Source organism: Neolamprologus multifasciatus, chromosome 7 (assembly GCF_963576455.1).
Source record: "Neolamprologus multifasciatus chromosome 7, fNeoMul1.2, whole genome shotgun sequence".
Lineage (NCBI taxonomy): Eukaryota > Metazoa > Chordata > Actinopteri > Cichliformes > Cichlidae > Neolamprologus > Neolamprologus multifasciatus.
In genome coordinates this window covers 49573723-49644742 of record NC_140445.1, presented here as the reverse complement: position 1 = coordinate 49644742, position 71020 = coordinate 49573723, and the positions used below count along the sequence as shown (strand labels likewise).

General features: G+C 41.0%; 5 protein-coding genes across 6 annotated transcripts in view; 2 read left to right on the top strand and 3 right to left on the bottom strand.

The window, feature by feature from the left end:
- The window catches only part of nell2a (neural EGFL like 2a), an 86296-nt gene extending 78335 nt beyond the window's left edge, over window positions 1–7961 (bottom strand). Inside the window, 2 exon segments of the mRNA XM_085164958.1 lie at window positions 7100–7227; window positions 7494–7961. Of these exon segments, the coding sequence (XP_085021084.1) occupies window positions 7100–7227; window positions 7494–7545 (180 nt within the window). The 5' untranslated portion in view covers window positions 7546–7961.
- A 6568-nt stretch (window positions 7962–14529) lies between these two features.
- On the top strand, window positions 14530–19299 carry dbx2 (developing brain homeobox 2). The gene is made up of 4 exons (XM_085167216.1): window positions 14530–15460; window positions 16326–16409; window positions 18303–18487; window positions 18716–19299. Exons 1-4 carry the CDS (start codon window positions 15184–15186, stop codon window positions 18962–18964), a joined length of 795 nt encoding a protein of 264 aa, XP_085023342.1. The 5' UTR covers window positions 14530–15183; the 3' UTR covers window positions 18965–19299.
- On the bottom strand, window positions 19265–27815 carry szl (sizzled). The gene is made up of 4 exons (XM_085167215.1): window positions 22714–27815; window positions 22435–22601; window positions 22196–22288; window positions 19265–22086 (listed from the first exon to the last, which is right to left on the bottom strand). The coding sequence occupies exons 1-4, from the start codon at window positions 22992–22994 to the stop codon at window positions 21776–21778; spliced, it is 852 nt and encodes a 283-aa protein (XP_085023341.1). The 5' UTR covers window positions 22995–27815; the 3' UTR covers window positions 19265–21775.
- A 128-nt stretch (window positions 27816–27943) lies between these two features.
- mov10l1 (Mov10 like RNA helicase 1) lies at window positions 27944–37870 on the bottom strand. Of its 2 annotated transcripts, none has more exons than XM_085167213.1 (27): window positions 37662–37870; window positions 37185–37337; window positions 36869–37056; window positions 36569–36728; window positions 36224–36336; window positions 35875–36062; window positions 35386–35526; window positions 34548–34838; window positions 34130–34327; window positions 33864–33978; window positions 33414–33591; window positions 33254–33324; window positions 33080–33171; window positions 32880–32935; window positions 32397–32476; window positions 32236–32308; window positions 31961–32142; window positions 31205–31351; window positions 30981–31102; window positions 30796–30895; window positions 30289–30435; window positions 29917–30090; window positions 29653–29802; window positions 29377–29484; window positions 28517–28657; window positions 28322–28413; window positions 27944–28169 (listed from the first exon to the last, which is right to left on the bottom strand). In XM_085167213.1, exons 2-27 carry the CDS (start codon window positions 37276–37278, stop codon window positions 28142–28144), a joined length of 3429 nt encoding a protein of 1142 aa, XP_085023339.1. In that variant the 5' UTR covers window positions 37279–37337; window positions 37662–37870; the 3' UTR covers window positions 27944–28141. The 2 variants fall into 2 exon arrangements, with proteins under 2 accessions (XP_085023339.1, XP_085023338.1); XM_085167212.1 differs by having other exon boundaries at window positions 37185–37316; window positions 37662–37869.
- A 3390-nt stretch (window positions 37871–41260) lies between these two features.
- nuak1b (NUAK family, SNF1-like kinase, 1b) lies at window positions 41261–59442 on the top strand. Its single transcript, XM_085167214.1, has 7 exons — window positions 41261–42609; window positions 47496–47616; window positions 51252–51403; window positions 52705–52770; window positions 52894–53013; window positions 54212–54344; window positions 54926–59442. The coding sequence occupies exons 1-7, from the start codon at window positions 42325–42327 to the stop codon at window positions 56017–56019; spliced, it is 1971 nt and encodes a 656-aa protein (XP_085023340.1). The 5' UTR covers window positions 41261–42324; the 3' UTR covers window positions 56020–59442.
- Window positions 59443–71020: the final 11578 nt, after the last annotated feature.

The window sequence follows — 71020 nt, the reverse complement described above, 5'->3', positions numbered from 1 at the left end:
GGGCCCAGGGTTGATGAGGCAGGGGGGATGGTAAGGATCAAGGAACCTCTACTACTTGTCTGCTCTACAACTTGGCAGCTATGAGCCATTGGCTATATCTGGACAACTCTCGTCATCACCCATCTTATTACTTTAAGAGAAGGGGCATCTTTATATGGGTCTTTAAGGGCTTGTCGAGTAGAGGCTACATTGCCATGAAGCGGAAAAATCTGTCTACACTGAATGAATTCAATCCGGCAAAGATTAAGTTAGCATATGTATTAGGAGCATCTCTGCATTCCTTTAAACATATACGTGAAAAATGAGTAGATGAGTTTGTGCTGCGATGAGTAGGACAACTTTCCCGTGTGCCAAATCAATAAGGCCCTGCTGAGGGGGGCCTTTGGTCAATTATATATTGGCAAGCGCCTGGATGGGACAGCCACCTGCTCTTAATGACCACTCTGATGTGAGTTACCGACACAAAATAGCTTGAAAATGATGACACGGTGCATAAAATTCTAATCAGCGTATTTTTGGTGCAATAACACATCTCACGTCATCTGTTGTCGATGTTTACAGGCTATAAGGAGCAGCTGATAGTGAAGAAGCTGCTTTTGAGACACACAGAGTTTTATCAGCTGACTAAAGATCTCCAAAAGCCTCAGGCTCAATAGCATCCCTCGGAAGTGCAGCTTAGGGCTACAGCCTAATCTTATCTCCTGGGTACATTCTGCTTTATTAGTTATACTCAGGCCACGATTTCCATCCCTCAGCTTCACGTCTAATCTTTAACTGTCTAACGGTCTTATTTTGTCTGACCCATGGTACACAAGCCGAGCACTCCCATTCACCCTCCACCCCCCACCCACACCCACGCACTCTATTCTCATAGAAAAATATTGGCAGAACCGCACCAATCATCAGCTAACGCATTTAGCATTTCGAACAGGTGCCCCCACAGCACAGCGGTGAGAGGCAGATACGCCCAGCTTTGCCACAATCCTTTTCTCACACACTGCTTTCATGTCGACCTGCGCTCACAGAATGGGAGTTTTTTCTAGTGAACAGATGCCGAGTTTCTGTCTTCCCACCACGCAAAAGGCATTGGTTAGCGATTTATAAATTTCTCGGAGTGAAATTGCTACTAAAAGCAGCATCGCTGATATTAAGTATGAAGATTACAGCCTCGTTTTTATGTGAATAATGAAGAGTTTCGTTCTCCGGTCTCTAGTGGATTGCCAGAACAAAATAACACCTCCTACATCTTTTGCAACAACTCTTCAACAACAGTTTCCAAATAAGCGATGTTCCTATCAGTTAAGAGGGACTGAGCCATGAGCTGCAGAGAATGCATAAAGCCAAGAGGGGTCCAAATAACACCACCGATGCAATCAGAGGAGGGAAGACCCCAACGCTGCCATAAACCATGTAAACTTGTCATATTACACAATGTTTTGTGTTTGAAAAAAAATGACAGCACACTTTACACAAGACATTTTATCTGCTGGCCTGAGTGTAGAGGGATGTGCGTGGGAGGGACAGGCAAGAGAATATCTCTCCGCCAGAAGCAAACTCAAAACCCTTCATTACTATCAATGCACACGCACAATCGCCTGTGAACGCATGCACGTAGACGAACAGGTGTGGACAGCAACACATACGCAGACACTGTAATGCCAACATTTTGCCTAGCCTGCGCAACTCTAAACAAACACTGCGTCAGTACAGAGAGAGAAACGGATGCAGAGGTGTGCGGTAAGGTACCTCTTACATACACTAGACACATATACAAAGACCAGCCCCCTAAAGGTCGTTACAGCTCCTAGATATTCCGCCACACTCAGGCAATCTGCATTCGGCGGACCATCTCCCCCCCTGCTGTGTCTCCACTCTCCTGGAACAAATACTAAACTGAGCCAAGGGCACCTCCAGGAGTGCCTTGGCCAGCAATTTTTTCCCAATTCTCAGATCGCCTCCTCGGTGACCGCCTGTCTGACATTCACACATACACAGAGCTAATGACAGCCTTCCAGCCACCCAACTGTATAACAACCCTGGGGGGATAGAAATATCTCCCCCTCCATGGTCACTGGAGCTCCTGTGTGGAACAGAGGATCAGGTTTGCCTCAGAAGGCAGCAAGCAAAAATGACTGACCACAGGGAGTTGTGGATAATGTCAGTCATCAGGAAAGATTGGACAACTTTTCTTTGAAATACAGCACAAGACACAACGACTGCTGTATATCGAAGGAAATGGGATTATTTTATATGAATATAAAATGCAGGTGGAATGGATAAAGCAAGCTCTGACCTCAGGTAAATTTTGCTTTTAGCTTCAGCTTCACCGACAATTCTGTTTGGTTCATTTTAAGCAGAACAAAATGTTATGGTGTTAAAGATTGAAAAGAATAAAGTTCACATCTAACATTTATGTTAACATCTAATGTCTAACATTAGCCCCTGAGTCTTAAAAATGTTTTTATTCTGAAACCTGCTAAAGAAATTGTCCACACTGCACAATTTTTCAAAATGTTTAGGGGAAAATTGGCTTCAGGCAGAATAAAGCAGACCTTTGTTACCTTACACTTTCAAGAAAAATTACTCTTGGTCCTGGAAAATTCTTGAAAGAATGAGTTTCTTGAGTTTCTGTACATATTATAGTCTTCTTGTTAGGTTTGTATTCATCCTAACTGAATACAATCATGCCTGTATTCATATTTTAAGGCTGGGATTACACTATATTACCTTAGAGTCCATTTGGCAGTTGCATGCACAGTTTGCACCCTTAAAGTGTAGTATCTGCACTGACAATCGTACCAGATCACAACAAATTAGAGGCTACATCTCCTCAGAGCTTCACGCACGCCCGCTGAAGATAAAATACACACCACTTGGACACTTACAGCACGTATGCAATATGCAATAAACCTGTATTACTAGTTGCTGTAATCCAGCCCATATTGCCACAAAGCAATGCCTTCTGCATGCTGTTAGAATATGTGTGATGAGGATAAAATCGCTAATCTTTGTTCCACACAGAAACTCAGAACTTCAGCTTAATGTGAAGCTACGGTGGTGTGAGACAGTCAGCTAGGGATTTTCCACACTCAATCTCTTTAGTACCAAATTATCACTTTCTTTTCCCTCTACGTTGGCTCATCAAGGAAACACTCTGTGAATCCACAAAGAAGGAATTTCATAATAAGGACTCTTTGACTTCAGGAAAACCCAACTGACTTGTCTGAGGCTGTAAGAGCTTCATGTTAGCTTCAGATTCACTTCGGAGAGCATTTTCACACGGAGCACGGAGGAATGTGGATTCTGTTCCTCTATTATTTTGGATATAGATTTTTTTTGTAGTCCATACGATCAACAAATTAACATGTAACTGATTTTAATTTACACACGTGTCAGTGATGCGTTTAGCAAAAAAGAAAGTGAACCTTTTTAACTATTCAGCATCAGAGTGTGAAAAAGGCTGAGGAACTTTACCCAAGGTTTCTCAGAGCTCGGTTTTATTGAAGGTAAAATGGTTTTAAGCATCTAATACTCTGCGTATTTGTATTGATATGAGAGTAAAAAGCTTCAATCTCAGTGAAAGTGAATGCAGCTGTCATGGACAGTGTAACAAAGGAAATCTGAGTGATGTCAGTCATTTTATTATCTTAGAAAAGATTTGTACAATATTAATTTTAACTGAAAGCTTCTGCAAGCACTGAGAGTTTAACAATATACCAATAATAGTGTTTTTTTTAATGGATCTTTCTCCATATTAAGGTCTAAAAACCTCAAATTTCATTCTGTTTTGTAGATTTTGTATGCCAAATTAGTTGTGTTGATTCTTAGTTATTTTAAGGACTCCTGCAGAGCTAGATTGGTATGCTAGTTTTACCCCATTAGCACATTTTTCTATTTAATTATTTATGGGTTCTTTTGGCACATTTTCCTACATTAAATAACATTTTTCTTGTCTATTTCTGGAGGTTTTTTCCTTTTAATTGAATCTATTTGCATCGTGAAACTTCAATAAAAGAAGAGAAGCAGCAGACGTAGCACTTGCAGTGAGAAAAAAGAAGCGCGCAGAAGTTCAGCATGATGTGTTACGCTAACCACTTTTTGCCAGTGTTAATTGCATTATTATTTCCTGAAGCCACTTTCCCATTTCGCTTTATTGTCCTTCCTTTAAGTGTGAGGTTTGCAGAACAGCACCCGGTGAACCTGCTCAAAACGATTCAGCAGAGTGCAGCTTTCCTGTACGCAAGCTTTCTCCAGAGCTCTGCCGCTGAAGGACTGAATTGCCCTCTGAACCTCTACATCTTTCTATAGCACAGTACTCCACTGCATCATAGTTACTAATAGCTGGTAAGTGTAGCCTCTGCACTGGAAGCACATCTGTGACGTACACAGAAATGCCGGACAACAAACCGACATTTCCTCCCTGCTTCATACAGATGTACAAAAAAAAGCTGCGCGCACTAACAAGGCATTACAAACGAGCCTCTTCCATCCTGTTACACTTTAGTGTCACAGGAGCCAGGGGCGTCGTCACCACAACATACAAAGAAACACCTCTCTGGCAGTGTTTAAACAGCCTGAGCAGAAACATGCTTCTGAGACAGGCAGGATTCATATAAACACAGACCAACACAATTACAAGGGAGCCTTGTGCTGCAGCTGAAACAATGCTTCTAGCAACTGTGTTGTTTGCACTTTGAATGAGTTCGGTCCATACACTTGTAGCCATAGAGGGAGAAAGCGTGGGTGTATGTGTGTTGGGGGAAGGGAGTGCTTCTGGGTGTGGTCCCCCCTCCCTGCTCGTGTATACCAATAGATATACGGATGTCTAGATATTAAAAACTGTGGGGGAAGTGCTAATGATGTGATGGTTTTGTGGCGAGCCTGAGTATCACCTTGGCACAAGGGGAGCGTAGCCTGGGGCAGGGAGGGGGCCTTTTTTTCTGCCTTTATTATGCCCGTCCCTGAGGTCCACCTCTCCTAATGTCATGCAATGTAGCTCTGACAGCTACCTTCAAAAGCATCAGCAGGGGTTCGCTGAACAGAAATCCCCCCACTGCTCATTCCTTTCCTATTTCCTTTTTTTCAAAACAAACACATTTAGCAGACAGAGATGCATAGAAACAGCATACAGCAAACTAACAGCACACAACACAACAGCCGCTTATCTGCACGTGGACATACACATATTTCTATACTGTGAATTACACTCTTCCACTTCTCTCTTAGCTCTCAGCAGCTACACCCCCTCCCTCCCGCTTCCATCCAGCACCCAGAGATAACAGCCTTCCCTTTGGGCAGGCAGGCAAGCAGCGGAGGGGACAGCCATGGATATGTTCTGCCTGCTATCTAATGAGCGTCGGAATGTCACTGTGGGCCTGTCTGCTGGTCCCAGCTAGCCAAGCCTCCATACATGTGGAATCAGCACAGTCTATCAAACAGCTGGCAGACAGCTCTGCTCTGCATTTCTATCTCTCCCTCTCTCTCTTTCTCCTTCCCATCCCAGCTTCTCTCTCTCGAGCTCCCGCACTCATTTTCTCTTTTACAGAACGTGCCTCCTCCTTTCTGTTCCTGATTGCAAACAAGCAGATGCCCAGGTCCGTTCTGCCGTTGCAGCTCTGCCCGCCTCCCCCTCACCCAGCATCATCGACTTAACATAGACATCCCAAATGAAGGATGGAGGCAAGCTACCATAAATAACACACTGCTGTCTCCGCCTGGATAACTGTATGTACTTAGCAAAAGGTATCGTAGGAATATAAGAAAGGGGTACCAGTCACAGAATAGTTGTTCTTTTTCTCCTTTTATTTTGTGGAAAGAAAGAAACCTGCAGGCAGCTTCTTTCACTAACTGTCTTTGTTTCTCTCTCTCTAACTCTCCCTTTGCTACCCGCCTGTGTAGAGCACTTCTGAGTGTTGTCTACACAGAGGACATCAAATGGCCTGCCTTCACAAAGATACTGGAGTTGCTGCTCATTGCAGAAGTGCCGCTGTCTCAGCGGTTGTGCAGGGAGATTAGAAGATATCAGCGAGGAGGGGGGGTCGACAAATGATTGTGGTGTTTCTCTGTCCCAAAACAATGCCGTCACTTTGGTACATTACGTGATCCGTGATGAGAACCTTCTTCTGGAGATGTGTTACATCGCCATATCTTTTGTTTTGCCACTGATCTGGGAGCAAAAAGCAATTTCCTCTTTTGCTACTTTTGCCTGGGTTATGATAGACATCTCCATCCCTGTGATGGAGCTGTTAACAGTTTCATTTGGATTGTAATGAGCGTCTGACATCAAGTAACAAAGACGTAACACTGACAGAAATTAAAAAAAAAAAAAAAAAGTGAAAAAGCATTTAAAAAAGTCAAGCACGACTTCATCTTTGACAACTCTGACAACTACTGTTTACTAAATGGCACGAAAGTCTACACGCACTGCCTTGCAGCTGACAACATGATCACTCTGCGGCCCATTCACATTTTTAGCGACGCAAACTGTTCAAACTCACACACTCCAGAAGATCACCAAATGGGTGAATTCTTGCAGGGGGCCCATTCACTCTCCAGACTCACTTCATATATCAACTGTGACTGTGGGATTTTTGTCTCGGCCTAATCTGATTAAGCTCAGTCATTCTATGATTCTTTGTATGATCCTCCCATCTCTCCCCCTCCGCCTGCCCTCAACACAATACTTTTTCATGAAAACTGAACATGCCTATTGTTCAGGCAGGTGGTAGTCTGAGGCCCCCCCAGCTAAATCCAAATAGAGAGGAAAAACTGATAATGCACTGTATGTTGCAGTTTACAGTCTGTTACACAGGAACAGACAAACACAAGAATCATATAAAGGAATCTGGTGCACAGCAGATCATCATCATTATTCGATGATCTAACATCAGACATCTACAGGCATCTCAGCTAAGGATCTGTGGATTACTGGGCTGCATCATGTTGGCCTTTCTAGTTGTGTAAACAAAACATACAAAGGAAATAAACAAAATGAAATGAGTAGTTATCATAGGAAAACATGTTCTTTGCATGGACATCATCTCATCTGCTTTACATTTTAACTTCAGACAGAGACAGAGTGAATGTGTGTAATGGTACCTTGGAAGTGGAAAGCTCTAGACTCGCTGTGGAAGCCCTGGACCTGAGTAACTCCATCAAAGCCTTCTCCAAGCGTTAGTTCATCAAATACGCTGATGCGCAGGGCAGGGTCAACCCCAAAACCTATAACTAATTTACAAACAGAAAACATTTTATTTAATTTAAACCACTGTTATTAAAAAAAGAGTCTTGTGATGCTAGAAAAAAATATCATGTTTGTTTCAGGGGGAGACGTGTCAGGTCAGGTTAAGATTAAGAGCTGATTATTTCTGAGAAGGTTTGGTCACAAGTTAAGCAAAACAGCACATCATTTAATGAAGCTGATCTCATGTTAAAAAGCAAAATGTTGCGACATAACGGTTCATTTAAAAATCAGTGACAGCCTTTTGTCCTACCTGAGGAGCCGAAAAATACACCGGAAATCAGAAACAGCTGTAATAATCTCATGGTGAATGTATAAAAAAAAAAACAAAAGCAAAATTAGTCCATGTTTTGTCCACTTCCGAGAGACAGCGTTCTTCAATCACATGCGAATGATGTATCACCCTCGCACGGGAGGCTGTTACCAATCCCAAATGCTGAGCGGAGGCATCATCACAACTTTAGATGCCCGGCGATGCGAAATTTTAAAAAAAGGGGGGGAGAGAGAAGCAAATCCGAAAGAGGGGGAGGAAAAAACACAGCAATGATGCTGAAATTATTCCATGTAACACAGGGTCTGCTCCATCCGCATCATCCGCGGCACAGGTGGCTGACAGAGGACGGACAAAGCGAGGTGCTCTGCCTCGGCAGCTCAACAGACGCTCCTACAGCAGTGCGAACGAGCTGTGTGCGCTGAAGGAGTGCAGACAGAGAGAGGAAGGGAGAGGAGAAACCTGTCAAGGAGCGAGAGACAGGGGGAAAAGAGGGGCAATAAAGCCCCCTGGTGGCCTGAGATGGGAAAAGCTTTTATATCCATTACATGCATCTCGATTGCAACCACGCCTCATCCTGGCCCATGTCTACTGTAATCTCTCTAAAAAAAAAAAAAAAAGAAAAAAAAAAGGAATTTTTGTCAGTGCCTTAGCTTACATGAAATTCAGGGTTAGGGTTAGGGTCAATGTTTAAATGTTTGAGAAAGCAAGAAGTAACGACGATCAAGACAAAAATCTAATTATTCAGTTTTATTCTATATAAAGCAAAATAAAGAAATAAATAAATAAAAACAGGCTTTGTGTGCGCGTGTGTTATTATATTATTATTGTTACGGGATAATCCTGGGTTTTTGGCTCATCTTATTAAAACACTGGGTAGCAACCTTGATCTTTGACTCAAATTTCATATTTGACAGTCAGATGAATTCTGTGGTCTGGAAGCAGTTTCTTCCATCTCCAGACTAAAAACTCCTTGACTTTGTTATGTTAAAGCTGGACTACTTAGAGCACTGCATGCTGTAGTTAGTCCATCATCTCTCGCCCACTTACAATTAGTCCAAAAAGCTGCAGCCAGATTATAGAGTGGGACAACGAGAAAGAGAGAGAGTGATCACATTACTCCAGTGTTGGCAGCCTTACATGGCTCATTGTGTATTACAGAATCCACCATGCAGTGGCACTGTTTGTGTTTAAAGCCTTAAGGTGTCTTGCACCTGCATATGTGGCAGATAAGCTCCATATGATACTGACGTACAATTTACTTACTTACTTAATTATTATTTGGATTTGTCCATTTGGAAGCCTGGTGTGACGTGCTTGGATACTCATGTTAAATGTAATCAAAGTTTCAAATGAAGACATCAGCATATCAACAAATAATTCAGGTGAGTCAAAAGCTTAGACTTTAGGCTGCTCTAAACACTTTATTTACTTTACTTCTTCATTTGTGTTTCCGTAGAGAGGCTGACACAGCTTGTTTCAAACAGCTGATGAAGTGAGGGGTTGCATCAAGTCTCAACATGAGATAAATAAAGATTATTTTGAACTATGAGTCAAACAAAACAGCTTTAGAGTCCAAGAATGAAAATATAGAGTTGAAAAGACCGTAATAGGTCTAGTATAAATAGATACGCATGTTTGAAACTAAATTTTAATGAGTTACTGCTGCAAAGTCGGCCCAATCAAATGAGAAAATGCACTTGCTCTCTATCATTCATAATTGGATAATTACTAGCTAACCGAGCAATATATTTCAGTTTTTATATATAAACTAAGTCATGGGATGTCTAAAAAGTCTAAAAGGGAAAAAGGAAACAATAAATGAGATAAGCATTGCTAGTATAAGTGTATTGCTTTTCAATTTGCTGAGACAAAGGTACGTAATTGGTTTTATTTTCCATCTTAAGTACATTGCACCACTTATCCAAAATGCCTAACTACTTCTATTGAAAGGTGGAAGGCCAGCAAGCACTAAAAGCTATTTCACGAGTTATGCCTGTTCATTGAAGTTGTCAAGGTTGTGTACCAACTTTGGAGGTTAAAAGTCTCAGCGATTATAGTGGTAAATGGTAGGAACCTACCATGATAAACAATCCTTCAGGCATTGTCAAGGCTCGCCCTCTTTTCCTTTCCTTTTTAGCAATGTTTGGGATTTCTTTTCAGTTGATGTTGATAACCTCCTTTACGTCTCTTCCAAACCATCTGCCTTCCCTGTCCTTGTGAAGAAGTCAATGGAGAAAAAGCCACCTGTCACAAAAGCACAACATTTTACTGGATTATCATATATGCTAAAACTGCTTTTTGATTAGAGTTGTGACCTGCTGCAAGCACATGTTCTCAATCCTTCTGTAAAGGTGACGTCTGGCTTTTCAGCAGGTGCCAAGAAAGCAAATTAAAATTGAGTCCTTGGCTGACTGTGTGCCAATTGAAGCAAAGACGCTCTGTGGGTTGAAAATTTATTTATTTATCTCGCATCTTCTTTATCACGGCACATACTACCATTCTGAAACCTAACTGTTTAATCAGCATCCATGTTATGCCAGTGATGTTGATTTTGAAATTATTACATTTTCATTAAATCCTGATCAATTTTCTGCCAGAGGGACATAAATTGAAGACTTTTCCAATAGGCCTTCTCAGAGGCAATCGATCATAAGTCCTTAACAAACCCAGGCCAATCCCTGGATGACAAGAAAAATCTTTTGCTGGCTATGCTGATTTCTGAAGTCGAGCTGACAAGTGGGCATCAGCAGATATGATTCTTGGGCCGCTGTGGTGCTCAGATCCATCCCAAGGACCTCAGATTAACACCAGCACATTTGCCATTTAAATGTGCCTCTCCTTCAATATAGCCTTTGTCAATGCCAATAACATGTTTTGTTTTAATTATAATTCATGCAAAACAGATGTTTTTTGACAAACAGGCTATTATTTGTACCAATTGAGATGGCTTGTTCAGGCATCTACAGCATGCAGCTAATGGGTGGCTATTGTGACCAAAACAAAGACAAGCAATGGCTCTTCATGCAGCGTCACATCTGTTGTCTGAGAGGGCGACCAACCCACTATTCATTATTAATAATTCCATTTCTTCTGGGTCCAGACACAGGAAATGTAATTACTTTGTATTGCCCACAACTTGTCATTTCCTAAAGTGCCATCAGGAAAATAAGAGTCATTAAAGCATGCGCCCAGCAAAGAATGAAAAGTAATAAGCACGCGCACTGCCAACACACACCTGCGCTGCACGTCAAATCTCTCAAGGCAAAGGCAGAAGAACAGCGGTACTTTCATTTATCTAAAAAATAAATAAATAAATAATGAAAACTAGATGGATGATGCATTGCAAAGCTCTCAGGGGCTTGTTCACTTAGGAAATAAATATACCATATAGACATACTAATGCAAGATCTACAAAATTAAAATCACTTAAAGTAGCAGTGACAGAATGCGAATGAACTGCTGGGAAAAAAGAAAGAAAAAAAACTTTGCATATTGTTCCCACAGGGGTCTCCCGGGATTCATTTGGTTCATATTTCTATGTTATAATGTCCTTTTCTGAGTTTCTAATTTGAATTATATTCTATTAAACCTGTAACGTTTTATTGCATCATCCTGCCCAGTAATGTATTCTAATACCTTTGCTTTGACATGTTTTTTTTATTATTATGAATATTATTTTTAATATAAATGGAAAAATATTTAAATTAAGCTGCGGTGGACTGATGGAAGTCATCTGCTATTTGTTGCAAAGCTGCATTTTTAAATATTTGATGCTGATGCAAAAACCAGACAGAGTTTTGGGAATCACGCTGCTAAAATATTGATGGTCCCCGTTCTCTCAGCGCCATCGTGGGTACATGACAGAGCATTGCAGGCACTCGATCACAGTGGAGCAGTACTGAGGCCAAACAGACAGTGTCACTCTTGGACCATGCCAAAGGGTAAATGCTCAACTACCCGAAAAATGGGCAACATACACTCGCGGGCCACTTACTTGGTATAACTGTTGCTCGTTAATACCTAATTAACCAGTCACATGGCGACTTGTATCCCAACTTGTGATGTCGTGGTGTGGAGGATATTTTCTTAGCACACAACTACTTAGACTAATTACAACAGAGCATTATTTAAACCAACAGCCTACTTCAGTATGGTTGATGATCTAGCTATCACAATCTAACCACTGTGTTTCTGTCCTCAGAGGGAAGTCACAAAGCTCAAATGAGCTCAGACTGATTTCTTGAACATGACAGTGAGTTCACTTTGCTCACGTCCACAGTCACCAGATCTCAATCTAATAGAGCACCTTTGGGATGTGGTAAAAACAGGATCTGCATCATTTATGTGCAGCTGATGGAACAATTGTGTGATGCTAGCATGTGAATATAGACCAAAAGCTCTAAGGAATGTTTGCAGCACCTGTTTGAATCCATGCCACAAATAATTAAGGTAGTTAGCCAAACCTGGCACTAGCAGGATTTAAGTGGCTTATGAGTGCAGTGAGTTCAGGGATGAGACATAAATCAAGATAAATGACATAAATGAGCAAGACAAACTATGTACTACCAGATCTCTGTGAGCAGAGTCACCCTGCATTAAGGGCCCTATTATTTTCTGTAGAAACTGACTGCTTAATAAAACATTTTTGCACACTATATTTGAATATTACAGATTCTATGAGTCAAAATCACTTACATTAAATTATATCTAGATATTTCATATCTAACCTCAGATGGTAAAGGGAAAAAAAATATTTTAAATGTATATTAATGGGGCTGCATTGTTGCCCTTTTATTAGCAATATGTACACGTTGAAAACTCTTTGACAGCCTTTTATTCTGAAAATTATGTGTTTTTCTCATGCCTAAGTGCTGCACAGCTCCACAAATATGATCCGACAGGCATGACGTTGTTTTGTGAAAGGTACACAATAAGACACCATAGTGGCACTTTATTTCATTTAATACATTTATTCACTCTCATGACTTATTTTTCAGCACTCTCTTTTGATAACAGAGACTCATGTGTCGTACATGCAAAGCTTTAAAGTGGAGATAAAAACAAAAGCTTTTCATTGCAATCAGCTTAATGTGGCGTACTCTTAATGAAAATGTGGTCTTAGGTATGTTGAAGCCTTTATAGACTGTCCATGCAGAGCAGTTGCTCCACACAGCCACTCCCATTCCCCCAGGATCCTATTGTGAACATGTGCAGTGAGCTGGCTCATTGGGCCCTCATGGTGAATGGCCCGCAGCCATTCACTCAGCATACAGAAGCTCATTAGAACTCTATAGGCACACAATTGAGAGGCTCACATTAGAAACTTCCTGTTCTGGGGCATAGACACTGCACACAAAGTGCCAGTTTGCTGCTAAACTAAGCGCATTGTCCTCCTGATTCATAGAACCTGGCCCTCCATTCACGATATTAAGTTCGAGTGGTGGAATATCAATTGCGTGTGCAATGGGCCAGTATCTTTTTAAGAGCTTTAGTGGGGTTAAAAAAGAGAGAAAAGGGATCTCAGTCGGTCTGCAGAGTGCTAGTTTTCAACAGACCCATTGTGAGGATTCTGAATGAAGGGAGCCCTGTTTTTTCCCTCCAGTTCTAAAAAGAGATGGGCATCAAATAAATTCACATGAACTTGCTTCAGGGTGTTTCTAAGACCTACCCGTCAAGAAAAGCCTAATTATACCTCCCTCTCCTGGAGAGCTCTATTGGAATCTGGCTAATTACACAGTGGTGAATTTTAATAATGATACGTGCTTACTGATGCCTTTTAAAATGTGCACAAAGTTGGATGAGATTTGTTCTACCTAAAAAAAAAAAGTCACTGAACACAGAGAAATATACGATGTTAATAGACACGCATAATGCTTTGATGAGTGTCATCATGTTTCTGACCTCTTTTAAACTTACTACACTGACATTTTTTGCTCAAATGCTAATTTAAGAACAGAGAACATGACTCGGTGAAAGTCCTCAGTGTTATCACATAAAACATGCCTTGATGCACAATAAGCTATTTAAGAAACAAAAACAGTTAAAAATAGCACTAAACAAGAGTCTAGGCTTCCCTCCTGCTTTCTCTCTGTCATGTAAACAAATGACTCTCCGGCAAACAAAAAGCTTCAGGGGGCTATCACAGCCACTGGTCTATGTGAAGCATGTTAACATGAACTCGCTTAACAACAGTGGAAAGTGCACGCAGACGCGCTAACACTCATCATGTGACAGAGCACTATGCGTTCTCCACCAGCCTGAGGAATAAAACCTCAAATTTGATTACAAGCAACCTTTGGCTCCCTGGCCATCACACAATAGCCTGAGCTGTCTGGGCCAATTTCCATGCTCAGCATGAGGCATCTACACGCGCAGCCTGGCGGTCCCAGTCGGCCCCACAAACACACAAACACGCTCCCAGATGAGTGTGGATATGCCTGTTTACTGTGCCTAAACTACGGGTCTGTCGCCCCTCTTGTTGGACTTTCTATGACAATGTTGAGGATCATTAGCTGCAGTGTGAAAGGTTACACAAGCCTCTTATTGGATGTGTTTATGCCAAAACACTAACACACGTGTGTATTTGGGTGGCCACCTATATCTCGAAGCTGCAACACACTAATATGCAACACATACAATCCATATAGTGAAAACTGAATATTTAAGTGCTTGATTTTTCTGCCTGAGGAGCTTTATGGATCTCTGTAAAATCATTTGTACATGTAAAATTTTTAAAGCTGACAAACAGAGTTCTGCAACAATTACCAAAACTGAACAAATCATAGTTCTGAGGGTTTGTCTTCTAACATAAACAAATGTTGCTCATTGCACTGTTTATTGCATATAATATGTTACAGAAAAAAATACCTTAAATTGCAACTAATATCAGTTGCAACCAGAGGGAAGAAAAATACGATAAAAAATTGTAAATTTCACTCAAAAGGTTTATTTTAACTAAAAAAATTAAGGGTTTTTCCATTATTTATTAAGAAATTAAACTGCATGCTTAAATAAGCCCAGTTATCTTGTAAACAGTGCAAGGTGTCTTGTGGAAGTGATTTAGAAAAGCAACTGGACACTTTCTTTTTATGACACCTACTGAAATTTGCTTATAAGTGAGGCAAAAACATTACAATCGGATTAATTTGCCAACTGATATTCCAGAAAAAACGCAAGATGTTCCTTTTAAACATTCAGCAATGGAAAAAACTCTTACAGAGCACAAATGAACGACGTGCATGGTGCACAATAGAGCTCCGAAGGAGGCTGGAGAAAGGAGAGAACTATTTACTACTGCAGAAGAGTGTTTGGTGCATGCTAAACTTTGGCCAGCACTTCATTGTCTCTGGTGTCTATCATTTAATAGGCTAGTTGACATAATGAATGAGCCAGACCCACCTTCTGCCACTCCAGAAAGGCCCCAGCCTTATCTGAATTGAGAAGCACATTAGAGCCCCTCGGCCAATCGTGACACAGTCCTGTAGCATAGTGCAGGCCCGAAGGAGGAAGAGCAGACAACTTTTGTTTTTTGGTTTTTTTTGTGGTTGTTTTTTCAGAGTTTAATTAAGTTGGCCTAGTCACTCAAAAAGGGATTAAAGGAGAATTTAGTGTCACTGGGCTGTGACTACTGAAGAGGAAACTCTAGTGTTCAGGTCACTGTGTGATCAGGATGGTCTCAGTTCAGAGCTGTACCAGGAAGAATATGGCTGGCTGTCCTCCTGCTGTACCGGGATATGGGAGCTCAGGAAAGAGTTTTCTTATCGACAATCTGCTGCAGTCTCAGACACCTTCAGCCGCTTCAAAATGGACAACGAGTGGACACCTGAGACGAGCAGCGTGTGAATGCCCAAGGAGAACCTGGGGCCCTGAAGACGGAGCCTTGGAAAGTCAGACCCAAAGTCTTCGGCCAGTGAAAGACTTAGGAGGGCCACATCTGCCACGTTCTGGTAAAGAGATTGTTTTTATGCAAGTGAACCTTTAAACAAAATGTAAACTGTTTTCCTTGTAATGTAATTTTAATTTGATTGTAATGTAATGTAGTTGTTTTTTTTATGAATGTAAAGCTACAACTTTACATTCAAATCACTCTAATTTTTTCCCCCCGGTCTTGCACCATCTATCAAACCCAGATATGTAGAGGAAAAACATTGTTCAATTAATAATGTAATACTGCTACTTTTGATGCTGCTTAGAGGTTTTCTAAAACATGAAAGTAGGTAAGTATATCCATCTTTGCTAATAGTGTCATGATGACACTAAACCACGATGGTGTGAGTCCAAGACATGAAAAAATGAACAGATAATTAACAGATTTATACTCTTGCATGAAAGAAATAATAATCACTGAGTAATAACATTTTGTAAAAAAAAAAAATTAAAAAAAATAGTTTTTTAACATCAATTTGTAAATGCTAAAAAATGTGATTACATGTAGTCTAAATATTTAACAGAACAGTCTCTAAATTCTATGCAAATTTACAAATAAATGTCAGTTAAAAGACAGAAAACTAGTGACTGATAACAGCTCTGTCAACATACAACTGGTAAGCAAAGATGTAAGTAAATGCATCAATTTTACTATTTACTTAGTTTCTACAAAATCTGACTTCTAAAAATATTTTAAAATGTCTAATCATAATTCGCACAAATGCCAGTTTATTTTAAAACCGTTAATGTTTAAATACAATCTGAGACTCAGTTTTGGAGGCCTTCAGAAATATGAGCTTAGTGATTCAGGTAAGTTCTTTTGGGGATCACAGATATTACACCTGGCAATCGCATTACCGTATCTGACTGTCCCTGTGTTTGCAGATGTGCTGAGCAGTGTTTTCCTGCCGAGCCCGCAGTATCTGTTGGCATGCTGCGGTGGGTCCAGCCCCCCTCCTGTCTTCTCCAGTGAGTGTTTTATGCCTCATCAGCAATGCCTCAGCTACTCTCTAAGCATTAGCAGCAGGGTCTCCCATGCTCTCCACAGCTAATTACCGATGCAATGCCAAAGAGCTAATTCTCCGTTCAGTTCTGCACAGCTCTATTCATAAGCATTCACGGTTGTTTAGGAAAGGGAAAGAGGGGTGGGCTGCAAGGCTTTTAAGAGTCCCAGAGGCCCCCCCACACAGACACGCACCTTTTTTTGTACATGCAAATACACATTTAATAGTGCAAATATGCAGCACTAATAAACATCTTGTCTTCTGCTATATTAAGATAATAACTACCAGGTGTGGGTGATTCTTACTGCTGAGTAAGGCCAAATGTTTCAAAGCTTTACTCCCTCAGCACATTAACAAGTTTGGGTGGCAACACAAAAAGTTTGAAATAAAACTTTCAAGGTGAATAAAATGAGGCAACAGTTACAAAAGCTATTACTGCTTCCACTGAAGGAAAATTTACATTTTTTTAAAGCATGGTTCAAAGTATCTAATTTAGGATTTGTGAAGAGTACTAATTCTACATCATCATTTAAAAGACTGAAATAAGTCAGGCAGTTCTGATATTTGGTCATTTTCCCTCATTAATTGGAAGTTATTAGTTTCTGCACCCTGTGATGCCTGTCAAGAGTCGTGCAAAATAGCACAAATCAGAAAGCCGTCATCCCACAAGTCCCTGGGGTCCCCTTAGTAGGTTGACACTTTCCCACAGTGCCCGGCAACGAAACAATGCCAACTCTAGCCGTGACCAATTGCCACTTTCACTCCACCATCCACACGCGACCTCACTGCAATTTTTCACTCCAGCAATGAACTCCACTAAGCACAAAAAAGTCTCCCATTTTTCAGTAGAAGAGGGCTGAACAAGTAACATCCCCCACCCATTGTGTGGCTACAGAGCTTGGTCCGCCGACCCCCCGTCTTTCTCCTGTCCTTCAACACTCATTCCTGCCCATTGAAGACCTCTTGACTAGGACATAAAGCATTCAATGAAAGTGACTTTTATAGACTTATTTGAGCTCATCTTCACATACAAACTGGCTTCAAACTTGCAAGAGAAAAGATTTAGTGTTGGGCCACTGAACCATCGAGTAATGGCATTTCCATTGAACAGCTCTATTGTTGGTGTCCCATATGGCTCTATAGTTGGCCCACTAGGGTAGACACACGTTGCCCAGGAATGACCTGATAATCAGCTATTTAAGTAAAAGCTATTGAATGCCAATAGAGAAGTGAAAAGCATGTCCAAACCAGTTTTGTGCTCTCTAGAGGTGGTCTATGTGCAGATTTGTCGTACAGATTAAAAAGGCAATGTTGAATAGATCAGATAAATTGTTTCACTTGACTTTTGTTGTGTGTGCACCTGTGAGTGAAGCAGCGTGGTATTGGCCCTCACAGGTCACCAAATCTCCTTTTTCCAGGTTGAAATGGTTTTCTATTCTCATTTAGTCACCCCCAGTTTGTTAAATTGGACAAATAGAAAGAGGATTCAAGAATGTGTGATAAAGTAAGTGTGACAAAGACAACTGGGTTTGAAAAAGTAGGAAATGTGAAACAGTAAGTGGATATATTATAAGTGTGGAGAAGATCAGATTTTATCCAAAGCTTGAATAACCTGTTTCAGTTTATAAGACACTACCTTGGTGTTCCACTGTCTGCTACTTACCTTCTCCAAGATGTTTTTTCATGAATCTACACTTTTTGTTTAAACTGATACAGTATGTGTTACAACCAACCTTGCAGAGATGAACCACCCACCATTGATTTCTATTGCTCTAATAAATAGCCCATTGAATATGTCTAGTACTTGAAACTGATGTCAATAAACTGACATGTTATTGTTCCTCTAATTCACTTTCAGAGGGAGCAAACATTCAGATGTGGTCTGCTAATGCAAGTCCAAACTCACGTAGAGGGATCCTTAGGAGAGCTGTGTTCTCTGAAGAACAAAGGAAGGAGCTGGAGAGGACCTTTCGAAGACAGAAGTACATTAGCAAGACAGACAGGAACAAACTGGCAGCTAATCTCAGCCTTAAGGAGTCACAGGTAATCGAATTCAAATGAGCTCATGTTTCGAATATGTGATCCTGCCTTACAAAAGGGTGCAGGCGAAAGTGACAGCTGTAACAGCTCACCTTAAAGATCAAACCTAAATTCCACACAGTGACCAAGATCTCTAAACTGCATTTACAACTTAAAATGAGAAGCTAACGTAATTATAATGAAGGACTTCACAAACTGAACTAAAACCTTTACACTGTCGCACTGCTTTAGGTAAAGATTTGGTTCCAGAACCGGCGCATGAAGTGGCGAAACTGTAAAGAGAAGGAGGTTCATAACATTCGTTCCCCAATGGATGAGCTCATGGCCCGCGGTCTTGGTCAGGAAGAAGAACCACAGAATTACACTAATGCAAAAACAGAGAGATCATCAAAGCAAAAGAGTGCCAAAGACACACGAGAGGTCATAATGTACGGAGGGCAAACTTTACATCTACAAAATAAAAAGACTACAATACTCTGAGGGTTCTAAAAATATATGGATGAAACATTGTCTGTGTATGTGTATGGCACGTTTCTTGGCATGATAAATGCAATTTGGTTCAGCTGCTTGGTCAATCACATTGCAGTGCACTGGCTTCAGTAAGCAGTTTCATGGCTATTACACTGACAAGTATTTCCAGGAGAGACTGTAATTGGAGTCCATTAAGCACTTCCATATTAGGCTGTTTTATATTTCACATTTTCATAAGCTCTACACTTATGCTTTGTTTGTAATCCAAGTCCATTGGAACTCATGTTTCACTTTCTATATTTTGTAAATATTTTTGTCCAACTGTAAATAAAGCATTTCAATAACTCCTGTTTTAGGCATTGTTTGTGCTTAGTGATCACCCTACTGTATACTATTCATTGCTCTTTAATATAATCTTGTTAATGGAAGAGCATAATTACAATGAAGGTATCAAAAACCATAATGAATTGTTGTTTAAAACAGAATTGTATATAAATCACGCACTATCGTGATCACAGTCCAGCTGAGTGCATTTCAGGCTGCAGAGATGATTTTTGACTTTATTGGAGTTTCTGCAGAAGCAGCAGGTTATGATGGTCGAATCCTCCTTGTTTATAGCCGGAAAAAGTCTGAAGAACAACTAAACTCTATGCAGAAATGTAACCCATGTTTCAAATATGTGCTGAAAAGAATAACGGGGAAAAAACAAATTATTTCAAAGAATGCATGGTGATGATGGATTTATATATGGACTGAAAGTGAACTTTTGAGTATTAAGAAGACGCAAAATATATATCCCATAATTTGCCATAATTATATTTTATACTTCATTCCTGCAAACATAAAAAATCATCTGAGATTTGCAGTGAACACAAAGTGAAACATTTTCAACTGAAGTGTGAATCATTAAAATGCACTGTATCAGTGAGCCCTAGACCCTTGTTAAAGCTGTACTAGTTGATCCTGATTGTGATCCCGTTACATGCTCCAGTAGTTGTGACAGGAGCTCATTCCAGACCCACAGATAACGTCAGAATCAACCCTGTCAGTTGTTGTTGTTGCATGTGAAAGAAAAGCTTAAATAACTTGTTGCTATATAACTTCACTCCAGTCACCATACCAAAAAAATGTCTTGCTACTATGATTGAGTGACATTACTTATTTGTAATCTTAACCATATGTCTTTATTATTAACAACATCATGAACTCACTTTCAGTCTTTGAGTATTCTCTTGGTCACGTGGTGTTTGGTTACCATGTGTGGAACTTTCTGTTGGTTAAGAAAGAAATAATATTTTTGTTTTGTGAACACGGGGAAACAAACTACACAATTATAGTTTTGTTTTAATGGAAACTCAAATGAGGGTGGTTGATGATAATAAATGAATGACAGATAAAGGCTAATGGGTAGTGATTGATGATCATTGTTAAGCATGAAAAACCCCCACAAATTTAGCATGCAGGTCTGTGAGATGCCATGCATTCTTGAAGACTGTTGTGTGACTCTATGAAATAGAGAGATCTGAAAGGAAAGGAACATGGAATCCCGCCTGTCCATCGGGACCAGCACGTTGGCATGCATTGAAAATTCAGGCATGAACAATTAGAAAGAAAAAAAATCACCATTCTTAAATTCCACAAACACAAATTTGTTTGTAGTGGATAAAAATGATATTTTCATGTCATACAATTTGCTTATTTAGCAACTTAGCCAATGTACCCACACGGGAAAAGGTATTACAGACACTAGACTTACTCAGACATTTCAAATAAAGAAATGAACATTATTATTGGGGATAAATAAAAGATTTTAATTTGTTGCGCTTGTCTCCTATTCATTTTCAGCTCACATAAATGATTTTAAATAAATGACCATTATCAAAGTAACCTTCATCACATCACATTACACATGTGACACATTGTGAATTATTTGGAATGCTGATGATTTTACTTCACAGCTATTCCCGAGGCTGAATTGGCTTTCACCAAAACTGTCAAATATTTAGCATTTATTTTAAACACCAAGACAACATAAAACCCAAAAGTAGATTTTTCAAAAGTACCAAACACATCCATTGTTCATGAACTATGTCTGTTTGGCTGAGCTGTGAAAACAAGACTATTCAAATGTAAAGGGAGTGATTGATCTTCTCGTTAGCATTACACAGAATGGGCCTCACGCTGTGAACATAGTGATCAAGACATTTAAAACAGTTTGGTATCTTATGCAGAACAATTTATAGGCAATCCAATTTGTAACCATTACTGCATGCTAGGTGTTAGTTTTACATTATGCAATGTTTCAGAACAAGTGGCATTAGTGTGCCACCTTGTGGTGACATAAGTGTTAACTGATTTTTATTTCTGATTTGTATTAGTTATCTTCTGTAAGAGCAATAACTAAATAACTGTTGTATTAAAGAGATAAACATACTAGGCTAAAGCAAGGCTTTTGAGCATAAGCATGAGGGAAAGAAACCTCACAAATGTGGTTTCATAGGACTATTTTATTGTCATTTATTCCAAACAACACATGGAACATCATAAATACAGCTTTTAACAGAAAATATAATCTACTATAAATTTATATGTATAATACTATGTACAGGTTTCAGTGCGTCTTAATGCAGTGTGCTAACAAAAGCACTAACAAAGATTAAATGAGACGGCGACCTGCTCAGATGAGCAAATTGCTTGAGTCAGAGTCTGTTCTCATAACAATTACCCTCTTTTACAAATGCTTCTTAAAACCCAGTGCCACTGAGCTCCATCTGTGCCTCAAAACACAGATTTCAAGCTCCTGTTTTGGTCCATGTCCCTTCAACATCTGTGGTGCTTCCATTTTCGAAATGCCACCGCAATGTTTGCATCTTTTCTGTGCCAAGGGAAGACACGAGTCAGAGAAAGGGTCCCATCATGCTGCACAGAACCAGTCAGCACATAAAGCTGTGACCTCCCAGGACGCACAAGTGCACGGGCACATCTAACGTTGATAAGGAGCCACTGCTGGAGCAGATGCCGGGTGTCATAGAGCAACAGAGGACCCTGACGGATAAACTCGACCCGCCCCTCAATTTCAAATTCTGGCTCTCCTGTGGGTAGGCGAAGACGGTGGAGTTTAGCAGTAACAGCTGTAAAGGAAAATAAATAAATAAATAAACACGAGGAAAATCGGAAGTTGTGACAAAAACAAACAGATGTGACTATACCGCAGCTTTTTGAGAGATTTTTTGAACGTACCAAAATCATGGCTGCAGAAAGAATCCAAGATTGTTTTCGATTCAGGAGCCTCTTCCACATAAGGACAGTTTTGACAGGCAGATTTAGGCAACCCTGCGATAAAAATCAAACATTATTTAAAATAACTGTTGAGCATATGTGGTAATCATAAAACAACCTGAAAGAGTAAGGAACTGGTTTTCTATTGTTCCAGTGGAATTAAACATTATAATCCTTAATAATGAACATTTGGTCTTTACCTTTAGAAAAGATGCCAGGTTTTCCATGGTGAGAAAGACACATGTCTTCCTCAGCAGGGAATCGGTCACAGTCAAGAACATCAGGCCATGAGTGTCCTTGGCAGGCAAGCACTGGGGCACAGCTTTCCCTTACTGCCACACACAGACTACGGCAGGGCTGGATGAAACTGAACAAATAGCAACAAGATGTTACACAGTGAACAAACAAGATTACAACGGTCATGATTATTAAAGGAAAGAATAAAAAAAAGCAAAGCTCAACACAGAAAATCTACTTACGTGTCAAGACAAACAGGGGCAATGAGGGAGCAGAGGAAGGCTTGTGCTTGAGGGTGGCAGCCTGTCTGCAACAGCGGCCTCCAATCCTCTGAATGTGGCACCACCTCGCTTTCCAGGCTACTGTGGCCCAAAAAGTTTGGCAAACGCATCTCTGAGTATCCAACATCTTTGCAGACATGCATCTTGTGGGGAATGGCAACACAACGAGTAGACTGACCCATGTCAAATGCCAGTAAAGGACAAGCCATAGTCATAAGAGCCACAGGGAAGAAAACAGCCATAATGTCAGGATCAGAAAGCCAAACCAGGAGAGGACACAAGGTTAAACAGGGAGAGCTTTAAACCAGCTTTCTCGTTGCCAGTCTCTGCTGTCTCTGCTGAAATGGCATGATATATATACAGCAAGGTCAGCCAGCCCCATGAGTCTGTAGGTCTGTTATCAACCACCAATCAAAGATGCAGAGACGTGTCTTTGGAGATAACGACTTGTTTTGTGATGACCGCAGACGACAGGGGGGGTGGCAGTAAGCAGATGGTGTGTGGACTAGGGGGGCGGGGAGGGGGAAACACTGGGGAATCCCAGCCCCAACTTTCACCACTCAGTTAAGTCACACAGTCTCCTGCATTTGCTTTTATAGGTGTACAGGGAACAAAAATGTTCATGGGAAAGAAAAAAGGAAAGTTTCAGTTTTCAGGGGGAGAAAGGGTCATTTTGAATTTGATGGCAGCAAAACACACACACAAAAAAGTTGTGATGGGGTCATGTTTACGACTGTGTAGCATTACCGTTTTTTTAAATAGCCTGTAAATGTCTGAGATCTGAGGAGAGCAGCTGCTGGATTTTCGGGAGTGTTGTCCCATTCTTGCTTGTTATAAAACCTTAGCTGCTCAGCAGTCCCGGATCTTCTTTTCCTATTTTTCATTTTATGATGCTCCGAATGTTTTTAGTTGGTGTAAGGTCTGGGTGGCATTTAGGCCATTTCAGTGCACAGACTCTTCAACTATACAAAGCCACGTTGTTGTAATAGCTGCAGTTACAGGTTTAGGATCGTCTTGCTAAACAGTGAAAATTGTGTTGTCAGGATGTTGTTTTAAAGGTTGTGTGTGCATTTAAGTATTAATGATGTGCTTTCACTTGCGCAGGCTTTTGAACTGAGTGGTGATAAGTTGGATGGTCTGTCTCATCTTTAGTGTAGAGAATGTGGAGTCTATGTTTTGCAAAAATAATTTCAAATTTCTATTCATCTAACTGTGGAACACTTTTCCAGTTCGCTTCGGTCCATTTTAAATTACCTTTGGCCTGGCATTTTTGGATTATGTCCACACAGGGCCGCTTTTTTGCAAGACTAAACTTTAACCAGTATTTGTGGATGACACAGCAAACAGGGTATACGGACAATGATTTCTGGAAGTGTTCTTGAGCCCATTCAGTGATTTCCATCACAGAATGCCTGTTTTTAAGCACCTGAAGATCATGGGGGGTCCAATGATTTTCAGCCTTGCGCACAGAGATTTCTCCAGATTTGCATAATTTTCAAACAATTTTATTTAGATGATTCATTAGATATTCACCAGTCCTTAAAAATTTTATGTTAAGGAACTGTTCCACAATTTTTCTGTGTTCTAATATTAATATTAAATTAAAATATGGGTTTCTAATATATAACAATCATTGCATTCTGTTTCTGTTTACACAGCATCCCAGCGTTTTTGGAATGCAGTTTGTGTATGAAGTTGTTTTGCATCTCTGAAAGTTCTATTTAAAAATAAATAAATGAGGTTTTGTAGACAGTCAGGCTGTCTCCCTTATACGGCAAGCCTCTTTCATGTGTTCCTGCTTCCTAATTGGAGACTCATCTGAAGAGCCTCCAGTTCTCATTAGCAAACCAGTGTCTCCTCTGGCACACCTGGCTTTGATCTACCAATAACCCAACCTCAGATCCAGATGTAAAATATTGGGCCATCTTTAATTTATCCATTTCATGGAATAGAAGCTGAGAAAATTCCTGTTTCATTAACCAATACAGTGACATAATGACATATTCCAGATCAGTTTAGAGAATTTAGACCATTTCAATTCTTCTTTCTCTAGTAACATGTGCATAAATATCCTATGCACATTTGAGGTGGGAACAATATCCTCAGAAAATATGTAAAAGAATACTTCAAATTATTATTTTTTACAAAATAATAACAATAAATAATTTAATAACACAGCAATGTATAGCATCCGCCGTCAGTGAGAATTAAGCCTAAAGTGCATCCCAAAAACCCATTCAACAGACCAAAGGTCTCATCTTTATTTGTCAACCATAGATAAAGACCCTCATTTGTCAAGTTCTGTTAATACAACAGAACTCCATTACAGCATCGTCATGTTTGTTTTGATGTCGTCTGTCTCTAGGTTTAGATCTGTATCTGAGGCTGATGCACTAAGACTTTCTCTTACAAACAAGAAGTCTCTATCCTAACCAGCCTCCTGTGGCTGGTGATCAGAGATGACAAAGTAAAGTGCTTTCTGACTGACCACATTTGTGTGTGTCAACGCTGTCTGCTGTGAGGACAATGCACCATTGAGCCCTCCATGGTTGCAAGTCCTCCACTGAGCAACAGCTTAGTCAACTTTTACAATCTGATGAGCGGAGACTGGTTCCAGAGCTTGGGTAGACGAGTACAGTCAGTAAGATGTGGACTAACTGAGCAATAATAGTTCAAGACTAATTTGGGAGAATAGGTCAACACATTTAACAAGCTCCCCCTGCTGAGTGCCCAGCAGGGATCTATTGTTGAGCCTAATGGCTGCCTTGTAGACACAGTGTCTGTCTTGGTAATGTGTTGCCTGCCCCTACCTCAGTTAGTGAAAAGGTGATAGTGTAGTAATCGTAATACCTGAGCAGCTCTGGCTTAATACAGTAGACAGTCTAGCTTGGACAATTATGCCCTAAAGCCAACAATTAAGAGTAGCTTTAGCCATTTTCCTACATATTCTGCACCATCTGGCTTTCATAGACATTGAGCAGAGGATCTGCATGACCAAGCGATCATCTTTTAAGTTCAGGGCTGTCAAATGGACTTAAACAGTCCATCATTACCTGTTACCATTTTCATTTTAAGTTAAAGTGAGTCTTACACTAAATACCTATTATCGAGTAAGCTACGCATATATATATTTATACACAGAATTTTTATTTTTTCAATGAATTTCCCAGTTTAAATGCATAAAATACTAATTTTCAGCTTACAGCTTATAGAAATATAATTTATTGTCCCTCATTAGGTAAATGTATCATATTTAGCTCAGAATTATGTTTATTTCGAAGTTTCTGCCCACATGAGGAATTTGTCTTGGTGTCATGGTGCAAAAATAACAGTGGTACAAAAACAGAATACATGGTATTTAGGGGCGATTGTGGCTGAAGAGTTGGGAGTTCGCCTTGTAATCGGAAGGTTGCCGGTTTGAGCCCCGGCTCCGACAGTCTCTGTCGTTGTGTCCTTGGGCAAGACACTTCACCCGTTGCCTACTGGTGGTGGTCAGAGGGCCCGGTGGCACCAGTGTCCGGCAGCCTCGCCTCTGTCAGTGCGCCCCAGGGTGGCTGTGGCTACAATGTAGCTTGCCATCACCAGTGTGTGAATGGATGGATGACTGGTTGTGTAAAGTGCTTTGGGATCCTTAGGGACTAGTAAAGCGCTATACAAATACAGGCCATTTACCATTACAGTACACGTAATATATACATATCTATATAAAAACAATAAGAATACTTTCTTTAAGTTAACCATTTATTGATTATTAGCTACTTATCTACAACTTTTAGCTAGTAGTTCTAACCACACATTCACTAATGATTACAAGAAAACAAAAACAAAAAAATCACCCCATGCTAGCCTGTTTTAACAGCTTATTGCTTAATGAGTTCATTTTCTTTGCCAACATTATTAACCAATCTTAACTTTTGCGTTTTTGCTGTATATTTAGCTGTCCAAGCCATTTCACTTTGTGGCAAGTAGGTTTTTTTTTGTTTGCAAGGTTTGGGCTGATGCAATCTTTCCATGTGTGATATAAGCCCCCTCCTCCTTTGGTAGCCAGCTTGTCTGCTCTGAGGAATTCACAGGTATGTCTTACCTCCTTACAAGCACCACCTGCTATAATAAAATAAGCACAAACTAGTGAGAATGCAGCTGGCACGGACTGTCCCAATTATGTGCTACATGTGAGCACATAATGCTGGTATACACACTGTCCTGGGACCAAAATAAATAAATAAACCCACAAACACCCCGTGTGGGTTTATACTGTCTGCTTATTTCAGACACTGACTTTAGCATCTTGTGGGGAAAATAGTAACATTTTTTCTATGTGATAATAAAAATTTGTTTTCCAGACCTTGGGTTTTAATCTGTGCATTTGGAAGTCTTAAATAATTCATTAACAGCAACTGTGCCAGCAAAACAACTTCACAACACATCATGCTTCAAAATCTAAGTGAGAAACCTGGCAGACTATAACTTAAGAACCTACAGAGCAACATTATTTTAAACAATATAAATGTGTATGGGTATTCTTCACTCTATGGTACAGCTATTATTGGAGAAGTGGGACACCAGAGGAAAAAAAACAAACCCAAACACCTGAGGCATACATCAAAGACGGGGGTGTCTTTTGGAAGAAAAGAAAAGGGACTTTGTGTCTGAGCTGAGCTCTCTCACAGTTCAGATAAGCGTTATCCCTTCCCTGCTCCTAATAGACCCATTAACTTAAAGACACTGAACCCCCATTTTCCTCTTTTCTTTTCCCATTACTCCACCCACTGGGCTCCAGTAGGGCTGACGGTGAGTGTGCAGACTTAGACTCAATAGCACTCAATTGTCACATCCAGTCTCCAGGTCTTATGGGCAGACACTGTTATATCAACTTATGCAGACAACTTGCCCATAAAATCAACAGACCTCTGCTTAGGTTAATGCCCTCAATATACCAAAACTTTGTTTTGTTGTATCCATTTTCTCTTGTTTATCAAAGAGCTGGCACCACATTACTTTCTTTCTGCTTTAAAAGCAAGGTCGATTCCATTCAAATAACTCTGGAACCATTACTGTGCAGACTGGGTAGAAAAACACACTGGGACCATTAAGGTTCAATTCTTGGTAATTCACCCAAAAATCAGAACCATCTTATGCACTGTCAAGCACATCAACTTAATGGTAGGACACAAGAATGCTTGGGCCGTGATCATGAGTATCACCTTTATTTCTCATCCCAGTGGGACTGCATTTGGCTCTTAGGCAAACAAGATATTTTTCTTTTTAAAGCAATTACGTTAAGGGGTACACAGAGACAAGCCGAGAAAACGAGAAGGAGGAAAAAAAATAAACACAATTTGATTGCCAGGTTGACTGTGCTGCAGTACACCCCCTGTTTTTGTCCCTTTTATGTGCTCCTTTGCTCCTCTGCAACACTGTGGGAAAAGGAGATGGGGTTCACATTTTTGCACAATAATAATAATAATAAAAAAATCAGAATACCATCTGCACTAACAATAAATAATTAGTTTTTAGATTAGTAGCCTTGCAATAGTCCAGAATATCCATTATGAACCTGTTTACTTACGTGTGAACATCTTGAAGAGAGGAAGGAGGGTCGCAGCCCAGATAAGCCTCATTAATAAAGCAGTACTCAAGCAGAGCCCTGAAGCATAGGTCCTGGAAAGGAATTATGATTTTAGAACATACAGGGTGAATGCATTTTATTACAACCAGTATGATGAGAGAGAGAGAAAAAAAAAAAAAAAAAGAGGTCACTCACCCTAATGAGAATGTGGGGGTTTCCAACAATTAAAAGCAGAGCTTTGGGTCGAGTGATGGCCACATTGAAGCGTTTTGGGTTGGCCAGAAAGCCAAGCGTACTCTTTAGATCATCACTCTGTAGTGACTCACTGGAGCGCACCTATATTATAGAAGAATTATGTGGATTAAATGCCATGACAGTGAACATAAAATATGTAAATGTTACGGGTTTATGGTTGTGCACAAGGTTGAACTAAATCAGCATGTCTGCTTATTCATTAAAAAAATTAATTTAAAAAACTCAATAAATCAACAAGGGCTTCAGTATAGTGGAAATTTTATATGGTACAGGTTTAATTTGAGGTTAAAGGATATACACATTCAGTGGCCACTTCATTAGTTGCACCTTGCTAGTACCCCGTTGCATCATCACCAGTCTGAACAATTAATACAAGGTAGGATGATCCATGCTTTTGTTGTTTACACCAAAATCTAAACCCAACCATCCAAATGACAATTAAAAAATAAACCCAAACAAACAAACAAACAAAAAACAAAAACAAACAAAAAAAAACCCACCCATGTCTGCCACTTGGATTAACCAAAGAACAAACAAAGAAATATAATTCTATCAAAGTCAAACTCAACTTTGATAGAATTATATATCAAATTATATCAAAGTTCAAAGTTCATATAATTTTGCTATAATTTATATAAAATTATATCAAATATCAAAATACCGCACATATTTTGATATTTGATAACACAGATGCATGTTAAAAAATAAAATAAAAAGAATCAAACAGCTAGCCTTTTACTTAGAGGAAAATACAGTCCAATATTTCTACCTGTAATTATCCAAAGCATGTTTTTGCCTACCGTAGACAAAATGATGACCAGAAACTCTTGTCCTTGGAACTCCTCCACAGAGCCCACTTTGATGTCCGACAGGCCCACCTTCCCCAGCAGGACACGAATCTTCTCACACTGGTGAGGAAAGCCAGAAGTTTAGGGTCTACAGGAGTGCAGTTGGCCAGTTTTAAGTTGAAAAGCCATTAGGACTAACAGTTTGAATTGTGCAAATTGTTGGGTTTTTTCTGTCTAATAAAATAGTAAAAGGAAAAAACATTACAGTGATGAATCATAAACTCATACTTGTTTTTTGTAGGGGGCAATAACGCCAATGTCAGAGGCATGGACAGGATTGTAGAGCTTCTTTGCCAGTTGACAGCAGTACAGCATGACCTGTACAGCTTCTACTGGGTTAAACCATGATGGGTTGTTACCTTCTCTCATTTCTGTGCCCTAGAGAAAGAAGGGGGAAAAAAACATGCAACAAAATAAAAATGCAAGCTAGCAATCCCAACAAAGTGTCATATAACATTCCTCAGTAAAGGAACCTATCACTTGATGAATTACCCTAACTCCATGAAAAAGAAGTGGGAAGTGTTTTTTGGGCAGATTTTTCCACTGGCACAGGGAGTCCACAATAGGCCTGGGTCCTTTACAGCACAGTTCTCCCTGATAGAAGAGCTTTGAAGGCAGTGTGAGCAAGGCCTCATGAGAACGATAGTTGTAGACCAGCTTAGTTACCTGTTGTTGTAATGAAACAGCACTCCTGTGATTATCATGTACACTGAAAATATACTGGAACATTCCAGTCAAGTTCATTTATCATTAGATCTGCACTATCTTAAAACTTTATCTTTACACATTGTAATATGATGCATTTCTGCAAAAAACAACTTAAAAATGCTCAACAGCATAAACACCTTTATGTAGAACACTAACCAGCTTAGGATTGTAGCCCCAGTCCTGTCTGGAGTACAGAGGGTTGGCCATCAGCCTCTCCAACAAGGACACCCCAAAGCCAAAGGCACTGGCTATCTTAGACTTCACAAGCGGACCCAACTGGCAGGGGTCTCCAGCTAAAACTATCTAAATAAGGAAAGGTGTTTTTTTTTTTTGTTGTTTTTTTTTAAACAACAACAAAAAGAGTCATTGTTAATAAAGCTCAGTTCAGTCATGACCAAAAAGTAAAGTAAGTACACAAAAATATGTGGAAAATTAGTTTAACCAGTCATCAAATTCACCCCAACCCTGAGATTTTCCAGTGTCTGACAACACTCAAGTCAAGCAGGTCCATTGTTTAATCCACACAGTATTTCCAGTAGTAAGAAGACACTCGCGGGGCTACATATGTGAAACGGACAACATCTGAACCCGATTCTCCCAGAGCTCATATGTAAAAACCCACTAAGGTCTTAATGAAATCAGTACATGTGTATTTGTGCTAACCTGTCCATCTCTCTCAGACACAACGCTCATCGGGATCAGGGACTCTGGCTCAGTGGCTTGACCGGCTTCATCCAGAAACAGATGAGTAAAGTGTCCAACTCTGAAGATTATTAAAGGGTTAGTAAACAAGGACTAAAGTGGGAGAAAAACTGATTAACCTCTCTCTACTATAACCCATGTCTTACGGTAGGCCTATATTATGGAACATGCCAGCACTGGAGCAGGTGCTGACCACAATCCTGTGGAAAGCAGCTTGATGAATGTCCTCTCCTGCCCTGGAGTACACTCTCAGCACTTCTGGGATAGACTACGGGGAGGAGTGGAGAGAAAAGAAATAAATAAATAAAAATCTAAATCTGAAATAGTCAAACACATTAGCCTAAATACTATATTAAATAATATTAAATACCTCATTCTGCCTACAGGACGCATTGACACGGGCCAAACTCGCAGCATGCAGGAAGCCACTGTTATGCAGGCGGATGCAGATGAGGTCAGCAGCACTGTTGGAGGGGGTACATACAAGTACCCGACTACTGGGCATAAAGTAGTAAACCTGGATGTGGAAAAGATTAAACCTCAAACAAGCAATGGGAATCAAACAGCCATCATTTGCAAATGAGAGTCTAAAAAAAGATTGAATGCTAAGGATTTTTTATTCACTTTGTCATAAAAATAAATTAATTAATTAGTGAAAATAAATAAATAAATAAATACTGGCGGCGGCAGCGGCCAGTGGTACCCCTCAGCCTCCTAGTAGATGCACCTAGGGTACAAATTTAAAAAACCTACGTTGCCTTGTTCTCACATGTTACTGCATTCACAAGATTTTCAGAAAACTTGACCTCTGACCTCCAACCTTGAGGCCATGGTCACTGACATTCAAATTCATCAAGATGATAAGTAGATACACCTATGGTATCAATTTGAAACCGCTATGTCAATTTATTGAGTTATCGAATTCACAAACTTGGGCGTCCACGCTGCCTGCTCATCCACCAGGCAGGGTAACAACAATTCTATCTATTGACAATCCAGACTTAAACCTAAATACCAATGGACAAAATGTAAAAATGAGCACAGCCACAGTGTGAATAAGAGTGGCACTCACAAAATTATATTTTTCTATGTATTCATGTGACTATATTGCATTGAGTATGTGCACCTGGAGTATGGCCTCTATAATGGTGATCGTCTTTCCAGTGCCTGGAGGTCCAAAGAGCACGTACGGAAGGGGCCGACACTCCCCTGCTAGGATCCTCTTCACTGCCTCCTTCTGAGGGGGGTTCAGGTCTGGGTTAAAGAAGTGCCCTTTGGTGGGGGTGGGTTTAGATGTTGGTGCACAATCTAGATACAATTACACATTTGTTAATGATGATGCTGGTGACGTTATCAGTCAAAACACAGACAAAATCAATATGATACTGAAAATATCTGTACCTTTAGTCTGTGTGCCTTTTGACTTCATGTCAATGGTAATGCCTGACACTTTTCCATTTTCAGTGGCTGGTGCCTGTTTTTTAAACATATTTACATTTGATTAAAAGCTTTAAATTTAATCAAGTTATGTCTTACTTTCACCCCCCCATATTGTGCCCTACCGTTTTGTCTTCATTTAGTTTATCCATCCATTTTCCAGTCCACCGAGGGGTCCGAGGTGTCACTCTGGAGGGGAAGAGAGCTGCCCGACAATTTTAAAAACTGCTTTTAAAGTTAGTCATAAATGCTCGGGTATTCTGTATTCAATATGTAGCTATGAAGAAATAAAACAAGCTTTGTGTTTCTTTTTACAAAATGTTTGAAGGCATCTGAGCAAGCTGTCGCTGCAGTACATCCTGTGTCTAGACAATAAGTCAAACAAACAGCACCCTCTAGTGCCACTTTTGTGGCCCTGACAATGTGTGTCATACTAAAGGTGAGTTTTCAAGCAGTTACTCTTGTTTTTCCTCCGTTTAGCCTTTCTGTTTTTTGATACATATTACACAAAATATAATTTCATTACATCAAAATATATTTTTATATAAAATTATTTAAAAGAAAACGAGTCTGGAATGTAGACTCAAAGTAATTTAGATTGAACTTACTTTCTCCGAAGTGTTTTGTCTGTTCAAGTGCACTGTGACACCGCCTCATCGTCAATCTGAATAAACAAACATCAAAAATATTAAAAGGTAAACAAAAAACCCTGAGGCACAGCAACTATGAAACACTGTTTTCAGGTGAAAGACAAATTTGAAATGTGAATAAATTAATTATGATATTAGGATTCTACTCATTTTCTCACCTGTTGTAAGAGAACTCAACATCTAGTGGCTCTCCGAGGTAGCTGCGCTGAAAGTCTGAGTTCACTCGCAAACTCACATCCTCATCATTGATCTGTGTAACAACCGAGCATTAGACTAACATAAAATTAAGTATTTTTTGAAAATATGCTTTACAATAAGAAATATCTCCATACCTCTGTGACGTAGCTAATGTACTCCATTACCACGCCATCACTTTGTGGCTTCTTTAGTATTATTCTGTCCCCTGAAAAGGAAGCTTGTCAACCTTCTTCTTTTGTTGAACAGTAACAATAAAGCAACAATAATGATGAAAGGTGCTTAAGGCCACCTCACCTATATAGAGATTAGGTCTGCCTTCGGCCAAACCGGGGACCTCGAGGTGCAGGTAGACAGCCCCTTTCCTGAGAAGCGCTCCGCTGATAGAGAATTCTTTCAGTTCCCTTTCTGCGTTCAACTCTTCCAGCCACAGAAGGACTGAGAAACGCGACTGCATGTTTGACGGGGACAGCACCTGAGCAAAATGCAATAACTTATTATTTTCTATTTTCAATAGGGCACAAGACACCAGCCACCTGAGGCAGTTCCTAACATTTTACATCACATTGCTTACAGAAAGGCTTAAAAGTTAATTCCATACTCAAGATCCACAGTTTGTTATTTTACTGATTCAGAAAGTGAAATTATTGTCAGCCAACCATAAACAACACCTCCCAATCATGTAAAAATCAAATATTTTTTTGTTATTTTTCAGGACCAGATTAACTTGACCACAGGCAAGCTCACCTCTCCAAGGCAGGGCTCAACAACCAGGACATCACTCTGGGCTTCCACACAGTCTCTTAGAGCTTGAGGCACAGGGTAGTTGGGTAGAAATTGTGGCAACCGTCGATTAGCAAGCCTAGAAGAGTGACAGTCAGCCTTACACAGCAAGTAGCAAGGGTTGGTTGTGCAACTTAAGCTTGGGGGGGGGGGGGGGGGGGGGGGGAATAATTATGCCCACCAATAACCCCCCACATGATCACAATCATTGGAATCAGCACTTTCGATACCTTGGTGTCATTTTCGGAGCAGCTACTGTGATCACATGAGAAGATTTCGCTGCCACTGGGCGATTATCAGTAGGAGAGTAGGGCACAGAGGGCCGAAGCACATCTTCACATTCACTGCGCACTGTGACCTCCAGGCGCCTCCCGATGGTGAAAGAAGAGAAGTGCAGCAGTAGCAGCTCAGCACAAATTCCCAGGCTCCTTGAGACATTTCCCAAACAAAATTCAACTGTACATAAAAATCATAACAACAAAAGCCCAATAGAGACACACGACACCTCCAACAGTGAAACTAATAAATTGTTAACCAGTAAATCCAAAGTGAGATTAAGCAAAGTTCTTCTTTCTCATACATTACCCATATTAGTGATTGTATTATTTTTACCATTGTTTTGATATGAGGAATAAAAACAAAACTTACTTTGCCTCACAGGCTACAACAACTGGCAGTCTCTCTCCAGGTAAAATATCCAACTCGCTTTCCTGTCTTCTTAGACCAGGGGAATGGACCGCCTCCTTCTGCGCATCGCCATTATCTTTGTCTCCATCTTTTACTTGGATTTCTGAAGACTTGACAGGGTTTTCTTGCAGCTGCTGCCCTTTTTGCCTCAGTGATGTCAATCCTTTAACACTAACCAGAGTGAACTGTTCTTCTGAGTCCCAGCCAGCAAAGTCGCAGTGTGTCAACTTGTGGGTCTCTGTACCTTTATTTCTGTTAAGAGAAAGATGAAGACACTAAAACGCAATCCTACTAATTAAAATCGCATTTTCTCAATAATATATAGTCCACAGTTTGCCGAAAGTTTGTGATGCAGTAGCACAATTTGCTGTGATTAAGCACTCCTTTCCCCTTCTAAAAGGATGTCCACAGGGAGCATTTTGTGCTTATCCATGCTGACCTCTATCGCCGAGAGACTACATCATTTGTTTTGTTTTCAAGTTATGTGCCCTTATAAATAGTGCCAACATGTTTGCTCTGTCTGCTGTGGTTCCCATTTAGGTTGCCTCTGGAAAATTAGTTTCATTTAATTTATGCTCATATGAACACGTGGAAAAAGTATTAATGTTTTTACTCTCAATGACATTTATCAAACAAAAGTAAGAGCAAAGTAGCTGCACTTTCACTTTTGACAGGTACAAAAGCAGAATTAAATCAGTGCTTTTAATAAGATGTACATAAATTTTAAAGAGATTTCATTTTGAGTGCTTTTATTTACATTCACAATGTTAATATTTTATTTCTTCCCTGATTAACTTACTGTATCCAGAGCACCAGCTCTCGTGTCTCCCCAGTCATCAGTTCCCCAAACTGTCCATAGTCTGTTACATTCAGCCCTCCTTTATCTTCCAAGATGCTCTTCAGCTCAGCCTCTCTGAGCGGTGTAGCAGAAAGATTTGCACTGCAATAAGAATAAAAAAAATACACTCATTATTATTAACTATCTATCAATCCTTTCCGTGTCCGGGCCGGGTGAGGTTTCCCGTGTTGAGTCAAATTAAGCCGCAGGCTCCACTCCTGGTGGTGCCCTTCCGTCAATTCCTTTAAGTTTCAGCTTTGCAACAATACTGCCCCCGGAACCCAAAGACTTTGGTTTCCCGGACACTGCCCGGCAGGTCATGGGAATAACGCTGCCGGATCGCTAGCTGATATGATTGCTCAATGAAGTTATTTTTCAAGCAGAAACTGTAAATAGCAAACCCACAAAATATACAGTCATCACTTCAAGCTTAAAAACTGTAGCTGATACCTCTGAGAGAAGGGTGCCATGCAAAGAGCCCTCCAGCTATAGAGTGACTGACTGCTCTCCACCATTACCAGGTTAACCAAATGTCCTACTAAAGGCTCGTAATTGGCAGGGAGCAGGAGAGAGTCCAAGCTGAAGAAAACACTGTCATCCACCACTCCACTACGACCATAGATACTGGTCACATGCACCTACAGAAAGTAGGTGAAAATGACAAGGAAGGGGGGTGGGGGTGGGGGGTTTACAAAGTTTTACCATTGCAAATAATTAAGCAGAAAAGTAAAGTACAACTAAATGGACTCCAATAAAATAAGCATGTATAGCATTTTAAAAAAAACAATGATACAATTACTTGGTCTAGGCGGCAATAGCGTAAAGGGACCACAGAATGAGCCTGGGTGGTCCACTGGTTAGGATTGATAAAATATTTTGCTTGGACCCAGTCTCCTTTCATTGGCTCGTAACCTGTGAGAAGACAGAAAACACTCAAGAGATGCCTAAAAAACAGGAAACGTAAACCTTCAGCAGATTGAAAGCATGATCTTTAAAGACCATGCTTGATCTTTATTGATCTTTAAAGATCATGCTTGGTTAAATCAGTCCAAAATACTGGCTGGGGCTGAATGACCAAGAATGGGTGTAGCAAAGCATCACGGGTGGAAGACGCTTTTAGCATGTAACGTGAAGTGGGAGGTACCTTCCCAAAGACTGTGGCATGGGAAGTATGTGGTTTGATTTATGTAGCCACCATCTCCATCAAATGATGTGACCATGCCAACAAGAGGCCGCAGCTGCATAATGTCAGCTTCTAAGGAGGTTTTTCCTCCATCCTCCCAAGCGTCTGCACTCTTCTCCACCTAAAAGACATGGTTCAACAGAGCTCACTGTGAATGCCTTATTGGAGGGAACAACAAACAAGTTCTCAATAGAAACAACTTCACACTACGAAATAAACAGAAAATTATGCTGTTAATCATATGAAGCACAGGCTCCTCACCCTTAAAGCTTTCCATCCCCCTTCGGAACCATCTCTTACTGCTATACAGTTGACCAGGTCTCCTTCTTTCAGTGGCACGCCACCCAAGACCTCACCACTAGTGAAGTAGATGGCATCTTCGATCATGCCATAGTCAAGACACAGCTGGGTTATCACCTGGCCCCTCAGGTGGCGAATGTCTTCCCTACCTGGTCAAGAAAAAAATGCAAACCAAACTTGACTAATCTAATGTGTTAGTATTCTGCTATCAGCAATACACACGATTAAGCTGACCAAATTTTAACCTTGACGTGGTTTAAAGTAATATTGCATTTACCTGATTCATGGGAGAAAATGTCTCCTTCCACTTCGACTGTCCTCCACAGTGGAGAAACCAGCTTGGACAGCACACAACGCACCGCAGTAAGCATATCTGCAAAATGCTAGCTCACGCAGCTAGCTACCCGCACTAAGAAAACAGGACAGAGAGCTGCTCTTAATCAGTATTTGCCACCTAAGAGCAGGCTGTACGTTTGCCGTTGTTATACTTAACTCGCTAACGGACTATTAATTGAACACAACTGAGTGAAGTCATAAAGTTGAATAAGTTATCAATGTCTGCTAATTAGCTGGGGGAGGAAAGTTAACAAGTTCACACGTCGCAGGAAAAGTTAGCTAAAAGCTACCTCACTATAAAAGCCCGCAAATCGAAAATAATTAAAAACATTATTAAACAAACAATAGGTAATGAGAATATGTTAACAATAAATTAGTTAGTGACATTAAACTAATTTTCTAATGTCTGATTCGAGACCTGTTGGCTCTTCCACCCTGAAGATCCGTGGCCCTTTTGAGGTACGCGGGGACGCTCGGTCACGGCTAATTTTAAGAAGGGCGGTGCTAGGAGAGAGAGGGTAGATTTAACCAAACGGGGGCGCTGTAAAGTACACAGTAAGCAGGTCATAGGAGGAGTGAGAAGACAAGAAAAGACTGCCAGTACATATCGATATTTACTGATTTCGATGCCTCTAACATTTGTAATGAGTAGTTATTTAGTTACTGCTTACTCTGCCTAACTCCTTGGTTCAGAAACACCTGCTGTCAAAAGGGAAATTGCATAGTGCCCTCTGGCGGTCAAAGTATAAAAAAATCGACTCTCATAACATGGTTGAAGGGTCTCTCCTATCTCTTTTTTAAATTTCCATTTATAACAGCCAAAGAGCTGTTATAAATGCCGATACCCATACCCACTGGTAAATAATCTAACATCAGTCGATAACATTGGCGTGCTAAGAAATCAACCAGGCTCGGGGATGCGATTTTATAAATTTTCCGCTTTTACAGAAATAGCTGTACTGTTTTATCAGTAATAAAAAACAAACGACAATGTTTAAAAGTTGCTGAAAACTCATTGAGTTTTAATAATTTGAATGCGTAAACACCTGCCAACATAAACACAGAGACATATCTGCCCTGTAACAATAAGGCAGCCTCTGTGAAGCCCAAGACGATAAAGTAACAGGCTAATCATGACTGAGAACCTTCACAGACATAACAGGCTAATAAAAATATACACTGGTTACAACATTATAAATCACATAATACGCTCAGTTCTATTTTAGTTTCATTTTATTAACAAATCTGTTGAAATTTAGTTGCAGTCACGATGACATAAAATAATCATTTGTGAAATGGGAATTCCACAAAAAAACAATAGCTTATGGGCAAGGGCCTAGCATCATAGGTTACTTCAAGAGCAAATATAATCTCCGGCATGTATCCCAATTTTAGTGACACTGATACAGCACATCTAGATAGTGGCGGAATAACACATGCGGAATAACACTCATGAACTGGAACATGTTTTAAATTGGAATTGAGAATTCTGAAAACCTTCAGTCATAAAGGGTTTTAGGATTGAATATATTTTAGTAGCAGTTGTTGTCCTGTGCTCTTTACCGACACAGAGAGGGATGCTGACTTTCTTTCTTTTTTTAGTGCTTTTCATTCCAAATCTGTGGATGCCTGAAGGTCACACTAAAGCTCAAATATATGTTTGCAATTCTTTCCTATTAAGAGTTGTTTTTCCCTTGTGTTATGCAGATTTACAAGGGCAAGTAGTCTGGGATAGCATCACAAAATCTGTCAAGGAGTCTAAATACTACATTACACAATGTGAGATGTGTTGCATTGAGTTAGCTTCAGAAGCTTGTAGCCATGAAGAAGTGGGTCACGGGGAGCATTTACCTTTGGCCCTGACATGACTTGCATAACTTTGTTTTGTAGGTTTGTAATTTCTCAAAATATTTAAGAAAGAAAAAAGTCACCAGTAACTAAACGATATATATTTCACATCTGTAATATTCTGGGTATTTATAATTGAGCCATTTGTATATATTAGAGCTATTTCTTATATTTTTTAAACCTTTTAATGTATTGTATTATTTAATTAGTTCAGTCTGTTACTGTTACTGTCTTGGAACAACTGTAACCCACATAATTTCCTTAGGGATTATTAAAGATTATTCTGATTCTGATTTTAGCCTTATATTGTGACACAGATTAAAATGCTGGAAAAATAACATGAATTAAATAAAATCATTCAATAATGAACATGAACTGAAACTACTTTCTCATGTAGTTGTACTTTAAGCGTGTAGCTCTGCTTTTTAGTAATACGAAGGTAAAGATTTTCACACATTAATTAAAAACACTAAAGTTATTGTACAAAACAATATTAATAATAATAATAAATCGAGGATTCTGAGGGGTTCAGCTGGGAACTTTGTTTTTTCAGGTTTATTTTTATTTCATAGGCATAATAATTCTTCACCCTTAATAAACATGAATAGTTTTGAGTAAAATGTAACTGAAATATATCAAATCAAGGAATCAAGGTTTTTTTTAAATAAATAAATAAATAAATGTGTGCAGTATAAACTGATTGTATATAGGTCAAGCGCATTTCTTTTGGCCAGATTACATTAAATGTAACATTTGACATTGTATTTGTTGCACAAGTCGGCTTCTTTTTTTTTTTTTTAGTGTCGAATAATCCTCGTTTTAAATTCTTGGTCCCAGCTTTTACCACAAGAGGGCAGCGGTGGTGTTTTTTGTACACAAGACGTCCCACAGGCTGCACAACAGAGTGCAAATGAGGCCAAGGGAAGTATCACATCAGATCATCTCAGAGTATGTGTTGTTATAAGTGGACACTACTAAACCTTGTTTAGTGACAACAAAATGTCATGCAAAATTATGCCAACTACGTGAGAACCAAAGGAAAAAAACAGATTACATGAGCCCAAACAACTTTTTCCTTTTCTTTCTGTCATGAGAAGCTAAAATACATGTGCATCTTAGCAAATACCAGCATAGTCAAGCCTGGTGTGGTTGTTGGATGGAAATACATTGTGTCCGTGACTCCAAAAACACACATCAACAATGATTAATAATAATATTTGTATGAGATTGTTTTCTTCATTCTAGCAAGTGAAGTTGTTCATAAAGATAGAAAGAAATTAAACACTATTAATTGCAGTTTTAGTCCCTACCTGTCTATCAGTCTTTGTTTAGTGTTACCAACAGTAAAATTCACTCAACTTCTTGCATATTTAAAACAGACTGAAATGGCTTTTTAAAACATTTAAGAGTAATCACACAATTCCCGTGGAAAAGTGGGTGAATGTGTAAAACACCATGTCCCATGCATTATATGTTGTTGTGACGATTATTACGACTCCAGAAACAATGCACACTTTAAAATGTAACTTCCTCCTTTTTTTGTGACCAAAACTGAGCAAAACCACACCTATCTAAATTGACAATAATGTAATACTTAACAAATCTGACAGATTGTTTATGTTTAAACTTGATTTTTTCAGCAGACTAGGCTCCCTCCAGGCAGCATATGCATTCAATTTATAAAACTAAGGAATGCACCATTTTCTTTCTTTCTTTCTTTCTTTCTTTCTTTCTTTCTTTCTTTCTTTGGCTCATCACAGTGTATGACAACCTGTTAGCCAAGAAATAATTCTGTAAATAACTCCCATTAAAGCACATCATTTGTTTTTTGTTTTTTGTCGTACATATACATTTGTTGCCTTCTGGCTTTGTGTTTTTAGTCTAAATGCTAGCTAAAGCAAACTGGCCAAAGGCCACAGCTTCCATCTATCTATCTATCTATCTATCTATCTATCTATCTATCTATCTATATATATATATATATATATATATATATATATATATATATATATATATATATAGTACCACTAATATATATTAGTGCTATTAGTGGTACTACATAAAATATGTGGAGGTGAACTACAGATCTGTCTGGTAGAAGGGGTGACAGTAGCAATAAGACACAAAGGGCTTTGAGGGTGGGGGGAGGGGGGTGTCACCTCCTGTGCACATGATCGCTGGCTACGCCCCTGAGACTAGGCATATCATAAAAGATGTGAGAGGGAATGATGAGGGGAGCACAAAGACAGAAGGGAAGAGAAAGGACAGGGAAGGAGGAGATCTGCCTAAACTCCGCCTCCGGTCTCGGATCCTCTCGCATTCCTTCTTCACAGCCCCTCACGCTGGAGATAGAGAAAGAAAGGGAAGGAGAAACAAGAAGGCCACGAAGAAAAGAGGGGGAGCAGTGAAACGACCATGGCAATATCCAAAACGTCTCAGCGTGAGATAGAGTCCGATCCCAGCGCACTTCCACCACCGTCGACCCCGGCTCGGAGCATGCAGTCGCACAATAGACAGAGTCCTGATGAATGAGGAGCTTTACCTGGGCCGTGGACAAAATGAGGGTCATCTTCATCCAAAACGCCGGTTTCGTCGCAGCTTTCTCGCCTTTCTCGTGATGTTGGCAGTGTTTGGGACGACAGATGATGTGAACGAGCCAGAGCTAACCACAGCCAGATCATGCGAGTAAATTGAGGAGTAAGGGGATCGTAGCAATTTATTTAGGCTGTTTTATTTTATTTTATTTTATTTTAATGGGATAGAGAGCTTGCACATATTTATAGCCAGTATAGCATCTCTGAATCGAAAGTGTGCTCAGCTTCCGGCATGCAGCCTGCTGTCGAAATCTGAATAATAGACTATATTTTTTTTAACTATATTGGCACTAGAATGAATTTTTAACCAATGATAGAGTATGTACCAGGTTATTAAGGTCCGATCCTTTTAGACTTCCGCACTCATGTAGTAATCCTTTAGTATATAGCAATTATTAATATGAATAGGTAGAAGGAGAGATCTCTGGCCACTATGATCAAAGCCTATTGATCAACTGAGACAATCTGGAAATGTCAGTTTCCACGTGTGATAACATGACTGGCGTCGTTCCTTGTAATTTATTTATTTATTATTACTATTATTAGGCCTATAAGTATTATATTATCGATTTATTTTTTAGGTAGGTAGTGATATATTTAACAGTGGGAAGGCTGTTTTAAACCCTTCCCTATAGTGAGATGGAAACCGCTTATTTATCGTCGCACCGGGGGGGCACCCGTCCCGAGGCCCAGACGGGCCAAAGCTCGGCGGGTGAGCCCTCCGCTGCACCACCACCTTCAACTCCACCTGCCGGCAGCTCACCTGAGGAGACCCCGACGAGTGGTGATGGACGGAGAAACTCGGGCGTGAAGAAACACCATCACAAGCACAACCTGAAGCATCGCTACGAGCTGCTGGAGACGCTGGGAAGAGGCACCTATGGCAAAGTCAAGAAGGCCATTGAGCGGCACTCCGGCAGAGAGGTGAGCCATTTACACAAGAGCTGCACACATCTGTCACGATGCTTTTAGTAAACCCAGACGCTTGTAATTCACAATACTTCTGTAACAGCCACTACAAACAGCACTGGTCCCAAAATAAGTGGTTTGTTGCTGCCAGAGGCGTGTGCGCGACCTACCCCCGCTGGGAATTCCCCCACCATGCTCCAAAAAGGCCAGTGGGGCCAGGGAGTTACGCTGCACACATGCAGGGCCTCACGACCGGATGCCGGAGTGCAATTCCGGCTACCGACAGACTTATGGGGACTTGTGTGACCCCCACAAGCTTCACAGAAGTTCCCCAGAAGTGTCCTGCTTTCACGCTCATTCATAATTTGTAAAGTTTTTAAGACATGCATTGCAAAGTTCAGTTCAACCCCAAATTCACTCTTTTGCGAATGACCAGAATTTGACATAGTCTCAGTCCTTAAGTAGTAGGTAACTTGTACTGTTTCATCACTCTGCACAGTGCCATACAGTTTTCCCTTCCCGTTTTGTTTCTATTTTTAAAGTTTTTTTTCCCTGCATGGCTCAGTCTGGCACTTTGCGTTTCTTTTTTTTTAAAGTGATGAACTGTATATTTGTCGCAGTAAACCCACCATCTGCTGTGATGTCCTTGCAGACCGGCAGATCTCTACCAACTATTTCCACATGTGGCAAAATATGACCCCAGTGCCCATTCTGGCAGGGCATGCGGAAATTTCCACTGAAACTTAGTACAGGCCAACAATGTCCCCCAGTGGTTTCATAGCTCCTGGCAAATGCATGTTTAATAGGGAAAGGGGGGCAGCAAACCCCCTGGTACGACATTCCTGTTTGACCTGTCCCACTTGCCAGCTTCTCCTTTCTTCCGTTTGTTTTTCAGCATTATTGCCATGGTAGCAAGTGTAATATAAATTAATGTAATTTCACTGGCATCATACAACTGTGCAACTGTACTAACTGGACAGGTCAAAGTGCATTGCATGATTGTTGGCTTTGGATATCTTGGAAGTCTTTTGTTAAATAATTGACAATGTTTGTCATATAGTTGGCAAATTTATTATATTTTTGTTACTAAGCCACAAAGCACTACTTGCCAGTCACTAAATATATAAAGAAACCCAATATACTTATGTGTAAGTCAAAAAACTATAGCCCAGTGGCTCCAGTTCTCCTACTATCTACAGTACTGAGCTGAGCTTAGCATTAAAACTTAAAATAGAGAACTATTAATATGGGACCCAAGTCTGTGCACATAGAGTACTCGCCATCTCGCAGCTTGTGCATATGGCACTACGCTGCTAGAGTTTACTTGACCTCTGATCCAGAGGGAGTCCCTTGTGTCCATTTGGCATGTAAACCAGTGTGGTGAGAACGTTATTTAATCATCTCAGCTCTCCTGAACCTTTTCCTGGCTTGTTCCACAGACACAGTGAGAAGAACAAAGTGGAGAGATAAACTGATGAAGCTGTGTGTGTGCATGCACACACATGGGAATAACAAACGACAGATTAGATGCAAGCATATTCAGCATGTCAGTGAAAGTAGAGCTGGTTTCACCTGGAAGCCCATTTGTTGTACAATTTGCACACTCAGTAAAAAACACAAACACCTAACATTAAGTGAAGTGCAGCAGATCACAGAGAACATGGTGTGGCTTTGTGGGATGTGCACAACCCGTGTTTCTGTGCATGTGTGTGAAAGGTAAAAGGAGACCTGTGGCTACGTTTCAAATAGCTGCATTAAGTATTACATGCCATCTAGAGAGGACTATAGTGAAAAGGTTATGGTGACAGTCAGGCCTATAATGGACACTGACACATGAAAGGCCATCCACAGCAGGAAATTAGATTTAGAAGGTAATGTTAATATCCTGTATGGAGGATTCATCACAGACAGGGGCTGGGGACTTAGCACAGAGATACAGGGAAGCTCACCACCATAACAAGAGAGAAACCGCCTCAGTTAAAAGGGGTAAAGAGTCATATTAATATGTGCTTAAAGCACCAGATTACATCATTCCCCAACAATGGACTCAATAGGGAGGTACGCAAGAGGGAAAAACATTGGCATTCCTCTGTTATATTCTATGTTGTACAGCTGATGAGGCATTATGATTCCTGGCTCTGTTTGAGAATACACTTCTCTGGAAAAGTGACGGGCCTCTTTCTCCCACTCACTCTCCCTCTCTCTGCCTCCCCCTAAGTCTGACTCAGACGCACAGTCAATACGACAGATGATCATGATCTTTAGACAATGCAGGGACGAGTGAGTTTGTGATGAATACTTCATCTATTTTAATGGCCTGAGAAAGCCCAGAACGATGTCAGGCTCCGCTGAAGCGAAACATGGACTTTCACTTCAAACGAGCTCTTTTGAGAACAAAGTCTGGACGACGGGAGGGGCAGACGAGGCCGCCCCATACCTGGCAGGGACCGACGTGGGCAGCAGTGCAGCGCCCGTTTACTGTGAGTGACAGTAATAGGGGGGTCCACTTAAGAACAAGCGTAGCTGCGTCAGCCAGCTCCGCCAGCTGGCAAGTAGCTGATCTGCGGTCCTGTTTAATGATCCGCATCAAGGTCAGGGCAAAGCAACATGAGGAGATACACAAAAGATGTCTGGCTTTCTAGTCCAATATTGGGGAACTGTCTCATTCACTGATTTATCATGCAGTGTAGAATTAACTTCTCTACACATTTTACTTGTCTTTGTGTGTAATCTTTGTAGGCAATTTCTTAGTTCATTCCCTAATTTTAAAGAAATCAGGTATTTTTTGCATGCATCCATCCATCCATCCATCCCACAACAACTGAAAAAGGTAAGCTGCATTCAGCTTTGCAAAGTCAAGTGTCAGTCACGTTTTGGGGATCAGTGATAAAATCCTGATGATTTTGATGAGGTAAAGGAAAACATCAGTGTTAAGACACAAACAACTTTTCCCAATTATGAACACAGCATGGGAACCCCCTGGACCCTGGCTTGTTTATTATGGTATCATTTCTTTAAATTCTATGTAATCAAGGCATGCTCTGGAAGGCAGCTATTCCGGTTTGGGGTTATTTTTATTGATGTACACGGTAATTAGCTTGGCACTCGCTACTGCCTGTGGTTTTTCGCTGAATGGAATAAAGCTGGGCTCCACAGAATACTGCAGTTTAGTCAGGAGGACAAAAGTTTAAACTAACATAATTCAGAGTGAAAAGATTCTTTACAGGCTTGATCAAAGAACAACTCAGGGCTCAATCCAGATTGTTTAGGCTACAAGAATGATGTGCTAGACCGTGGGCTCTCCACTGGTTTATTTGGAGAAGGATGCTAACCTCTCATTTATGGAGTACATAGGTTAGTGGTTTGAATGCATCCTGTTGCGGCTGACTCTTAACTGAATTGGCTTTGCCATGACACTGAAGAATCATCAAATCAAGTGTCATTGTTGACTGTTAAGCTCCTTTTAACGGGCCCATTTGGCACGGCAAGGAGTGAATCACTTCCTCAACCCCTGCTCGTTCTCCTGATACCTCCATAAAACTCTCAGCAGGCCATCTTTTCAGGCTTTTTCGAATACGGGCCATTAGCTGTGTTTAATCAGAATAACTAAACATACAAGGCGGGGTAGTGGTGAGGGTCTTCTCGGGGACTTTTGACAAGGGAGGAAATTTGCTTTGTAAGTTAATACTGACTGATTGATGGAGGATCACTCTAACCTTCAGCTCTCTCTTTCCTCTTCTTAAAATCGGTGAACACTTAACACCTTTCTCACTGCTTTTTATGGATACATGGTGCAGACTCTATAGGCTTTTCTACCCCGCGCCTGCTGCACGTGGTTGGGATTTCGAAAGAAATTTCTCCACAGTTGTTGGAGTGGCAGTTAGTGCAGACATCCATGCACCAATTTGGATGAACGGCAGTACTTTAGAGGCTATTTGCCTAACCATTACCTTATTGCTAAATTCCTGCAAACCTAATGGCATTTCCATCAGCCTAAGCTGCACTGTGTGTTGTGCTAATGCACAGATGTTAGCTTGCTAACACAGCAAAGCAGAATAGTGACCATGACTGCTTAAATTAAACCTTATAATTATAACAGCATAGTTTTATTAGCATGAAGACTTTAGCATTTCACACAAAGCGCTACTGTGTGCTAGTATGGCTGCAGAGTCCCAGACTGGCTCCGAAAACGCTCCCTGTTTCCAAGATAGCGCGCCGTATTGAGTGAACTATTGAGTGACCATTATATACTGACGAGGGAATGACTGAGTCAGGGGAGTGATTTTGGACACAGGCGATTAGTTAACAACAGCTGCTCCCAGAGAAGTCTTTACTATGGAAACTGCCATGTTGCACCGTGTGAATCTGTCCTCTGATGCTTCTGTAATCATGATGATTGAATATCAAAACAGGCCACAATGTTGGTACTTGTGTTTCAGTTTCCAATAGTTTGACCTCAGCAAGGCTTCGTAAGGTCAAAGGTTATTAAAAGTCTCTGTAGGTGGACAGGGGAGGTTTGTTTTTCTTTGATAATGAAATCAAGCATTGTGTGCAGACTACCATCTCATGACGTGCACCATGTACCGTGGATGAGCTGTACAATTTAAAGTTCACTGATAACAAATCGCATGTGACAGATAAGTCGGTTGCACCTTAATCTCATTTCAGTGACTTTCTGCAGTCAAGTCTCTTCCCAGATTAAATCAGCCTATTTTTCAAATCAATTTTCTTGGAAAAAAAGACAAATCTGCTTTTACTTTAAACTGTTAAATGTGACACATTTAGGATACTGTATATCTAGGCAGGTTTTTTTGTTTGTTTGCTTGTTTCTTTGTTTTTTGCTTTTTTTTCCTTTGCTGCTGAAGTCACATGAGTGAAAAGTGTTTGTCCTCTCTTTCCAGGTGGCTATCAAGTCCATTCGGAAGGAGAAGATTAAGGATGAGCAGGACATGGTACACATTCGCCGAGAGATTGAGATCATGTCGTCCCTCCGCCACCCCCACATCATCTCTATATATGAAGGTGAGGGTCTTTGAATGTCTACCTGTGACAAGTCATGGACACTTATTTAATTTGAACATGCAAACAAAATCACACATGTCCAGAATTCTTCCCTCCATCAGCTCATTTAGCACTCGTGGCCGAGCTGTAGGACTGTCATGTTATGACATGCAGATGTCATAATAAGTCCTGGACTACAGCTCTGGGATGTTATTAATCTTCTTCCCGTCTGGCTGCCTGGTCTAGTAAAAGTCTAGATGACTTTGACAATTTGCATCTGGATTCCTCTCTTTGTGTGTGTGTGTGTGTGTGTGTGTGTGTGCACGTGTGTGTGTGTGTGTGTGTGTGTGTGTGTGTGTGTATTGCATTCACATTTGTGAAAGTTTGTGTTTATAAGAGGGGTGATATTCTAAGGGATTGCCTCTCCCACATCTAAGAGGTCACATCCCCTTGTCTTCTCTGGTCTTGATCTCAGGGCCAGACATCTGCTGATACTTAGAGACAACAGCAGCTGGGAACCAGACTATACTCGTGCATGTGTGTGTGTCTGCACATATGTGTCTGTATAAATCCCAGTATATTTATCTCAGTGTATGAACCTTTGTGTGTGTAGCTCAGGAGACTCTGGATTGGCCTCAGTCACCCGGGCTTGCTCCCTGTCTGACTCCTATCCAGTGCTATGCAGCAGGAGGAAAGACCATAAGCCTTCCCTTGGAGCAATATCAACATATGTCTACCCCAGGAAGCAGTTCACTAAATATCAAAGACTTCAAGTCAGACATTGACAACATATTTATTGTTTTGGGCCTCCTTTTTTTTGATGAGTCCTCATGAATGACCTTTACATCACCGGAAGAAAACATTAGATTAGAATTGATGGCGACTCTAAAGGTTGAACAGTTCCCATTGATTTTTTTCAACATAGTGCTTGCAATTAATCATCTGATAATATGTAGTATGGGCCTGTTTTCTGTCTCCTACATTCACAATGCACTGCAGTGTGTTTTTTTGTTTGTTTGTTTTTTTGTCATGTGATTTGTGACTATTGTGTCAACATAGCAACAGTTTCAATGCCATTTTCAGGTTAGCTGCCCTGGCATAGCGGCTGCAGGTTGTGTGGTACTTCCCTAACTGGCTTAGCCACTGTCCTTTGTTCAGTTTCAAAGTCCTTAGGTCATTATCAGCAATGTGTATATGTAACAAACATAACTATTTGTCATGGGAACGTGCCAGTAGTCGGTCAGAGGGCTGAATTACAGCTGAATTTTATGTGTTTTGCAAGAGAATGATTAAAGAACAGCCAGCTTTATAAACTCAGGCGAGCCTGCATGGTGTTTCTATGTGTGCTGCCTTCCTTTAAAAGCAGTCAATTCTACCAACAAACCTAACCAGACTCATTGCTCTCGCTCTTTGGTGTTTCTCCTCAAACCCAGCGTTTACTGTTGTGGCCTGGCCTCCGCCCAGCCTTGCTTTAGAGATGTATAGGAGGCCTAAAGATTTGTGTATCCGGCAACACCCTCTTCAACAGCCCCTGCTAACTGCCTTGTGTGAAGCAAAGCTGAACCAGATGTGTGCGTGAAGATTGATTTTTACCACTCCCTCACATTCTGCATCCATCAGCATGCTGCGTGGGGACATTTAAAGTAGTTTTTTTTTTTTTTTTTGCTCTTTGCTCCTCAGGCGAAGCTATGCAGTGCCCTCCTTTTAAGAGAAATAGTCAACCCTACAAAATGCTCAAGTGGCATGAACTGATTCAGCCAGGGGGAAAAAAAACCCCAAACCCTTCAGCGTGAGGGGAATCTTTAGAAATTTACCTTCTTACAATAAAATAAAAAATGATCACTCTTCTTGTGTCCCCACAGAAAATACAAAGCTAAAGCTAAGATCTTGCCAATTTTGTTACCTTGGCAGGAGTTCACTTTCTCAGTGCTGCTTCCAGATTTTGTGCTAAGCTAAGCTAAGTCGCTGACTATATTTGCAATGGTGTTAAATTTGTCAGCTAAATCTAGGCAAAAATCAGCTTATATCTCCAAATATCTTAAGTAAACATGATAAACAAAGGGAAAAATACCCTACAGATTAATTAAAATTTGCTTGTTTATGGCCTACTTTAGAATTATCCCTCCACTCCTCTGTGTGACTCTTTGGCCCTTGTGCAAGTTTTCAACAACAGTCTATCATCAGTGCAGACACTAGGACAATAGGCGCTAATTAGTCAGATGTGAGGGCTTGACCTGTGAACAAAGCCCAGTGAGTGACAGTGAGGCTTTAGTGGTGGCTGGCGTGCCCAGTGGGCTGTAACAAACCCGAGTTATGTAAGCCAGGTAATTACCTCACCGCAAGTGCTCAAAGGTAAATGGGAGTGCAAGCTGAGAATTGGCTCCCCCAGCCTAACCCTATCAAGGTTCGCCGTGAATGTCACCCCAGGTCACCCCTCTGTCCACCAATCAGAGAGCTGAGTCTGCTTTTGCCCTCCCAAGTGCTTGGCTTACATCCCGTCTGTTATTTCCCGAGCTGCCAGACAGTCACAATCAGGGAGCATTACCATCACTCAGCAACTGTGTGTTTTTGTAGAGGATTATATCTTTAAAAGGACCCCAGGAGAGGAGGGGTGGGGTGCTGAGGAAAGTAGTGTGACAGACTGTGAAGGTGCTCACTCAAGAGTACAGAAAGCGGAGGCCCCCACCTCAGTGACCCTGCTGTGTGGGAAAATCAACACGGACAATATGTAGCAACATGGCTGACTGTGTTTTCCTAGCCTTTTTTCCCCTCTCTCTTCTCCTCTCTCTCCCTAACCGCTGTCATACTCTTCATGCCAAGAAGCATGTTGCCAAACTGAAATTATATAGCGGATGGCTAAAAACTGACACACAATGATATGTCTGGTGAGCTGTATTTCAATGGCGATAAAAATGAAACAGCATTCCTCTAAAAATCAGCACACGTGTCACCGGGTTTATTCATTTTGCTTCGGTCGTGATAAAGTTCAGGGTCCAAAAGAGAAAAAGCCTGCTTTGTAAGAGTAGGTACAGAAGATAGAAGAATATAGGAGTATAGCTTTGATTTCAGTTATGAGTTAAATATGAAGCAGTTTCATTACATTGCTCTTGTCAAAATAAAAGAGGATGCTTGTTGCCATGTTGAGTCATAAATGGTTGTTAGAAATATCAGACTGTGTTGTGAAAAGTGGCAACATGATGCGAAGCTCAAGCTGTAGCAGAACCTCCACCTGAGCCTGTGAAGGTAACTCTTTCTCCTCAATCTGGTTCGTGCCCTTTTCTTTTATTTTTGTGGTCTGTTTTCACTGCTCTCCACTTGCTCTGCTCTCTGAGCAACGCCTGATTGAGTTAACAGCCCCTCCCTGCTGTAGTGTTGTGAAGGAGCCAGGCACATGAGGTGGGGTCTGGGTGATGTAACCCTGGGAGAAATGTAGAGATGTAATGTGCTGCTTTGGAATTTGGATTCCCAATTCCCTCCAAAAAAACAAAGGGCGGAGTAAACGTTTTTTTCCTGCTTTTTTACTTAATAATGCTCATTAATATTTTTTATTAAGAAGGCAAAATGAACCTGGGCAGACTTAAGAAGCTGTCCTCCCATACCTCTATGTTTTTGGAAAGTCGATAATAATGTGTTGCTATTTTCTTATCATTTCTCAGTGTTTGAGAACAAGGACAAGATCGTGATTGTGATGGAGTATGCCAGCAAGGGCGAGCTGTATGACTACATTAGCGAGCGTCGGCGCCTGAGCGAGCGGGAGACGCGGCGCTTCTTCAGACAGATAGTCTCCGCCGTGCACCACTGTCACAAGGTGAGAAAACTTCAGCTTGTGTGTGCAGGCTGTGCTCTGTGTCTCTTACACACATAAAGACTTTGTTTTCAGTCCTTAATTTATCCTTCACCATTCCCCTCACACATTCAGACGCATAGCTAGTTAATCTGCCAGCCCTGCATGGTGTGCTGTTCTTGGCGCACTGGTTGTAGAGAGTCATCTGTTTCTGAGTGAAGATAGAATGCAGGCCAGTTTAATTCAGGCTTACCCTCCCATTACAGAGCAGGGCAACAAACAGGCCTTGTCTTTAAATCTGTGGTCAAATCTTGCCGCACACACAAGGACTGATGTCCTGAGCTACCCCCAGAGTCATTCTCCAGAGATTAAGTTTGGTTCACACCCACATCCACACCTCACTTACTCTGCTTAAAACCAAAAGATCCCATTGGCTCCCCACTTGTCACACTTTTCCCAGCTGTAGATAGGGATGATGTCATAGTCTTCAGCTAGGGGACTCCCAGACTAATCTCTATAAATACGCCCCTTTTCTTTTTAAAAAAAAATAATTTGCCTTCATTATCAGACTCTAAGTTATGGCCGCGGCGCTAAACAGGACGTCCTGGCCTGAATGTCAATTGTCCATTACCTGTATATCTTCCCCAAAATGCCAGCCTTTGCCCCCAGAGGCTAAGTTATCAGATGATAGACGATTGGTTCACAGATTGGTCCCAGACAGCCATGAATGATGAGTCATTACCACCAAGCGCAACCCCTTGCTGGGTGGGGTGGTGTGAGTCACTGGCACAACAAGCAACCAACCACTTCTTCCTTGTGTTCACCAATCAGAGTCATGTGAAAATGAGCACCGTGTTAGACAGTCACCGACAGGAGATGCAACGCTGAGCTGCGCAAACAGGCGGGGGGTGACGGATGAAGTCACTCCTCTGCATCTGAGCTGGGTTCTGTCTGTCTGCGTACCACATGTTAATTCCTGGATTTTTTTTTCCCAACCCGTGCATTAACAGCATAGTCGCTGTTTTATCCCATGATGCTCTGAGAACATAATTCATACTGGGAGATAATTACAGGCTCATGTTTATGTCACACATTTGAGCTGATTTAAAAGAAAGTCCCAGCAGATGTCAGCTTGAAGATCTTCGAGGGGACAGGACCAATTAAAGAGTACTAAGCCAACTGGCTGTCTTTATTTCCTCAAGCTATCTTTGTCAGAGTAAATCACACATACATACAAATGCAATGGACTGTTTGTTGCTTGGAACCCTCTTTAATGAAAAATGAGCTGATGCATGCATCAATCTTTTTCTTTTTTCTCACTGCAGAATGGAGTAGTGCACAGGGATCTGAAACTGGAAAATGTGCTACTGGATGAAAACTGTAATATTAAGGTAACCTTGCCTCTTGTGATGGTCTGGGATGTGTTGGCAGCCAAGGCCTTGTCTCAAATGATCTTTGCGTGAGGGAAAAGAAATAATATGACCTGAAATTCTAACTTGGCCTTGTGTTCACAGATTGCTGATTTTGGGCTGTCCAACCTCTACCATAAAGACAAGCTACTACAAACCTTCTGCGGTAGCCCCCTATATGCTTCACCGGAGATCGTCAATGGGAGACCATACCGTGGCCCGGAGGTGAGTCTCAGCGGAAATAGAAATTTAATAATTTATTGCCCTCCCTGAAAATTCATTTTGGGATGAACCGCTAGTGATTACAATCATCATGTAGTCAATATACAAACTGGTGGGTAGACTTTCTTCTCAAGCCCTTTGATGGGATTAGTCCATAGTCCAAGGGAGGTCTCTCTCTTTTGGGTCAGCATCCCTCCCCTGTCCTCCCTTTCCTACAATATTCAGGGGTCTTTGAAGTGAGGAACCAGGGGATCGTTTTTCTCACTCTGTCTTCAGATTAACTGGATTGGAATGAGCTCCCCAGCCTAAAAGCGCAAGCGCTGTCTAAACAAATACTTTTGGTGAAAGAAACAGTGAAAATGTCTCCCCAAAGCCACTCATTCTGCAAGTGCAGAGTCACTCCGAAGGGCGTTGTCACTACAATTACATCAGATGGATAAAACAAAGCAACAAGGAGGAGGGGGGGATGTTGAATTTTTAGATTTCGTAGTCAAACCGTTCAATTTAGTGCGATTCACTGTAATTTACTCGAGAGTGCTAAAAACGAAATTATAGAACCACAGCTGGGATGAGGCCACAAATTACAGCAAGCAAAGACAACAAAAATAGAGCATGACAATAGTGAGTGGCCTGTCGCATACTCAGGAATGGACCAACGACGACACAAAGAGTGAAACATTCGCGATGCTGGTCATTGATTGCATCTCAAAACTTTAGCTGCCCTCATTAAAATCACAGCCCACTGTATCCGCCCCCCAACTACAGTCCGTACACTTGTTCTGTGCCATGCTCTTTGTTTCTCTCTCTCTCTCAGTCACACAAACACACACACACACACACGTCACCTGCATGTCTTTAGCGACTGTCAGGAGCTCAGCATATCACAGTTGCTATCTCTGCTGGTCTCATTACCCTCTTCCGCTCCCACCACTCTGCACCTCCTCAAAACACCAAGTGTTATGTAACATTTTTGAAAGCCACATTACGTTGTGAGAGAGTGTAATGTGTCTGTGCACAAACAAGTCATGGCCCACCAAAATACCTGCCGTTGTCATTATGTCTTTGAGAGGCCTGCTGGAGAAACAACATCATATCATATTGCTTATTGGTGTGTAGAGTAACTCAAAGCCCAGTCTACTCAGCTCATTTCACAGCATCCATTTTTTTAATGCCATGAATCACTAATCACCGTTTCCTCCAGGTGGACAGCTGGGCCCTCGGGGTGCTGCTGTATACCCTGGTCTATGGAACCATGCCGTTTGATGGGGGAGACCACAAGAACCTCATTCGCCAGATTAGCAACGGCGAGTACAAAGAGCCCACTCAGTCCTCAGGTACTGCTGGAACTTTTGGCTCAGCTTGCATTCCTTTTGGTTTGGGTCATGTTAGGAAACACACCTGATTTCAGTGCGCTGTGTAAAACAATAGCATAAACTGTAATTGGCAAATCTAATTCAGCTGTGCTGCAGATAGAAACCATGAGGACTCTTTTTCTCATAAATTCCAGAAGAATATGAAAGCCTTTAAGATGTTTGTTCATACGCTGTTCGAGGAAGCATGGATCAGAGAGCTCTGGATGTTCACATGCAGTGGATGCAAATTGCATTACACATGATAAACAGTGACGCTTTTATCCAGACAGCATAAAGAAGCACATCTTAGCTGAGCAACAAGACATTATACTTCTTATTCATTTGGTGGTAACATGATTTTTGAATAAACAAAATATAACTTTTTGTGCTAAAAAGAGCAACTTTTTGTGGAAAATATACTCTTGAAAAATACTCAGTGATTCATGTTTTTGGTATAGGTGTAACAGTCTTTGAAATGAAAAAGCAATAGCATATGATTTTAGTATTTGTATGTCAAATAATGTGCAGCGTGAAGCACTCAACAGATCTCTGTTTACTCCCAGATGCCCGTGGACTGATCCGCTGGATGCTGATGGTGAATCCTGAGCGTCGAGCTACAGTGGAGGACATTGCCAATCACTGGTGGGTGAACTGGGGCTGGAAGAACAGCGTGTGTGACTGCGAGACCCAACGCGACCACGGAGGCTCGCCCATGCTGGCCCGTTTCATCGACTGGCAGAACCGCACTGAGCCACGTGGTTCTGGAGCCAAAGCTGCGGCCATGCCCCAGCTGCTGCGCCAGAGGCCCAAGAAGTCCAAGAAGGAGAATGTTGAGGCAGGACAGATGCACAGTGGAGGCGAGGACAAGCCAGGTCTAAAGAGACCCAAAGGCATCCTGAAGACCAGGGTTACCGAAGAGCACCAATCTGTAAGTCCTGAAGAGGTGGAGCTGGGTCAGGTAGCGCTGCCTCAGCAAGCTGAAGGTGGAGAGGAGGCGTCCAGCCCAGACCGAGAGGAAGAGGAGCCGACGCTGGGAGGAGTCTCCCCAGCCAAGATTGTGCCGTCTCTGCCCAAAAAAGGCATCTTGAAGAACAACCAACAACGGGAATCAGGGTACTACTCTTCCCCAGAGCGCAGTGAGTCCTCCGAGCTTTTAGGGGGCGCCAGCATGTCTCTGCTAGCCACCTCCCCACCCAAGAGAGCCATGGGGAGAAAGGGTATCTTGAAGCGAAATGGCAAGTACTCCACCTACAGCGGGCCTCCCTCATCAGCGACGGTGGCCGGAGTCCTCGGTGAGCCTCCTCCATCGACCGACTCTGGTTTGTCCCGCAGTCAGAGTCGTCCCTCCAGCATAGTGGGGGAGGACAGCTCCGTCCTGTCCCTGTCACCCAGCTCCCTCAGCGGGGCCGAGTGGCATCCTTCCACACCCCACCTCCGCCCAAACATCAGGGCTTGTGTCTCGGCTGAAAACCTGCTGCAGCTCGCCAACTTTAAAGGCTTCCAGGCAGCCCCGCCAATCCAGGGACACAAATTCAGCCGCGGCCCCAAAACGAAAGGCTCCCCAGGGGACAATGGCAGCTTCTCCTTGTTGGGGGACCTGGAGGACATGACTCAGGTGTACCAGCAAGCCCTGGACATCAGCAGCAACCTCAACTAATAGATGGGTGGAAGACAGAGAAGAAGAGGGATTTTAACATGAGTGTGTGTTTGTGTGTGCGTATGTGTACAGATGTGTATGCGTGACACTAACGACCAGTGCGTTACTGGGATCGGCCTTTCGTAGCTTGTGGCTTTTTCAAATGGGGTTGAAATCTTGATGGAAAAGATGCGTCGCTACACTCGCACACACACACTCGCACACACGCACTCACACACACGCAGGCACACTTCTCTGGCTAGAAAACATTTAGTTAAGGTTTTCTGTGCAGGAGAGAGACAGAGCTGGCATGAGAGAATGCCACCCAGTCAGCTCTCTTGGCCCGCCCATAGACTTTGCTGTGTTCAACATGTTTACATATTCAGCAAGAAGGCAAGTTAGAATCACAAATGCAGCAATCAGAAACTGGTTGGCTCTGCTTAGACATCACCCATTTCCATGTATGAGTTTACAACAGCACCTTAGAACTCAAAACGGAGCATATGCTTTTGTGATCTTTACTTACTTTAAAAAAAAAAGAAAGAAAGAAATGAAACAAACCAGGGTCTTGTTCCAAAAAAAAAAAAAGCATTGCTGATTATTTATTAATATTTTGTAGCTTTAGTTTTAAGTGCAAAACTGGTGGGCGCTGGCTATTACTGGAAGAGTCCAAAGCTCCTTGTCTCCAACTGTGTTTGTGGAACTGACATATATAATTATGTTACTCGGTGACGAGAAACATCTATATACCCCAATATATAACTGTGTCTGTGTATGTACAACACGCAGGCAAGTATACCTTCATAAAAGCATATGTCCTATATATGTTTATGATACTAGGAAATATGTAGGAAGTGCCTTTTTTTGATTCATAATACAAATTATGTATGTCATTTCCTTAATGTGGAGGGAAAAGCCAGGCCAACCTGTCACCAGTTGTGCTTTTTTGTATCATGTTGTTTGTGAATGTAGAGAGACCCAGGGCCTTCATAGCACAGCTGACTAACTACTTACTCCTCCCCCCCTCCCCCCCATCAAAGCCCATTCCTTCTACACAGGTGAAATTACACACAGATATACCAGCATCTACAGGCCAAGAAAACAAAAAACCTTCCTCCGTGGTCTTTGCCAGTGTTAAAGTTTGTAGTTTGGTTTGTCGGCAGTTAAGGCCTGGTTGAACATACTTTTGTTGGCAGGACAAGAGGTCTGGAGGGGCTCACCTAGTGGGACATCTAGTGAAGGGAGATAGCACAGACAACATCTCACAGTCCTGGAATGTGTCTGGCTATAGCCCTGGTTCTTTCACATTTTTTGGGCCTACCTGAAAAAAGTAAGAGGTGCTTTTTCTTTCTTTTATTTATTTATATTTTGGGGGGGTTTTTTTTACTAAAGAAGATTAGGTGCTTTCCATTGCTGGGCTGGTTAATATTTTACCCCAAGCTCTTCAAAAGAGCTAAGTAAGGTGGGTTTTTTTAGCTCGCTGATGACGCAGCAAATTCCTCAGAGGGAGGCAGGAGACGTGCTGGTGCTAGAGATCTGTACTGTACCCGAGTCAGCACAGGTGGGATCTGCGGTCAGTGCTCAGCCCCTCCAGCTGTGTATACTAGTTCATTATGTCAACCAAGCACAATTAGCCAGCTATTGTTTTCATTTGAGCGGTGAGAGAGAGAGGTGGTGCGTAGAGACTTATAGCTAGAGGGAGAAGAAAGGTGTGAGAAAGAGTGATGCATGGAGCAGTGGTGAGATTAGAGCAGTCTTTCCTGCAAAACGCAGAAAAGGTCGAGGTGTTAGAATCGTTTTAGTTTTTGAAGGCTTTGTAACGTAGACTAGTGAAAGTAAAGAAAGTGAATAGAAGGAGCAGAGGAAAAGTTTTTGTTTTATACCAAAGAAGTAATGAAACTGACAATGATTCAGGGGAATGGGTGAGTCAGGGGCTTGTCAGAGTCCTTGCATTTTTCTTAGGAATCTCCCCAACCCCCCCCCACGGTGTATGAAATCATCCCCACATTGGCTTGACCTGCTTTATTTTTCTTCTGTTATTCCCTAACAGAGATGCTGGAGGCTGTTGATATAGCTTGTCTTGAGGGTCATTGTGTGATCCTAGTCTTCTGTATGGCCTTAGGAATTGTGATACACTTTTCAACAGCAGCAAAAGAGATGTCAAAAATTGGAGAACGATGACTGACATCATCCGATACGTTAAATGATGTGAGTGGAAAAGCATGTCGTGGAGGACCCCAAGGGAAAAAGATCAAGTGTTGAATGTTTTCAGCGGTCGCATGTGTGAAGAAAAGGTCCTGGGTTCTGACTCAAATGAAAAGACCCACTGCGTATTATATTGCATTTTATTGCCTTTTGTATTGCATTATATTGTCAACTGGATTTACAGTGAGAAAATTATACTATGTTAGTATTTTGTTTTATTATGCTTCTGTTTTTGATTTTCCAAAATATAAGAAATGTTTTATTGCTTTATGTTATGGCAGAAAAAAATACTTCCTTCCTTGAAGTGTCACAATTTCTCTCCAAAGGAAAAAAAAAACACAACAAAAAACAAACAAAAACAGCCAAATCTGGTGTGAAATTGGTGAACTCGCACACATTTCCCCCTGTTTTTGGAATACCCACAGGTGAAAGTGTTAGTTGGAAAAAAGAGCAAATGACTGACATTTTTACTAATAGCTGACTGCAAGAAATTTTTATTTTCACATCTACCAAAGCAGGGGAGGCTAAATATGCTGGAACAACACCAGGAGGGGGGGAAAAAAGGAAATAAATCAATGGAAAGAATCTGATGATAAAACATTAACTCTGCCAAACTGGAAATAACTGGTGCATATCTGTTAGTTAGCAGAAATTCTAATCATAGGAAAACTTGACTGGATATTGTTATGACAATAATAATAAATTAGTATTTTTATGTTATTTAAGCATTATTTTGGTTACAGCTTTTTACTATTGCGGGATATTGCCAAAATTTCTTTTATTGGTTTTATTTGTTTTTATCTGTGGGTGATCCTGGACTGCCAAGGTATTGTAAGTTGCGTGCCTTTGGTATCTTTCATGATTTCTTTTCTTCTTTTTTAAAATTTGATAATGAAAATTATTATCAATGTGTTTTTTTTATACTTGTATTTATTGATCAAGCCATTTAAAGTTGATGTCTTTAAATGGTACTTCATGAGTAAAGTACTTCATGTTCATGCTTTGGCCTGCTTAGGACTTTAGTGTTTTGTGTTCATGACGCACTGCACACAGAAATATTGTTGCTTCTTTAAAATAGAGTGGTGTCATCTCATTGTGAAGGAGGTGGTGAAGTATCTGAGGAGTGACAAATCAATAAAAGTTCCTGAAATCTTGTAGAATGTCTTAATCTGTCAGCTCGGGTCAACACGATGCCCCTGTAGTACTGTATCAACTCAAATAAATGGATCTTGAAGGTAATATGTGTTTTGTGTGCTTTTTGCTATGCATAGTCTTTTTATTCTAGAGCTTTGTAGGTTATTTAGTCAAGTCAAGTGGCTTCAGTCATTTAACATCAAGATTATACAGGATTCATGCAAGGAGAACCTTAAATACATCTAGGTATAGAAAAGATGGCTTTGCATTTAAAGTTAAACAGTAATCTATATAGTCGCCATCTATAGAGTTCCAAAAGCTCCCTTTAAAACATGAATGTCTTCAAATATACCTTTTTTGGCAAATTATTTCTGGTTTATCCAGTGGTTGAACTGGATATCCAGTCTTTTTTCTTTCTTTCAGTAGGACACATGTTAATTAAACTAGTGAGATGGCCTCATTTCTGTTTCCTTATTAAGAATGTGTGACCCAAAAACTTTCACCAGTGGATTTAAGATGTCAGCGGCGGTGTCCTGTTTTCATCATTAGCTTCAAGTTAATCAGTCTGAATTTGTGGGGTCAAATCGTTGGGGTCAGAATGGCTAAAGTATACTTTTTTTTGGACACAGTTTGAAAGCTTTTGCCAAAGCTTCAAGAGCTTTTCAGAGTAGGTCGCCAGCCTGTCAAAAGTCGAGCTACCGATGAAAATGGGCCATTCAGGGCACTGAATTCAGCCAGTGTTTCCACACAGCCTTGGCTGCTGTAGTGAAATTAACTTGATGGTTGTTAAAGTGATACCCCACCCAAAATCTGTTTTTCAGGCATTTAAAAGACACTCCCAGTGGGCTTCAGCTGTGGTTGTAAAATAGAACTGTGGTTCTAGTCGGCCTGAATTTACAATGAATTCCAATACTAACCCTTTTTTTTTTTTTTTGTTACAGTGGAAACAGAAATCACATGACCAATAGGAAGATCACACACTAAATAACGCTGTCTGGCCCATTAGTGGTTGTAGACATTGATTTATCCGCAGTACAGCACCACATCCTGCTTTTACATTGTTCAGAAGAGCTCACTGTCTAGATGCTGTTTAGTTTCTCAAGAAATCAAGTTCTACAGCATCTCTAAAATGAGACAGATTCAAGTACTGGGATGCTGTTTCACTTTCTAGTCAGTACTGGTGAAGTAATCTTGAAGTAACTATTAAGTATTCTGCTTCAGTGAACAGTGTTTACTGTTTTGTGCTGCAGACTGAGTAGTGAAGAGTTAATTAGACTGACAGTTATAAACCAATTCATTACATATTTGTTCACTAATATAGGATCTCCTAGTTGGTCCTGTAGCAAATATTCTTTATCTACCATTCATACTACCTGGATCAGAAATTATTGGTTAGATACTGATGATCGTCTCATAACTAATAAGTGATCCCTGATATATTTCTCACTTGTACTATCTTTCTTCTTTAACCAAGGCACTTTTTTGTGTCTTTCACTCTATTAGAAGTGGTTCTCCTTTATTGTCATCAAGTCTCTCAGGTCTCTGGTTTCCATTATGATTTCCTATTGTAAAAGAGATAATACATCTAGTCTTGTATGACTGATTGATTTATGAAAGAACAAGGCAAGTGATAACTGCGGAAACTCAAGTGTGAGCTCAAGCTATGCGGCCTCTTGTTTTGCCAACTACACACTGATAGCTTTTGGTTCCAGCTGATTTGGGTTGACGCGCAGACAGAAACAGACATACTTGTGGTATGAAGGTTATCATTCGCTGTCCATCATGGTCACAACCAAAATGAGTTTCTTGCATGCCTTTCTTTCTTGACTTTCTCTGCTCTTTTGTCTCTTTATGCCACAAAAACCCCGTATTAGATGAGACCATCTGCTCCACCTTTGACAAGCAAGCAGTAGAACAAATATAAAACCATGACTGTAAAATCTGTCATCTGATGTCCCAGATCTGTGAATCTTTAACAGTGGACGAGGACTCGTCACATGTTGACGATCTTTGTACACCAATAAGGCAAATCATGCCAAATGCAGGGCTGGCTTACCTGAAAATGTGGAGGAAATGCATATAAAACAAATCCTCTGGGTAACTGTGTGACAAAAGTGTTGACATTACATGCTTAGCGAATTTGTTCTCTTTTTAATCCAGCAGACTTGGAAAAAAAATCCAAAAAGTCTGTATATATATATATATATATATATATATATATATATATATATATATATATATATATATATATATATATATATATAAAGATACAAGACACAGACATACTTGTCACAACTATAATACATCAAAGTCCAGTCCAAGTACTTGGGAAACTGATTCACAGGATTTGAAACTGCTTAATGGCACAACTGAGGATTCTGCTGAAATCAGAGTGAGAATCTCCAGTGAGATAATGGGGCTAAACATGCACTATGCTCACCTTAAAATATTTAAGCTCACGCATAAACACTGAATCGAGTATATACACACCATAATACAGTTTCTGCTTGATAGTTTGTCACAGCAACAATTTTCCTGTTTCAGTAAAGAGTTGCGGCAATGCAAGAGAAAAGACAGACAGTTTTTAGGTGAATATCAAGCTCACTTTGGGTTTCTGATGCTTGCTCAATAACCGAGGTAAGGAAATCCTAGTTTTCAGCAGGAGAAACATTTCATCACTCATCCAAGTAAATCCGTGAATGTGTGTAGAAAAATTTCTCTTGCTGAAAAACAATACAGCCAAATGAACTGTCGATCAACAGAAACATCAGAATCAACTGTCTGGGTACCACTTATTTGTGAAAGAAAACAGCAATAGCAGTGAAGTGTAGATCCACTGAAAACAAAAGACATTGAAATATAAATTGTAAATATGTCATAGGAAGTGGAAAAAATAGCATAAGAAGTACTGGTGGTGCCACTTATAAAACATGCGAGGTACATAGAGGTAATTAGACTCACATTAAAAATAAACACCAATAAATCAACCAAATCACATCTATATGTTCTATAAATCTTTATTTTCTTACAGGGTTATAATGTAATGTTATGCAAGCGTCCAGTGGAACGTCTTTTGCATGTTTGTGCTCCATCTATAGGAGCACAGTGCACTACTGAATACCACTGATCTATGTTATTTCTATAAAACATATCCTAAGTGTGACTCACTAGACACACCAGGGACTTGGCATCAGTTGCACTAGTATTAGGTGTATGGTGTCACCATTTTATACGCCAAGATTTCACTCATTTCTAGAAAACCTACACAAACAACACCAATGATATGAACTTACTATAGTTAGTTTCAGCATTATGAACACAGGCATGGGAGCAGGTAGAGGTGCAAAACCCAGTTTCCCAAATTGCACAAGAACACTAAAGTCTGAAATGCTCTGGATGCATTAATGTCACTATCTGTGTAGTAGCCTTTTGGAGGGGTGGGGGGCAGTTGAAAATTGACAGAGTCACAATAACACCAGACAACATGGAGTACACAGTTCATGTCTGGCTCGGGAAAGAAACAAGAGTGTCTGTTTTTAGGACTTGGAGACTCAGTTGATTGTCAAGGGAGAACATTGCTGCTGCTGGGTTAATTTGATCCACATTTTGCAAGCGGGAGTGGGTGGGTAGTTGGAAACTCTGCAAGTCTTTCATGGCTTTGGTACTGATGAGTAGGACTTTACCCCTAGCTCGTGCTGGCCAGACACAAGCTGCAGGCACTGGAAGATGAAAAAAAATACATACATACTTCTACATTACAGAGCAGGATCGAGGCTTCCTCACACACAGACACACACACACTGAAACTGTTGTTCTAAGTCTGAAATTTTCTTTGTAAGCAAGGCTGAGCTATAAAAGCAGGAGTTAAACCTTCTATTTATAAATCCCTCCTACATCAATACGCATTTTTTTCATGCTGACAGTAAACTTCAGAAAATTGCATCAATCATTGTCTAAGGTCATTGTTGCTTTTGGGAAGCTTTCTCAGAAGGAGGAAGCTAATTGTTTCTGGAACAACCACAGGCCCGTTTTTTGTTTTTTTGTTTGAATGCAAATTCCAGTTGTCTAAGTTAAAGACTATGCAATACAATAGGGAAAACAATTATGGCGTAATTATGCAACAATTTGAATCCTTACAGTAATTAAGTGTCAGTCATATACAAAAACCAATACAGACGGTGGAATGAAAAAAAAGAAAGCAAACTTTTGAAACCTCAACAGCTGTGCCTCTGATATTGATATGATCTGAGTTTCAAAAGGATTTTTTTTTTATGTCTTCAGAACAATTTCTGGTTCACTTTTCGACCCCTAAATAAAGTCCAGCTGCTAGGCCCTCTGAACTATTCCCTCCTTTACCCTCCTCCCTTCATCTCTAGAAGGTGAGCATGTTTGCCCCTGGAGGGCGGGGTGTGAGGGTTTATCGGTGGAGACCTACAACTACAACTACACTTTCCAAAGCACCCCACAGACCCCTCCCCAATCCCCCATCCATTTGGTCTTTTAGCAAGACCCCAACTTTTTGCCCAGCAGTTATGGACGTCTGCATAATGTTGAAGGATATAAGCTTTTCTCTACCCCTAGCTTGAGGCGCTGATTTGAAAAGATTCCTCTCCCTCTGCAGCAACCTCGAGCTGCAACGGATAAAAGTCGTCACACGCAGAGGGATTTGAGACATGAAAGCTGGAGAATTTACATGCACTCCAAATCATTTTACAACTCCTTTTGTCTCTGGAATAAATGGCTTCATATGAAGTTTTTTTTTTTTTTTTTGGGGGGGGGGGGGGATGGTGGCCAAAAAAAACCAAAACAGCAAAACACTTGGCAAGGTCGGTGCTGTATTGGCGCATCTGACTGCTGTTGCAGGCAGGATGTTCACCAGTGAAGGTCTAAGGTGGCTGTTGTAAACTGAGCTGCCCTTTCATTGCAGGAAAAATAAACAGAGGGCCAGGCCTGAAGAAAGTCCTGAGTACAGTGGAGCATGTGTTCCCTGGGTTAGCTGACACATTGTTTTAGAAATAACAGTCTGACAGGCCACTTTCCACGCTTTATCGCGACCTCATACACACAAATGCCTGAGCGCACTCGCATGTGCACATTTTTATAGGCGAAGGTTCATTCTTTCTCAGTCTTTCTGAAAGGTTTCTAACTCAAATCTCCGCAGGACTCCTTTTCCTCTGCTCTGCTGAGATAACATTGTGACTGGATATGGAATGGAATAAGCCACCCTCCTTTCCTGTTCAGCTTCCACTCCTCTATCGCTCATCCTCCATCCAGCGGCCCCCTCCGCTAACCCCGTTCTTCATCCCTCTCCTGTCCAGATGGCTATTTTTAGCGGCAGTTCTATTCTGGAATTTGTTGCTGACTGGCTGCTGCTGGGTGCCTGGGCGGCGTTCTCTTCAGGAATGTCTGGCCCACTCTCAAACCACTCCAGAGTCCCAGCACAGGGTGGATGGCTCAGGGCTCTGATTACAACTTTAAGCCCACTGTAGCTGGAGCTCATTCTTTCTCCAGCAGGAACTCAAAGCTCCAGCAAGAAGAGCAATTTTCTCAGTCTTTTAACACAAAGGCATTTTTTTGTGTTTATCTATACATGTGCCCTAGTGCTCATGATGCATAATGCAAAGCATGTAATAAAACAAGCTTTGAAGGACAGAGAACTTTCCCCATCTGGTCTCGTGCTGGATGAGAAGTTTGACACCACTTTCATGTTTAATCTTAGCTTAACACAAAGACTGGAAACATGAGGGAGACCAGTTAACTCAGTGTAGCTGTAACTTTGTATAAAATCTGAAGTATAAATGTGAGATTTAACCCTTGCAATGTCCTAGAAAGTTGCTCACATTAGTGTTAGCGGGTGATGACCCATGACTTAACTTAGCCAACAGTTTTCATCCAATAATGTTTTTTCACCTCATAATTAATTTAATATTCATATACATGTAAATACTGTTTTGTTGGCCCCAAAAGTCTTTCATCTTACAATATACCACTTGTTTTAATTTAGAAAACTGTTTAAATTTACTCATTATATTTCCTATAGTGAAGACAATAGGTAGGTCTTAATAAATTCAGAGTTCAGCATATCTTCCAAAATGCTGAACCAACTCTTTAAAGTAAAGGTTAGGGTTAAACGTAGGCGTGTCACGATTGTATTTAAAGTTTGTTGAGTCTCCAGGAAATGAATAAAAGTCAATGCAATGCTGCCTTGCTTACAATTTCTGTGTGTTCGTGTGTGCTTGCTTGTGCGTGTGGTCTGTGAAAAGAAAATAAGCAGCACTAATGGGAAGTTTTTCCTGTCTTGGATCAGGCTTAAGGGGTTTCAAGACAAAATTGTTTGCAGTCAAAAGAATGCCGTCCAAGCCCACCTGTTGCTCATGATTGCAGAGATCCGCTTGAGCTGGGCCTTTCCGAGAGGAATACTGCAGCATGCCACTCAGTGACATAAATGGACTGGGCTAAACAATTTACTTGAAAGCATAGCCCAAGCAGAGACAATAAACTATGATAAAATATAATATAATATGTTCATTATATGCATTCCTGAACTGCTGAGCTCTGGAAGAGATTCACTCGACTGTACTGCACAAGTTTTGGGTGGGGGCTTTATCACCCAAACATTCAAACATTAGAGGTTATTTAGAACAATGCTGCTACTTGCCATTCCAGTAAATCATTGCTCTGTAGATGCAGTCCCCCAGGCCACAGTCTGATGGGTGCATTTCACATGCATCATCTTTAATAAAAATAAACCCTGTCCTCTGAAATAGCAGCACAATTTCTTCCACTTAGTGAATGGTTTTCGGGCCAAAAGATTAGGGCATGAATGGGTGTGAAAATAACACAATGGGATGCATCCAAATCTTAAACATCTTAATGCAGTCTTTGCTTCTTTAGAAGCCCGGATGAGGAAATGCCTCTATGGGATGTAATGCTTTGATTGTAAATCAGTGAACTCCACATCGTGCCAGTCCTGAAGTTGCTGATAAAAAGTTCCCGTCACAAAACATCTTGCTCTTATTAGTATTAGGATGTACATAATCAAGTATGAAAAGTGAACAGTCAGCAATGTAAGCATGGATGTAGCTAATTGGTCCTGGCTCCTAATAAGGGGATGTGGGTTTAGCTCCAGTACGGTCAGGCTGGATCTAGGCTGCGCAGAGGAAAGAAATGAGACTGAGAGGGAAGCCTGTGAGGCGCCGTGGCCAAGCCGTCCAACTAACTGGCCAGTCAGGTAATTAAAGGACTCTCTATGAGAGTTGTGTCTCTCTAGGGTGTGAAAGGCCAAGGCAATGGCTGAGAAGCCAAGTCCCGCCTGGCTACTCGGGGATTGAATACCCTGGCCGCAGGGTTTTAGCGCTGCTGGTTTTAGTCCATCCTTCAATTTGGCTTTTGTTTCAGAGACTTTCTTCTACCAACCCCCACCCGAATCAAATTCGCCCATAGCTTTAAGTAGAAATACAGCAGAAAGAGCTGGACGGATGGATGTATCCCCAGCTGGCTTACATTCCTCTGGTTTCCACTTGTGTCTGCTTCTTCTTCTTTATGGGTCAGTGTTTCTGTGATTAAACTTTCTCTTTCCTCTCCCTCAGTTTTTCGTCTCTTTCCATTCATAGCTGTTTCCCCTCTGCCGTTTTCGACCTATCCAGTTTTTTTTTTCATGTGAATTTGAATGCCCCCAAAAATCTCCCAAGGAAACTCCCAGGCTATTTTGTTCTACTGCTGCTTCACCAGCAAAAGCATTATTGTATTCTACAAATACACCAGCTTGAAAGTCCCGTATAGCAAATGTACACTTTCTCACCATTGCCTCTCTTTTAGCTCTTCACAGAGCTTTATCACCTGTGCCAGCTGACTGTCTATCCTCAAACTAACTTTACAGTGACTGATAGGAGCATGGGTGTGGACTCTGTGTCCTGCTTCCTCTTCCGCCACAGCTCTCCAGAAGTGCCCTTTTCACACGGAGGTGGGGGGAGTGTGGTGCTTGATAAAACTCCAGATTTTGAAGATTTGGTCTTTGTTTAAAGACATCACACAACTGACAATCACCAGGTAGAATATGTGCCTTAACATCTTACTAAATGTACCTTAGTACTTAACATTTGCAGCGAAACACAGTTGACATGCATGACCAAAAGCACTCTATTTAAGTTTTTTTGTTTTTTGTTTTTCTAAAAAAAAGCTTTTACTCTCATTTAGCTTTTGAGACAGTAAGAAATTCACCCAGTGTCAGGTTTCGGCTGCATGGACCTGCACACATAGTGCATTATGGCTATTTGGCTCAGCACATCTACAGCACATATGACCATATATCAGCAGAATTACCATGTTTATATGACCTCGCTGAACCTTCAGCACATTCAGGTAACTTGGCAGCAAAACCTATCTGCCTGTCTACATTAATCCTTGTCAGGGTGGTCCATCTACTGTTGTCTCCCTTTAAAAGGAGGAGGGGAAAAAAACTTCCCAGGAGTATGTGTGGCCTGACATTCACTATCCCATTACAGCCCACCTAAGACACAACCGTGCACATAAAACAACATGAGACACGAGGTAATGAAGTGCTAACCACTGAGGTAATCGCTCTCGTAGCACTGACCCTTTCCCCTTCCCTTCTCATCCTTACGCCCGCCACTCTTCTATTCCATCCCTCCTTTCCTCGCATGCTTTTACAACAGTATGTGACTGACAAGAGATTCCACCAGATAAGTAAAAAGCATGTCTCAAGCATGCTTGTGGGGTTGAAGACAACTGTGAGTTCTTCACATGATGAAGGGGATTAAAAGTAGCCACTGGATAAATAGGTGCCTCTTGAATTGATATGAGAAAAGAGGAACAGCATACTCAGACATTAAGGGCTATATTCCCTCCTGAGATGAGGGGTAGGGGAGTTCTTTTGGTGGGGTTGAATTTCAAATGAAAGCAACTACTTTGTAACCACAGGTGAGTCCCACTTGATTCTCATTTATGGTGACATTTGGGATGGGAGTTTGAACTTTTTTCTCCCAGGCAAAGATAAAAATCTCCCTCTGGCAGCTGCAGTTTGTTAGAGTTGGGGGGAAGGGTGGGGTGGGGGGGGTTGGCAGTCGGGCTGTCTTGTCTTAACATGGTAGACAGGCTGGTGAGTCGTCCCTGAAAGATTCCCTTTATGAGTGACGGCCATCCGGGCCGTTCTTCAGTATGCGTGAGCACGTGTATGGTTTCCCTTTTTCCCCCCTCTCTCCTTTTCCCTTCCACCTAAACAGCGATGAAATGCAGAATGAAAACAAATGAAAAGATAGTGCTTTGAAAATGGATCTACCCCGGCAGCCCGCCGCCACCTCCCGCCTTAATTCTGACCCCCTCCTCCACCCACTTGTGCAGGCTTGATGAAAGAGTATACTTTTCTTCATCGCACGCAACGGAGGGTGGGAGGGTTGAGGTGAAATTTACAAAAAAAAAAAAAAAATGTTGTGAGGAAGGAGAAAGGAATGATGGAAGCAAGAGAAAATGAGAAAGTGATGTTAAAGAATATCCATTTGTGGAGGCTGTTGATGAAAAAAGATAGAAAAGCTTGTCAGCGGTACGCTAAAATCAACTGAGACACAATATATATAAACTGGAGAAGAGGGTGGCCAAATAAAAAAGTTACATTTCTTGCTTTTTTGTAGATGAGGAATATGAAAAGGTTTAAAATGGCTAAACAAGGGCAAATGGGTGGAGGAGCTTTGAAGGACATGGTTGTGGTTTGCAGTGTGGTGGTTAGAGAAGGAGAGGATGTTTCTTTAAAAAATTGTTAGACATTCATGGGAATATGTATGTTTTGCTTTATTCAAAATGATTTTCACTTTTTTTTTTACTCAAACTTCTACTATTCCTAAGAAAACAATTACTCTGTGATTACCAGGCAGCTGCCATAACTGGTACCTCTGACCACTCAAACCATTTACTGAGAAACTCGGTACCTGACAAGATCAAAGAAAGTAACGCACACATGCTTCCCGCACCTCTTCTCAAAACAGAAATCTTTCATACGCTAATGACACGCTATAGTGGTGAACTATGCACCGAGCAGGGTGGGAAAGATTAGTGAACTGACAGACATTCCTCTGAGGTGATGTTGAGGCGCTATCGCAAAATATGCTCCTTGCAATGTTGAGAACCAAAATATGAACCCTTTGGACAATATGAGAGCTGATATGTTTGTACGATGGTGGTCCCCAACTGGCTGACCCAGAGGTCAGAACCAAAACTTCTGAGGTGGAAATTCCTCAGGCTTGGTTCAAGGAGAACGTTACAAAGGTGAGAGGCGAACCAGAATGCCTTTGTTGCTAGACTTCGGAAGCAATTCTAGCCAAATGACTGGTTCCCGGGCCTGCTGACCACAAAGGCGCATTCCAGACATTCTGCCCTCAGACAGTGAAGTCCTGGTGTGTTTACAGAGGGCAGATGGCCTCCTTACAATCTGTGTGGCAGGAGGGGGTGTCAGAGAGCGAGCAGACAATCTTTTGATATTATTGTTTTTATCCCACTTCCAGACTTTGTGTGGTTTGAACTCTGTTGAATCACTCTGTGAGTCAATGTAAAGCTCATCCGTCTAAACTCTGTCAGAAGTTTATTCAGACTCCGAATAACCCTAAACCCTGCAGGCATAGCAGCTTGTAGTTTCAAGGTCAGGTCATCTGAACATAGAACAGAGCTCAAATTGACACGTCAGGAAAAAAAAGGCCCCTGGGTAACAAGAATCAGACCAAGAATCTGTAGAACCAAATTACAACTAGTGTCTGTAGTTTGCAAGCAAAGCAGTGTTAATAATTATATGAACAGTGGTGTAGTATTTCATACTATAATGGTTATAACGTATGTATGTATGTCTGTTCCCCAAGTCCTCCTAGACATTCCGATCAATCTGGATGGAACTTGGCATATAAACTGCCTAGGAATCATTTTTATTACTTTCAAATCCTTACAAATTATATATATTCTGTGTAGTACCTGATCTGAAAACAAATAGCAACATTATGTATACATTTCCACGCATCTTTTAATTGTCTTCTTACAAATTATATATGTCTGCAGGGTGTATCAAAAAGAATCACCTTATTTAAAGTGTTTTCATTTTGCAGCTGTTCACTGGACTGGACATTCATTTAGCTTTAACGTCCCCCTGGGTTCTATGTGAGTTTTGCGTTAGCGTGCTGTCTGTGCAGATGCTTGCAAAGAGCCAAAGCTGTGTTAGCTTTCCATATCCATGAAAATGACAGTAGTTTTAATGCATTCTCAGTAACAATTTCTCACATAAATGTACCCAGTACTGAATTTCTACATTAAAAACCATTCAATTAGATAGCCAATGTGGTCTGAAGATTAACATACCAACAGATTCCTTTTTCTGGCAATAATGCAGACTCATCCAAGCATTACAGATCTCGTTTAGTCTCTCCATCAATTAAACTGAATTAAATTAACCTCCATCTATTGGAGGTAGATATATTCAAAATCAATAAAAGACTTATCAACATTGTCCATTTGGAATATTTTTTCCATGTTATTTTTGTTGTTTTTAGTAATTATTTTAATACCAAAAGCTTTTAACACTGTGTTTTCTGAATGTGGCTTAAAATAGTTAATAGTTAAAATTAGTAACAGTAATGGTTTGTTTGTAAACTTTCATCTTCTCATTACAACACAATCTGTGCGCATCATT

Bases quoted from the DNA above. Each gene is read 5' to 3' on its own strand.
- dbx2 (XM_085167216.1), top strand. From the start codon at position 15,184: ATGGTCTCAGTTCAGAGCTGTACCAGGAAGAATATGGCTGGCTGTCCT. The intron at 16,410-18,302 runs GTGAGTGTTTTA...ATTCACTTTCAG, and splicing joins CCCCCCTCCTGTCTTCTCCA to AGGGAGCAAACATTCAGATG. The intron at 18,488-18,715 runs GTAATCGAATTC...GCACTGCTTTAG, and splicing joins TCAGCCTTAAGGAGTCACAG to GTAAAGATTTGGTTCCAGAA.
- szl (XM_085167215.1), bottom strand. From the start codon at position 22,994: ATGGCTGTTTTCTTCCCTGTGGCTCTTATGACTATGGCTTGTCCTTTA. The intron at 22,602-22,713 runs GTAAGTAGATTT...CTATTTGTTCAG, and splicing joins GCCCCTGTTTGTCTTGACAC to TTTCATCCAGCCCTGCCGTA. The intron at 22,289-22,434 runs GTAAAGACCAAA...TTTTTATCGCAG, and splicing joins ACCTGGCATCTTTTCTAAAG to GGTTGCCTAAATCTGCCTGT.
- mov10l1 (XM_085167213.1), bottom strand. From the start codon at position 37,278: ATGCTTACTGCGGTGCGTTGTGTGCTGTCCAAGCTGGTTTCTCCACTG. The intron at 36,063-36,223 runs GTAATTGTATCA...TACTTTCTGTAG, and splicing joins GCTATTGCCGCCTAGACCAA to GTGCATGTGACCAGTATCTA. The intron at 33,979-34,129 runs GTATCGAAAGTG...TCACTCTTCTAG, and splicing joins GCTCCGAAAATGACACCAAG to GCTTGCTAATCGACGGTTGC.
- nuak1b (XM_085167214.1), top strand. From the start codon at position 42,325: ATGGAAACCGCTTATTTATCGTCGCACCGGGGGGGCACCCGTCCCGAG. The intron at 47,617-51,251 runs GTGAGGGTCTTT...ATCATTTCTCAG, and splicing joins CATCATCTCTATATATGAAG to TGTTTGAGAACAAGGACAAG. The intron at 51,404-52,704 runs GTGAGAAAACTT...TTCTCACTGCAG, and splicing joins CCGTGCACCACTGTCACAAG to AATGGAGTAGTGCACAGGGA.